General features: G+C 45.5%; 3 protein-coding genes across 3 annotated transcripts in view; 1 reads left to right on the top strand and 2 right to left on the bottom strand.

Annotated features, from left to right (window-relative positions):
* ndufa5 (NADH:ubiquinone oxidoreductase subunit A5) overlaps positions 1–904 on the bottom strand; it is an 8,865-nt gene extending 7,961 nt beyond the window's left edge. Inside the window, exon 1 of the mRNA XM_078416511.1 lies at positions 644–904. Coding sequence (XP_078272637.1) covers positions 644–664 — 21 coding nt within the window. The 5' untranslated portion in view covers positions 665–904. The remainder of the gene's footprint in view (positions 1–643) is intronic.
* A 6,471-nt stretch (positions 905–7,375) lies between these two features.
* LOC144603360 (ankyrin repeat and SOCS box protein 15-like) lies at positions 7,376–27,674 on the top strand. The gene is made up of 9 exons (XM_078416510.1): positions 7,376–7,500; positions 8,500–8,552; positions 8,636–8,767; positions 10,624–10,782; positions 17,763–18,008; positions 19,086–19,257; positions 22,363–22,850; positions 24,043–24,279; positions 27,051–27,674. The coding sequence occupies exons 1-9, from the start codon at positions 7,400–7,402 to the stop codon at positions 27,224–27,226; spliced, it is 1,764 nt and encodes a 587-aa protein (XP_078272636.1). The 5' UTR covers positions 7,376–7,399; the 3' UTR covers positions 27,227–27,674.
* A 19,018-nt stretch (positions 27,675–46,692) lies between these two features.
* On the bottom strand, positions 46,693–58,071 carry LOC144603362 (leiomodin-2-like). The gene is made up of 3 exons (XM_078416512.1): positions 57,796–58,071; positions 50,543–51,964; positions 46,693–46,719 (listed from the first exon to the last, which is right to left on the bottom strand). The coding sequence occupies exons 1-3, from the start codon at positions 58,069–58,071 to the stop codon at positions 46,693–46,695; spliced, it is 1,725 nt and encodes a 574-aa protein (XP_078272638.1).
* Between the last annotated feature and the right edge of the window lie 2,877 nt (positions 58,072–60,948).

Consider the following 60,948-nt stretch of genomic DNA (forward strand, 5'->3'; position numbering starts at 1 on the left):
CTTCCCTCCCCCCACACCTCCTCCTTCCCTCCCCCCACACCTCCTCCTTCCCTCCCCCCACACCACCTCCTTCCCTCCCCCCACACCACCTCCTTCCCTCCCCCCACACCTCCTCCTTCCCTCCTCCCACACCTCCTCCTTCCCTTCCCCCACACCTCCTCCTTCCCTCCCCCCACACCTCCTCCTTCCCTCCCCCCCCCCCTTCTTCTCCTTCCTCACCCACCACCTTCCCTTCCTCTCCAGATGCCCACCCTCCTCCCACCCCATCCCCGCCGCCCTACCGATCTCCCCCCCCCCTCTCAATCTGCCCCAAACCCACATCACCCCCTCCACCCCCTCTTCTACCTGTTTTTTTTTCTTGTCTGAGAAGGAACTGCAAATGCTGGTTTACACCGAAGACACAAAATGCTGGCGTAGCTCAGCGGGTCAGGCAGCATCTCTGCTGGAGAGATAGAATGGGATCACATCACCCTCCTCTACTCCAAGAGGCGCTGCCTGTCCCGCTGAGCGACGCCAGCATTTTGTGTCTGTCTTCGGTATTTCTTTTCTTTTCTTCCCTCTCCTCCCTCCTTCCCTCCCTCCCTCCCTCCCAGGTTTATCGCTCCCTCTCTTCGCCCGGCTCCTCGGCCTGACCTCCACTCACTTTCTTGAGGACGCCGGCCATGGTGGTGGCGGCGGCGGCAGCGCTGCGCTGGTGCTGGTGCTGGTGCGGGCCGGTCCGGTCCTCCAGTCCCGCTGCATCGAGCGCCGAGCCGGACCTCCCGCTCCCCGACTCCAGCCCGGGCAGCAGAGCGCCGAGCCGGACCTCCCGCTCCCCGACTCCAGCCCGGGCAGCCGAGCGCCGAGCCGGCGATGACCGCGGGATAATGGCGGCGGCGGCGGCTGCGGGTGTGTGGGAGAGGAGGGAGAGAGGGATGGGGGAGAGGGATGGGAGGGAGAGAGGGATGAGAGGGGGAGAGGGATGAGAGTGTGGGGGGAGGACGAGGTGTGGGGGAGGGAAGGAGGAGGTGTGGGGGAAGGAAGGAGGAGGTGGGGGAGGGAAGGAGGAGGTGGGGGAGGAAAAGAGGAGGTAGGGTGGGAGAGGGAAGGAGCAAGGTGTGGGGAGTGAGGGGATGGGGGAGAGAGGGATGGGAGGGAGAGATGGATGGGAGGGAGAGAGTGATGAGGGAGAAGGATGGGAGGGAGAGAGGGATGAGAGGAGGGAGGGATGGGAGGGAGGAAGAGGGATGGGAGAGAGAGAGGGTGTGGAGGGAGAGGGGTGGGAGGGAGAGAGGGATGAGAGGGGAAGGGAGAGAGGGATGGAATGGGAGGGGATGGGGAGAGAAGGAGAATAGGAGAGAGGAGGGGAGGGGAGGGTATAGCTACCACTGGTTCTTGAGGAACGCTATCCCGGTCCCCCTGACTTTGCCCTGTGGGATGATAGCAGAGTTGACGGCCCTTCGGCCCCACCGCTCGGTGCTAGTCCCCCTCCCTCCCGCAATCTCACTTGTCTTTCGCCACTTCATTGTCATGAAATGCTAACTTTTGTTTCTCTTTTCTTAGATGCTCTTTTCCTGGATACAGGCTTTTTTTTGTTTGTTTTTATTGTAATTTGAATTTTTCTCTTCGCTTTTCAACTTCTGTCCACTTTCTTTGCACCAATGAGAACCGTCTCAGCTTCTCCTGTCACTCCTTACAGCTGAAAGCTCTCGCCTTTGGAAAAGTCGCAGTAAATCTTTTCTACAGCCTGCCTTGAATCTTCACATCTTTCTCAAGGTGTGGTGACACGAATTAACCATAATACTTCAGCTGTGGCCTTTCCCGTGCTGTGTGTGACGCATTAAGCTTTACTAACAGCCGTCTCAACATTTCTGGAAGATTGTGGGTGCGCTTGTGTGTGTTAACTGGCTGGGCAAAGGAGAACTGGCTGGGGAAAGGAGAACAAACAATATGATCAGAAGAAGTCTAAACCATCCATTTACCCCTTCCACTATTCAATAAAACCACGATTGATCAGATACTGTAACTACCCGAACGTTAACTCATCTACTTAACCTTTTAATTTATGTTAACAGGAAATTCTAAGCACAATTGTAATTTGTGAGAATTGCTTTAAAATATCTGAAACCTTCTGAAACGAACCACTTCTGCCTGCACATTCTGAATGATATTAAATAAAAGCAGTATTTATGCAGCACCTTTCACAACCTCAAGGCACTCAAACTACTCCATAGTCTTTGGTTCACTTTGAACCAAACGCGCAGCGGTAAAGTTGCTGCCTTACAATAACCCGGCTTGGCATAAATCTAAATTGTCCCTTGTGTGTGTAGGGTAGTGTTAGTGTGCGGGGATCGGTGGTCAGTGCGAGCTCGGTGGGCCGAAGGGCCTGTTTCCGCGCTGTATTTCTAAAACTAAAAAAACTAGAACATTTGAATTTGAGAAGAAACATAATAACATAAATGACATATAATAAGTACTATGGCAGTACAGAAAACACCTCACAAAACATTGCCCTTACAGCATATAGTCAGTAGTGATGAAATCAGTCTAAACTGATCATACAATTGCTACAATAACATGCAATGTTTACAGTATTGGCATTAAATTGTGTACAAATGTCCTCAGCAATTAGCACTGTTTGATAGTTTAGTTTAGAGATACAGTATGGAAACAGGCCGTTCGGTCGACCCAATCCCTGCCGATCAGTGATCAGCCCACACACTAGCACTATCCTACACACTAGGGACAATCTACAATTTTACCAAAGCCAATGAACTTACAAACCTGTACATCTTTGGAGTATGGGAGGAAACCGAAGATCTCGGAATAACCCAGGCGGTCACGGGGAGAATGTACAAACTCCGTACAGACTACCCGTAGTCAGGATCGAACCTGAGTGTCTGGTGCTGTAAGGCAGCAACTCCACCACTGTGTTACCGTGCCGGTTCTAATTCGGCATAAAAACTGGATCCATAATCACATGTGAATTCCCTCAAGGTTTGTCATAGCATGTGTATATTTCTGACAAGGTACTAATGAGGTCAATTTTCCTAATTAATGTCAATCTTCTGCAAGCTTTTCAAGTTCCACAAGTTTATTAAAAACTAAATTAATAATACAATGTAGGGAAATCATTCACAATATATGATTTCTTTGGGTTTTCTTTATCTGGTGATTATCAGTTAGTCTTAAAATAATTAATTCCGCCTTTAATTAAACTCCCCGCCCAAGTAAACTAATTTTTGGCTCAACCAACTTCCTCCCAAATGATGGTTTTGCACTTTTTTCCCCCAGATTTCAGTAACCCTCTATCTGTTCCAAATGGATTCATTTAAAAAAAAACAATGATCCTTTTAAGATCTTACATTAAATATTTATGTTAGTGTCTCCTTTATATTTAAATTGCTGCCAAAAGATTCCATTATGGCGAGTCTGGAGGCTCGTTCTTTGTTGAAGAAGTTTATTGCGACAGCAATATTCGATCACAAAGTTTACATAACGAGATTACTGACAACCATTAAAACTAACGGTGGCGCAGCGGTAGAGTTGCTGCTTTACAGCGAATGCAGCGCCGGAGACTCAGGTTCGATCCTGACTACGGGTGCTGTACTGTAAGGAGTTTGTACGTTCTCCCCATGACCTGCGTGGGTTTTCTCCGAGATCTTCGGTTTCCTCCCACACTCCAAAGACGTACACGTATGTAGGTTAATTGACTGGGCAAATGTAAAAATTGTCCCTAGTGTGTGTAGGATAGTGTTAGTGTGCGGGGATCGCTGGGCGGCGCGGACTTGGTGGGCCGAAAAGGCCTGTTTCCTCGCTGTATCTGAAATATGAAAATAAATAAAATAATACTTCGAAGAAGTCTTACAACTGACTCTTTTCGGCGCCAAAACCGCACGTGACGACGCTGTCCAATCAGTGGGCTCACTCCCTGGACCAATCCTTATGGTCGCACCCACACCTTGCTGGCCAATCTGAGGGTTCGACACCTAGGGCGGCTCTATGGTCGCTACACCATGATATTATTTTTGGAAGGCCTCGTTATCTTCAATATTACTTTTAAGTTCCTCTGAATCACTTTCTTTTGTTTTATCTTGGCCAGTCTAAATTTCAACCATAGCCTCGCCAATACTCCCTTAACTCTTTTCACTTTGTGCTGTCAGCCTCATAATTAGTATGTATCAATGTTTCCTAATTTTCAATATTTTCACTTCTGAATTGTGACACTTTGAGTCACATCTTTTAAAAATCTCACAAACCTTTCAATTTAAATCGCATGCAATATTAAATTAAAAAATCTTCTCCAAGCCATTGCACCTAAGGGCCAAATGGCCTCCTCCTGCACTTATTTTCTATGTTTCTATTCAAAATAAAAAGCTGCATGATGGCCAACAGCCATTTGCACCTAACGTTTTGTACATAATTTATAAAACATTTGGACAGGTACATGGAGAGGAAAGGTTCAGAGGGATATGGGCCAAACACGGTTTATTAGGACTAGCATTTTGGATGGCATGGAGAAGGTGGGCTGAGAGACCTGTTTCCGTGCTGAATGGCTCTAAGATTTTCTGACTAATTTAGTTTTATTCTAAAACACAGTAAACCTTGCCAAATGTTTATGCTTAGTAAATCTATTCTCATTTATCGCATTCTTAAATAGCAAAGTATTTTTCAACTCCTGTTACTTTGGGGCATAAAGAGATAAATAAAATCGCTGGTCAAATATAGAGATATTAAAATAGAAAAAAAAAATGTACTCAGAAAGGTGAGCTGAAATGTAAGGTTTTGCAAGAGGAAAAGGAGGTTGATGATGAAACCCAAACACCCTGCAAATGGAACTGGCGCTCCACTATGGCAAGACCATATTCTTTGTTGCAAAAAATATGGCTTGCAGCTTGTTTCTGGAGAAGGATATGGTTCATTCAAGACTGAAAGTGGCCATCAGTACAAGAGACGCAGTGGAGAATCCGGAATAGTTGACATTGTCAGTACTCGTAGTGGTCAAAGTGCATGAGGAAAGTGGCCCGTGTCTGTAAATGAAGCAGGCCAGGACCAGTTTCTATTTCAAGGAGGATTAAGCCATGGATAGATCTTTGAGGAGCTCCCATATCCCACAGGGTATGGAAAATGTTCTGGAATCAGTTTAATTGTTAAGTATGAAATCAAGCAAGGGCTCATTCAGTGCAAAGTGGATAGTGTTGGAGGATGGTGGTGTGGTTACACACATCAAAAGTAAAATGAAGAAGAAGAATGCAATGTTATAATCACAGAGGATGTAATTTGATTAACACACTTATTTTAATTTAGAAACCATTAAAAAGATGGACAATGATTTCTGAGGTGATCAGATGTACAGCGACTATGGAGAATTATCACAGATCTGAAAATACAAGTTAGAGGTGGGCTACCTGAGAAGTGGGTAATGTTGGCAGTTTTAACATGGGGAGGAGTGCTAATGGAGGAACCAATTACAAAATCACCACCGTGGGTTTAAGAGGGGGATTTGTGTAGCCAATTGTTTAAATGGATTAAGGTGCAAGAGGGCGTGCAGCGTAGGTTTACTAGGTTAATTCCCGGAATGGCGGGACTATCATATGTTGAAAGACTGGAGCGACTAGGCTTGTATACACTAGAATTTAGAAGGATGAGAGGAGATCTTATCGAAACGTATAAGATTATTAAGGGGTTGGACACGTTAGAGGCAGGAAACATGTTCCCAATGTAGGGCGAGTCCAGAACAAGGGGCCACAGTTTAAGAATAAGGGGTAGGCCATTTAGAACTGAGATGAGGAAAAACTTTTTCAGTCAGAGTTGTGAATCTGTGGAATTCTCTGCCTCAGAAGGCAGTGGAGGCCAATTCTCTGAATTCATTCAAGAGAGAGCTAGATAGAGATCTTAAGGATAGCGGAGTCAGGGGGTATGGGGAGAAGGCAGGAACGGGGTACGGATTGAGAATGATCAGCCATGATCACATTGAATGGCGGTGCTGGCTCGAAGGGCCGAATGGCCTCCTCCTGCACCTATTGTCTATAAGAACAGGAAGTGGCTCAGACAAAAGATAAGTTTGAAGAGGAGCAAATAAGTGCAGATCAATGGGAACAGTTTTGGAAGGTGATGCAGATGTGTAGCTAATTTTCATTTGATGGAAAAGAAGAAGGCAGGAAGGGAGGTGAAACAAGGAACGGCAGATGCTGGTTTACTAAAAATGACACAAAGTGCTGGAGTAACTCATCGGCTCAGACAGCGGTCTCTGGAGAACATGGATAGGTGATGTTTCAGATCGGGACACTTCGTCAGATTCAGAAGTCCCGATCTGAAATGTCACCTATCCATGTTCTCCAGAGATGCTGCCTGACCCACTGAGTTACTTCAGCACTTTGTGTATTTTTTTAGCTGAACAGATGGTTTTAAGCCTAACACGGATTAAGTCTATTGCACATTGTGAATGGATTGGGAAATGAATTTAAACCCCAATGCTCAATTACCTAATAGCCCTCATTCAAGTCTTTTCAGAATGCTTGACCATCTTTCCAATTTATCCCTCTATTGCCACTTCATATCAGGTTGTTTTCATGTTTTTTTCAATGGCACGCTTTGTTATTGTAAAAGTAGATGTCAAATAGATTTTTTAAATAAAACAAACGTAGATTTAAATTGAAAGGAAATATGGTGAGATACTGGGCACATTTATGAAAAATAGGCAGACTTGTTTGAACTCAGTGTCAGAAAATAACTGCAGATGCTGGTACAAATCGAAGGTATTTATTCACAAAATGCTGGAGTAACTCAGCAGGTCAGGCAGCATCTCAGGGGAAAAGGAATGAGTGACATTTCGGGTCGAGACCCTTCTTCAGACTGATGTCAGGGGGTGGCGGGACAAAGGAAGGACATAGGTGGAGACAGGAAGATAGAGGGAGAACTGGGAAGGGGGAGGGGAAGAGAGGGACAGAGGAACTATCTGAAGTTGGAGAAGTCAATGTTCATACCGCTGGGCTGCAAGCTGCCCAAACGAAATATGAGGTGCTGTTCCTCCAATTTCCGGTGGGCCTCACTATGGCACTGGAGGAGGCCCATGACAGAAAGGTCAGACTGGGAGTGGGAGGGAGAGTTGAAGTGCTCAGCCACCGGGAGATCAGGTTGGCTAAGGCGGTTTTTAAGGTTGGTTAAGACCTTCGCTCAGTCCGCCTTAACCAACCTTCTGTCCTGAGATGATGCCTGACCTGGTTTGAACTCAGTGATCTTTTGTTAAAATCTGTTCTAAATTGCCATGTTCAATACCAAAGACCTTCTTGGTTTCATTGTAAGCTTGTCATTCATTAGTAGTCTGCTATCCTCTGGTTATCCTACCTGATAATGAACTATTCCTCTCATTTTATCCTGACTCTTGTTAGGTTTTAGTGCAGATTATTGTATCAAGATAATGGATGTGAACACTAATTTGGACTATGACCATCTGACTCAGTATGCAATCCAGCAGAGTTTAGAAGAAGCTAGTGATCAGCCAACTCGCTGTAATGAAAGGTAATTTTTATGTGATATTAAGTCTAAATTTTGAGCAAAAAAAAAAGATTCTCGATTTGTATAAATCTAAAAAAAACGCCCTAGGGTTGAGGAGTAAAGCAAACCCTTTCAAATTGGAGAAAGTCAGACACCATTGTTTCACAGAAATAGCACAAGAAAGCTCTACAGTGTGGCAAATTAACTTTAATACCGGATGAATATACAAGTATTATCTGCATCTGAGAAATAAGAAATCAACATTAAAGGGAAAATCAGAGAAATGTAGAGAAAGTAGTGAATCATTAATTTAATGCAGCACCTCAAATCAAACCACTGGAATTTGTTTCTGGGAGCATAGTATTAAAATTAATGGAGATATATTCAATATGCACGGGACCATGGACAGCCGGCACTTGGAGTGTTGTGCACATTTTCTGTCTCTAAGGTATAACAAGGACATGGATAGAAAATGGAATATGAAAAAAAAAACAATTCCACAAGTTGTGGGAATTCAGCTGCAGTGTAAGGTCGCGGTCCACCTGGGTTTTGAGGATAGGTTCCCAGTTGCACTTCGATAAGGTCCCTCTGCAAGTTCATTCCATATACCCACCACCCTATTGGCGTTTATACTCCAGATCTCTGCCTATTGCATTCACCTCATTTTATTCAGCCTTCCAATATTCCTTCTGTCACGTTTTCCACTTGAATGCTCGTCGGGTTTCCTCAGGAAACCATAAAAGACATCTGCCTCAACCACTACCTGAGGCAGTAAGTTCCACATTCTAACTATTCCCTGAAAAAAATACATTTGCCATGTTTCCTCATTGAATTTATTTGTAAATATCTTTAACCAGTAATCTCAATACCTTGGTTGGTATGAACAAGTGGAGCTATTGGGCCTGTTTCCATGCTGCATGATTCTGACAGAATATGTGAACCAAACAGCTCATTTCTGCACTGTGCAATAATTTTCTACGATGCAGAATAAGACTTTTGCCAATGTTATGTTTCTTTTTATAGCATTTTACCACTCAGTAAAGGAAACAGACAGATCGTGAAAGCAATCAGGCAAGGTACGCAGACCGACCTTTGTGTGATGTATTTGACGATGCTGTAGCTCTCAATTAATTTATAATTTTGTCTCTTTTTATCCTAGGAGAAATCTGCGAACTCCAGCAGTTGATTAAACATAAATTTGCCTTGGATGAGGCAGATGAGAAGGGGTGGTTTCCACTTCACGAGGCTGCAGCTCAACCCATTCAACAAGTGCTTGAGATTGTCCTGGACTGTGAGTAGAGAGTCAAGAGAGTTAAGAGTGTTTTATTGTCATATGTGCCGGAATGGGACAATAACATTCTTACTTGCAGCAGCATCACAACAGGCTTTTTGTAAACTCAGTGCTCAATAGTCAATATAATAAACAAAAAAAGTTCAATCAATAAAAAAGACAATATCGTGCAAAAATAAAACAGAGCCCAAAGTCCCTAGAGCTATCCAGGCAGTTGGTAGCTTGGAGTTTCATTGGTTTGTAGTGTTCAATAACCAGATGGTTGTTGGGAAGAAGCTGCTGCTGAACCTGTACATTACAGTTTTCAGACTTCTGGCAGGAGTAAAATGAGAGCGTGGCCAGGGAGGTGTGAATCCATGATGATGTTGGTTGCCCTTCCGAGGCAGCGCCTCTCATCGATTCCTTCGATGGTTGGGAGGTCAATACCCATGATGGATCGGGCTGTGTTCATCAAGTGCTGGAGCAACACAGCAGATCAGCTGTTTTGAGGACATGGTTAGTGTTGTACTTCGTGGTCCGGTATCTGTTGTACTTTTGTTGAGACTCTGGACGGACCACAAGTACACGTGTTTAAAAGGTTATAATGCTGGAGCTTAAATCCAGGCTGTTTATTCTGTGGCCACCTGGAACCAGAGTGGCCACCTAATCACCTCATTCTCTTATATAGACATTACTACACAGGCAAACAAAATAGTCCTTGTGATACACCAAAGTAGTCCCTGCAATATCACAACAGTTAGGTGAAGTTTTGAGACTGGACCATTCTTCAGCTTCATCGTTTAGGGCCGGGACCCTTCATCAGACTGCCATTTCAAGTCGGGACCCTTCGTTAGACTCAAAGCACAAAGAAGTTTGAACGTCCTCCTTAATGCACTGAGCATGAACCCATGGATGAAAATCACCCTTGAGTCCTTCATCTAATTGTCCGTTATTAGTCTGATTACCTCAAATGCAAATAATAGCAGGATATCATAGTTTAGAAGCCATTACAGTTGAATTTAATTCTGCCCTGCAATGAACGTCAACCCATTTGCACTTCAAGCAGAGAGTTCTGGACAGCGGTGTGGAATGAAATATCCCATCAAGTTTCCCAGCAGACGTTGAACTTCCTCAGCTGCCCAGATTGAGATAAAGACACAAACCACAGAGTGAATTTGTGACTTCCCTGCTCAATGAAGCTGAGGGATAATATTTAATCACTGGGGGAGAGTAATATTTTGACTGAAATGCAACATTCCCCAAAGCAGTCCAGATAAAAAATTTCAGCTGCGAAGTGGGTATTTTGAAGACGCACGGTGGCGCAGCGGTAGAGTTGATTCCTCACAGCGCCAGAGACCCAGGTTCGATCCTGACTATGGGTGCCATCTGTATGGAGTTTGTACGTTCACCCCATGACCTGCGTGGGTTTTCTCCAAGTTCTTCGGTTTCCTCCCACATTCCAAAGACGTACAGGTTTGTAGGTTAATTGGTTTGGTAAAATTGTAAATTCTCCCAAGTGTGTCACGTAGGATAGTGCTAATGTGCTGGTCGGGCTGGACTCGGTGGGTCAAAGGGCCTGTTTCCGTGCTGTATCTCTAAACTAAACCAAACCAAGCAAAATTAAATGATCTCACTCATTTACTGTGCATATAACAAATAACATCATGTCTTTTCAGCTGCTCTGGCTGTCTTGGCCAAATCGTGAAGGTGCTGCTTGTTCAGTGAATAATCTTTTCTGAAACATTAGTTCCCGATTTCAAGCTGTTCATTTTAATTGTGGGGGTGGGGGGGGGGTGAAATGAATTTACAGTTTAGTTGTTTTAATAAATGTTCGACATGTAAATGGTTCCTTCTATTTTCTATATTGTTAATCTTAGCTTCATACAAAACAACCTGGCATCAAAAGACTGAAGACGGGGAATCTCCGCTTACTCTGGCTGCTGGCGCCGGGATATTGGGAAATGTGCAGTCTCTTTTGGAGAAGCGAATTTGTCCCAATCTCACTAACAACAAGGGAGAAACACCACTGCTGATCGGTGAGTAGGTTTGGAGTTTAGTTTAGAGATACAGCGCGGGAGCAGGTCCTTCAGTCCACCAAGTCCGCGCCGATCAGTGATCATCCCGCACCCTAGCACTATCCTATACGCTTGGGACAGTTTACAATTTCTACTAAAGCCAATTAAACTACAAACCTGTACATTTATGAAGTGTGGGAGGAAATGGAGCGCCCGGGGAAAACCCACGCGGTCACGGGGAGAATGTAAAAACACCGTCCGTACAGGCAGCACCCGTAGCCAGGATCGAACCCGGGTCTCTGGCGCTGTGAGGCAATTTTATTTATTTGAATCTTTCTTTCTTGGCATCTTGATTGGAAATAGATCTTGTTTGGAAGTTGGAAGTGTTGTGATATTGCAAGGACTACTTTGTTGTATCACAAGGACTACTTTGTTTGCCTGTGTAGTAACATGTATATAAGAGAATGAGGTGATTTGGTGGTCACTCTGGTTCCAGGTGGCCGTGGAATAAACAGCCTGGATTTAAGCTCCAGCCTTCTAACCTTTTAAACACGTGTACTTGTGGTCCGTCCAGAGTCATAACAAAGGAATAAGGGCGGCACGGTAGCGCAGCGGTAGAGTTGCTGCTTTACAGCGAATGCAGCGCCGGAGACTCAGGTTCGATCCTGACTACGGGTGCTGCACTGTAAGGAGTTTGTACGTTCTCCCCGTGACCTGCGTGGGTTTTCTCCGAGATCTTCGGTTTCCTCCCACACTCCAAAGACGTACAGGTATGTAGGTTAATTGGCTGGGTAAATGTGAAAAATTGTCCCTAGTGGGTGTAGGATAGTGTTAATGTACGGGGATCACTGGGCGGCACGGACTTGGTGGGCCGAAAAGGCCTGTTTCCGGCTGTATATATATGATGATATGATGATATGATGATGATAACAGATACTGGACTACGAAGTACAACAGGAAGTAGTCTCTATTACGGTTTGCAATCTTAATAAATTCTTAACATGAGAAATAAATTCTGATGTCAATTTGTTGTATGAATAAAATGAAGTCAATAATCCCAATCATGCATCATTGTTGCATTAGGACAGCTTGCACCTTAAGACATGTAATAAAACTCACATTAGAGGATTTAAACTAAGAGTTATCATAGAATTATCTAAAGAAACAAAGCAATTTCAATGCCATTCTGCCCGCTTCCAAACCCTCTTCCCCCCCCCCCCCCCCCACGTTTAATTGATACTAGACCAAGTGGACCCATTGGGTCCAAACCTCTCCTGCATTGGTGCAGCACCCCCTCATCCCCTTCACCCCTCACCCATCCCCTTCACCCCTTCCACATCCACCGACCCCCCCTCCCCAATCCCCTTCACCCCTCGCCCCTCCCTCCCCTCTTCCTCCTTCCCTCCCTCCCCCCATCCACTTCACCCCTCCCTCCCTCCCTCCCCTCTCTCCCCCCTCCCTCCCCCATCCCCTTCCCCCTCCCTCCCCTCTCCCCCCATCCCCCCCCCTCCTTCCCCCCCAGCCCCCTCCTCCCGCTCCACACCTCCCTTCCCACCCCCTCAGCCCAACCGCGGAGCGTTGCCGGGCGGGGATTGCCCCCGTGGCTGTGTGCCAGCAATGTGGTAGAGGGTAAAAGCAGTGACGTCAGCCCCGTCTCCCCAGCGGGCCGAAGTGTCTCCTGCAGCTCGGCTGCAATCTGCGGCGGGGAACGGGGGGGACGGCATGGATCCGTTGTTGGGCGGGGAGCGTCTCCCGGCTGCTGTGGGTGGGCGAGAGTGGACAGGGAGAAGGCACTGACCCCGGCGGCATTTCTCCTGCTGCGAGCGGCGGACAGCGGCTATCTTGTTGGACCCTCTGCCAGAGCCTCTGGGGCGCGCTGCAGTGTGGGAGGAAGGTCAGGCGCGGGGGGCAGACCGGGACGGGCGCCGGTACCCCCGCTGGTCCTCCGGGGGGGGGGGGGGATGAATTTATCAAAGTTTATAAGGGTAATTGTTTTTAAAAAGTAACGAAAGTGGGTTTATTCACACCATAGGGGAATGGTGAGTAGGGTGGGCCAAAAATTGTGCCGCTATCGTGTACCATTTTGGCTGTGTAGAGCGCAAGGGCATGGTGCACACATACATACAAACAAACCGAGAGTTTTAGAGATGGATGGATGGATGGATGGATGGATGGATGGATGGATGGATGGATGGATGGATGGATGGATGGATGGATGGATGGATGGATGGATGGATGGATGGATGGATGGATGGATGGATGGATGGATGGATGGATGGATGGATGGATGGATGGATGGATGGATGGATGGATGGATGGATGGATGGATGGATGGATGGATGGATGGATGGATGGATGGATGGATGGATGGATGGATGGATGGATGGATGGATGGATGGATGGATGGATGGATGGATGGATGGATGGATGGATGGATGGATGGATGGATGGATGGATGGATGGATGGATGGATGGATGGATGGATGGATGGATGGATGGATGGATGGATGGATGGATGGATGGATGGATGGATGGATGGATGTATGTATGTATGTGCAGGCACCTGGAGGAACTGCCGTGAGGGAGGTTGGGGAGGAGAACAAAGGAACAAAGAACCTGGCATGGATACTTTGTCTACGCCCTTTATGTGGTGACTCTTTGTATACCTTGGGTTTGCAAAACAAAGAATTCCACTGTGACTTGTCACATGTGACAATAAAGTATTAATTCATTCACCTCGCGTTTTACACGGGCTTTACGTGCTTGAAAAACAGCGAGTAATTCAAAAAAGCGTAAATTAAACATATCACGACCATGCTGTCAAGGGTATTATTGAGGGTGTTATTCTGAAAATCCCAGTGTGTAAATCAACCTTTGGTATTGAAGAAACAAGCGCCTTCTTTTAAAAGTGCACAAATCAAACAAACTGTAAAATGCGAGGTGCCTGTATTCTAGAATGATACCTTTAGCAATTGCTCTGCTCGTGATTTGTTCCATCTGCTGTGCCAGTTGTGGTCCCATGGGATTCATTTACAGCTAGTTGTCTTGCATAAAGATCCTGTTCAAAAGATGAACAGTGTTGAGTTCCTGCACTTATCCATGTCACAGAGTGATGTTGAACAATGCAGAAAAGAAAATGGCAACAGCAAAATACAATCACAGAACATTAACAATCGAGTAAAGACCCCAAAGTTAATTTACTGGACTTTTTACTAAATCCCATCACATTTGTAATAAAATGCAGTTCAAAGTTTATGGAAGGCACAATGGCAGTGTGGTAGAGTTGCTGCCTTACAGCGCCAGAGACCCGGGTTTGATCCTGACTGCGTGTGCTGCCTGTACGGAGTTTGTACGTTCTCCCCGTGACCGCGTGGGTTTTCTCCGGGTTTCCTCACACATTCCAAAGACGTGTAAGTTTGTAGGTTAATTGGCTTCCGTAAATTGTTCCTATCGGGTGGGATAGAACTAGTGTACGGATAATCGATGGTCGTTGTAAACTTGGTGGGCCGAAGGGCCTATTTCCACGCTGTATCTCTAAACTAAACTAAACTAAACTAAAATATTGGCTGACTTTCAGCCCTGCTTGATCCACGGCAAATCCTGTTCTGCGGATTCAAATCCTGTACCTTTGGCTATAGGAAAAAATTGCAGTGCAAGTCTGCCAGTGACATTTTGAATTGGATTGCATTATTATTTTAATATTGCCTTTAAAAAACATTTACGTGGACAGGCAGCATTAATGATGCAACCCAATGATGCACACTTTTTCTTGCATGTTTGTGTGCAAGTCTTTGTGGGAAATTTCAGCTTGGAAGCTTGTTCGTTTACATTGTTCTTGAAGCACTGCTGTTTGTCAAATCACATCCTTTGTGGGTAACGCGTTTCTGATGCCATGGAGGGGAATGGAAATGTGTCAGTGGGATGAATTAATTGTAGGATTGATGTGGTATCAAATATTATAAATGCAGAGCTCAATTACCTACTAGTGCAAAGTTAGGCTGCACAATAATCTACATTTTTCAGCTATGTGCAAACCACTGTCCTTGAAAGTTTCCTTTCTTTTTACCGTATTGATCCCTGGCACCGGAGGATACAAGGCCTAAGTCACAGAGGGCAATTGGTAGTTATATTTGGCCTTGAACCCGGGCCTCACCTTACAGAATTAAACAAGCAACGTAATGGCATTATCATCTTTCATCCCTCCAATGTTTCAGTGATTCAATGATACTTTATTGTCACATGTACAGTGAAATTCTTTTTTTTTTTGCATACAATCTGGTAGAACATACAGTAGACTTCACCTTGGCAGTAGACAAGGAGTCGGCACGTTTCTGGCGCCGACAGAGTCTCAAAAGTTCTTAGTACAGTCTTCTCGCAGCGGCGAATCAGGCCTGCCACCACACGTGGCTGCAAGGGTCCATCGTTTTTCCCCGACGGCCCCCCTTTCGGGTCTCTCTTTGTTCTCGGCAGCCCCCCACTCGGGTCCCTCTTTGTTCTCAGCGGCCACCACCCCCCCTGGTCCCTCTTTGTTTTCAGAGGCCACCCCCCCCGCCGGATCCCACTTTGTTCTCGGCGGCCCACCTGCTGGGTTGATCTCGGCCCGCCAGGTCGTTCGGCTCCGTGGTTCATCCCCGGAGCAAATTCATTTATTATAACTAGTTGTCGAGGTCCTGTGCACATTCCACTGAAAATATGTATTACAGCTTAAAATTATAATGTAATTATTTATTGGAATTGAAGTTTTTCGAGTATACAGGGAATTAAAAAAAAACATTCTATCAGAATGTAGCTCCCAACTACAGGAATGAAAAAAAATAGCTAATTTTATTCATCTATTCCAATCTCTGTCTAACTTAATGTGTGAGAAGGAACTGCAGATGCTGCTTTTAAACTGAAGATAGACACAAAAAGCTGGAGAAACTCAGCGGGACAGTTAGCAACTCTGGAGAGAAGGAATGGGTGACGTTCTCAGAAGGGTCTCAACCCGAAACGTCACCCATTCCTTCTCTCCAGAGATGCTGCCTGTCCCGCTGAGTTACTCCAGCTTTTTGTGTCTATCTTCTGTCTGATTTAAATTCTTCAAACCATGTCCTCTCACTTGTTCATAACAGATTTCGAAGCTTTATATTCTCAATGGAATCACATAAACCAGTGGTAGATTACTAATGGTGAAGTTATAAATTAGACATTAGAGGGCGCCTGGTACTGAATATTTTTGTGCATCAGTCCAAGGTTTTTGTTTACATTCACCATGATCCCTTTAAACAGAAGCTCCCATTGCTAAGTCATGTAAGGAATCTGGCCTTTCGTTTACCTTATACATTACAGCTTTTGCATATATATACATTACGCCTTAAGCATTCAGATGATTTAGATAACCTAATTCCACAATCCCTACGAAGCTGTCTCTCCCCAAACGACAACAATCAAGAGCCTGATTCCAGAGATAGACACAAAATGCCGGAGTAACTCAACAGGCCAGGCAGCATCTCTGGAGAAAAAGATTCTAGAGACTGACAAGCTTTGCATACCGAGGATATGAGATACCGAAACATGTCACACTGGCCAGTGTTGAGAACGCCAGCTGGAATTTCAGGGGTGGATCTTTGGCTGTGTTCGAACTTAAGCTCAGGGAACATTTAAGATCATTTCATTTAACATTTTAAACTCCTTGTTAAAGATGAACGAGGCACAGTTAAATGCTTATGGCACAAAGCATCTGACGAGAACTATTTCTGATGGTCATTGACTGGCCTCTTTAAAATGAGTAAGCTCATGACTCATGTCATGTATGTAGATTTATTTGAGAGTTTGCACTTTGTAAAGAATAGCATCCTGAGCGTGTTTGAGCACGACACATTCTTGAGCTTCAGATCATTGTCATTGTCAGTCAGGTGGGATGCTGCTGTCTCTGATATCATCACTCCCCTTGACATGGCGGCACACTGCCGCAGTGAGTAGACCTGCTGCCTCACAGCGCCAGAGACCCAGCAACGATACTGACCTCGAATGCTGTCTGTGTGGAGTTTACGTAGAGTTTCGAAAAGAAGAGGGAGTGGCTCAGTGCCGCAGCGAGTAGACCTGCTGCCTCACAGCGCCAGACACCCAGGCACGATCCAGAACTCAAATGCTGTCTGCGTGGAGTTTGCACGTTCTCCCTGTGACCACCTTGGTTCCCGCCTGCTACCTCGGTCTCCTCACACGTCCCAAAGACGTGCGGGTTTGTAGGTTAATTGACCTCTGTAAACGATTGCCCCTTGCGTTGAAGGAATGGATGAGAAAGTGGCATAATTACTGTTGAAACACAAAGTACATGCTATAACACCAGGATAAGCACTCAACCAAGAAAACCAAGCCCAATGCCAAAGTAGTATCTAAACTATCTTTTCACACTTAGAAATAGGTATAGGAATAGGAATACTTTATTGTCACATGTGACGAGGCAAAGTGAGATTCTTTGCCTGCATGCACAATGTATACAAATAGCAGCCACCTACGGCACTATTGGGGGGGGGGGGACACAGCACTCCGGCTTCCCTTTTGTCCCCCCCCCTTCCCGCAGTTCCCCCACGCCGGGTCCCCATTGTCCTCTGTGTCCCCCCCCCCCCCAATTGTCCATTGTTCTTCCCCTCCCCACTCACGACGGTCCCCCCACGCCCAGAGAAGGTGAATCGAGGACTAGAGGACATAGGTTTAAGGTGAAGGTGAAAAGATTTAATAGGAATCTGAAGGGTAACTTTTTCACACAAAGGGTGGTGGGTGTATGGAACGATCTACCAGCGGAGGCAGTTGAGGCAGGGCCCAACGTTTAAGAAACAGTTAGATAGGTACAAGGATAGGACAGGTTTGGAGGGATATGTGCCAAACGCAGGCAGGTGTAGCTGGGGCATGTTGGCCGGTGTGGGCAAGTTGAGCCGAGGGGCTTGTTTCCATGCTTTATGGCTATATGACTCTAAAAAGGTGCCTTTCTATTTCTTGTTCGCGTGCCCCTTTCCTCCAAGCTGTGAGGAAGAATGCCTACGAGATGGTATCGGTGTTGCTACAACATGGAGCACTTATTAACCGGCCCTGTGTGCGGCGATGGACAGCAATGCACGAAGCTGCTAAGCAAGGACATGACGACATGGTGGCATTACTGCTGAGGAACAGCGGGGGCATCAATCAGAAGGATGGGTATGGAGTAACACCTGTGGCCACGGCAGCTGCGTTTGGTCACTGCAGTGTCCTGGAGTATCTCATTCACAAAGGTACCGTCAAAACTCTTCTTTCCCAGTCTAGGGACAAAGAATGAGCATGGGAAATGGGAGTAGGGATGGCTCCTAAAAATTTGTTCCGCCGTTTAACATCATGGCAGATCTCCCATCTCAATCCTTCCTTCCAGTCTGAAGAAGGGCCCCAACCCAAAATGTCACTTATCTGTGTCCACTAAGTTAGACACAAAATGCTGGAGTAACTCAGCGGGACCGGCAGCAACTCTGGAGAGAAGGAATGGGTGATGTTTCGGGTCAAGACCCTTCTTCGGACTGAAGAAGGGTCTCGATCTGAATTGTCACCCATTCCTTCTCTCCAGTTGCTGCCTGTCCTGTTGAGTTGCTCTAGCATTTTGTGTCAGCCCTCGATTTAAACGAGCATCTGCAATTCTTTCCTACACATGTTCACTAGGGATGTTACCTGACCCGTTAAGTTACTCCAGCATTTTGTGCCTTCCCATCTCAACTCTGCTTTCTTGTTTGATATCTGTATCCCTTAATTAACCCCCCCCCCCCCCTTTTCTGAATTTCTTTAGTCAGAGGGTGGTGAATCTGTGGAATTCATTGCCACAGAAGGGTGTGGAGGCCAAGTCAGTGGATATATTTAAGGCACAGATAGATAGATTCTTGATTAGTACTGGTGTCAGAGGTTATAGGCAGAGGGCAGGAGAATAGGGTTAGGAGGGAGAGATAGATCAGCCATGGTTGAATGACGTAGACTTGATGGGCCGAATGGCCTAATTCTGCTCCTATCAATTATGAAGTACGACACTTGAAGCGGGCGGCACGGTGGCGCAGCAGTAGAGTTGCTGCCTTATAGCGCTATTTTTAAGGTGCAAATTGATAGGTTCTTGATTAGTATGGGTGTCGGTGGTTATGGGGAGGAGAATGGGGATGAGAGGGAAAGATAGATCAGCCATGACTGAATGGCGGAGTAGACTGGATGGGCCGAATGGCCTAATTCTGCTCCTGCAACATATGAACGTATGAATCTCTCAGCAAGGGCATGCAGAGGAAGTGTGCCGTTTATCTGGCCCATCTTATCCCAGCATGCGACCAATGCCTTGCCCACAGGAGGCGACATTCACGCCCGAGCAGACGATGGTGCCACGGTTCTCCATGAAGCTGCTGAAGGTGGGAATCCGGATTGTGTAACGGTGCTGCTGGAATATGGAGCCAAACCCAATGAACCGGACAATGCAGGTCACCTTCCTATTCACCGGGCAGCGCAAGAGGGACATTACCTGTGAGTAATATCGCAATGTGTTTACCGGGGCCAGTTTACCTTGTTTTAGCTCTTGCATGCAAATATGCAAGCTGATGGGGATCATTAGGTGAGACGCTAACCAGTTTGTCCGTTCACCCACCTTTAAAAATACTTGGAGCTGGAGCAGTCCCAGATCTAACTTGCTCAACAGCTTGTATTTGTGAGCGTGAATCATCTAGCAGAAGGCGGCTCTGCAGGTTATAATCCTATGACAGTGGGTGCTGTCAACTGACGTCAACCAAGGATCCCAGAGAGTAGGACGTGCACAGAATAGCATCTCTAATCCTGGGCTAATCATTAGCATCAATACCACACACCCAACTATATCTATGTCTACATCACATGCTGTGTGTTAAAGATCGTGGCCTACCTACAGCAAAGATCGTGGCCTACCTACAGCAAAGATCGTGGCCTACCTACAGCAAAGCAGTGGGGAAATATCAACGCTCTTTCCAGAAAGTCCTTCAAAATCACTGGAAGGACAAGTAAACAAATGGTTACATGTCTACCAGGCCAACATGGTCAGGATTCAGGTCCTAGATCTGCTCAGTCAGCTGGAACTGTGAGCTGCAAGACAATGTAGTTACCAGAAATCCGAAATCAAATTCCAGGATGCTGGGAGTACTTCGCAGATCAGGCAGCAAATGTACGGAGAGAAAACCCAAGTTAATGTAGACCCGGAGAACTGGGAAGATCCTTATGAGAATGATCCCAGGGATAATTGGGTTAACATATGATGAGCATTTGACGGCACTGGGCCTGTACTCGCTGGAGTTTAGAAGGATGAGGGGGGGGACTTCATTGAAACTTGCCAAATTGTGCAAGGCCTGGATAGAGTGGATGTGGAAAGGATGTTTCCACTAGTGGAGAGTCCAGGATTAGAGGCCATAGTCTCAGAATAAAAGGACGTTCCTTTAGAAAGGAGATGAGGAGGAATTTCTTTTGTCAGAGGATGGTGCATCTCTAGATTCTTGACTAGTATGGGTTATGGGGAGAAGGGGCTGAGAGGGAAAGATAGATCGGCCATGATTGAATGGCGGAATAGACTTGATGAGCCGAATGACCTCATTCTGCTCCTCTATCATGAACTGCAGATGCTTGGTTACAAAAAAAGACACAAAATGCGGAGGAACTCAGCAGGTCTGGCAGCATCTTTGGAGGACATGGACAGGTGACATTTTGGGTCAGGGCCCTTCTTCAGATTAACTGTAGTAGGCGGGGGGAGAAAGCTGGAAGAGAAGGGGGTGGGTGGGGGGAGGGGGTAAGACAAAGCTTGGCAAGTGGCAGGTGGATACAGGTGAGGAGGGGGGGTTGGATGGCAGATGGGTGGATAAAGGCCAGAGATGGAAACCCCAAAAAATGTAAGTTCAGGATCGAAGAGGTGGGAAATGTGAAGCCAGAGGAGGGAATATAGGTGGTAGGGAACAGGGAAATGGGTGCTCATCCAAGTGGGCCATGGGGGTGAGATGGGGAAAAGGGGGAGGTGGTGAAAAGGGGAGGGCGTTTGTAGGTTAATTAACTAAAATTGGAGAATTCAATGTTCATACTGTTTGGTTGTAAGCTGCCCAAGTGGAATTCAAGTTAAAGTTACAGATTGATGACGCTTCATCAGAACTGACCCGTTCTAACATGAACAGGAGAGGGTGGGTATCTGAATTCTGTGTCTATCCCCGAGGGTGGTAAGAACAGAGCAGAAGCTGTTCCTACACGTTTTTATTTGAGCAGTGGCTGGGACTGCCGGTGTGGGCAAGTTGGGCCGAAGGGCCTGTTTCCACGCTGTATTACTCCATGACTCAGTGTAAACGCTCAAAGACTGAGGTTACAGTGGGAGTGGAATGGAGAATTAAAGTGACAACCAACAAGAACTCAAGATCGACACAAACTGCTGGAGTAACTCAGCGGGTCAGGCTACATCTCTGGAGAATAAAGGTGGGTGACGTTTCGAGTCGGGACCCTTCTTCCCGACTGACATTGTGGAGACAGTCAGCCCGAAGAAAGGTCCCCACCCAAACCATCATCTATCCCTATTCTCCAAAGATGCTGCCTGACCTGCTGAGTTACTCCAGCACTTTGTGTCTATCTTTGATATAAACCAGCATCTGCCGTTTCTACGTTTTGGAAAACTCAAAATCATCTTTGACTACCAAATGGAAGTGCTCGCAAAGTGTTTAAGCGATCAGCTTTTCAGTTTAGTCAATGCTGGTGAACATTGTTACACTCGGAAGGAATCTTTTTTTTAAACTCACATCTGCATATTGCAATGAGAAGAAAATAAGGTGAACAAATCCTCAACCCTTTCATCTGAATTAGGCAGAATTAGAAGTTAATAAGCACGTCAAGAGGATTCAGATGCTCCAACTTGAATATATGTACTCCTCTTCCCCGTCTGTTTTTTTTTTTCATAAACCATATCAAAGTATCCTATTCATGGATTTTGTACCTCTTGAAAGAGGTTTTATTTATTTATCGATGACCACCTTCACCAACAGTGGCATCGGAGGAGCATGGACTGTTTGTGACATTCATGTTACTGGTGAACAACATGCTCGTGCTCAAAGATTGATAATCCCACCATTTAGATGGAGCTTGGCAGCATGTTCGGCACTAACATTGTGGGCCGAAGGGCCTCTTCCTGTGCTGCGCTGTTCTATGTTCTGCAGCTATCACGGTGATCAGGAAATTCTATTGCTCAAGGAACAGATCATTTAATTTAATTTAGTTTAGAGATATAGCATTGAAACAGGCCCTTCGGCACACCAAGTCCGCACCGACCAACGATCACCCATACACTAGTTCCATCCTACACTTTAAGGACAATTTTACAGAAGCCAATTAACCTACAAACCTGCATGTATTGGGAATGTGGGAGGGAGCCAGAGCACCCAGAGAAAACCCACATGGTCACAGGGAGAATGTGCAAATTCCGTACAGACAGCACCCACAGCCAGAATTGAACCCGGGTCTCTGGCGCTGTAAGGCAGCAACTCTACCGCTGCGCCACTGTGCCACCTTACTTTATAAATCCTTTCTACTCAATCTCGATTACATCTACAACCACGTTTGATGCTATATTATTATTTGCAGGGCCTTGAAGCTTCTTATTCCAGTCACCCGTAAGTGTGCAATTAAGAAAAGTGGGATAAATCCAATCCATTTGGCTGCTGATAATGGCAGTACACAGTGCCTGGAATTGTTGATAGAAAGTGGATTTGATGTCAACGCAGTCATAAACGAAGAGATCGCCGCCACCTACGATGACAAGCGCAGAACGGCCCTGTTTATTGCCGTGTCCAATAACGATGTTGCCTGCACCGAGCTCCTGCTGAGAGGAAGCGCACGACAGAACCAAGATCCACTGTCCTGCCTCCTCGTCGCGGTGAGGGCAGGGAATCATGAACTCGTGCGCTTGCTTCTACGCCATGGTGCCAACGTTAACAGCTACTTCACGCTAATCAATGACACCCAGTTTCCCACTGCCATCCAGTACGCCGTACACGATGAGATGATGCTGAGACTCCTGCTCAACAATGGCTACAACGTACCAATGTGCTTTGACTGCATCCACACCGACAGCCTTGGAAGGTTTCATCTCCTTCCTTTTATTGAATCAAAGTCTTACATCACCTCGGTAAGTGACCTACTTCTGCCCACAGCCATGTATTGCAGGCCAATCCGCTTTTGCAGTGAATCGAGTCTGCAGTAGAACAATCATTGGATTTCACAGTAGTTGTTTTACAATTTATATATTTATTCACTCATGCTATGTGGGTTCCGCAGGTAAAGCCAACAATTTTTACCCATCCCTGAAAACTATCTCAGACCAACACAAATTAGTCAATCAGTGTAGGAACCAAAGACACTAGAGGAACAAGATAGACCACTCGACTCTGAAAACCGTAGTATCTCATGGTGCCATTTTAGTAGGCAGAAACTTGCAGAAACATTTTAAAAGAAAAATTACAAAAATCTGTGAATTGATAGATGAGATATATTCTGCATTTTAATGTTATCATCACGTATACTGTTCCCCCAAAACACTGATTACACTGCGAGAGGCATAGCGAACGGCGGGTTTTGCTTACCAAAATGGCTCCTTTGCGCACTACACTTCAGTATACGAGATTTCAACGGAGTGGTCCATCTTGTTCCTCTAGTATCTTTGGTAGGAAGGAACTGCAGATGCTGGTTTACACCGGATAGACACAAAAAGCAAAGGAATAGGTGACGTTTCGAATTGAGACCCTTCTTCAGACCCAAAACGTCACCTATTCCTTTTCTCCGGAGATGCTGCCTGACCCACTGAGTTACTCCAGTTTTTTCTGTCTTTCTTCAAAGTCAATCATATTGTCTTGAGTCATGTATTGGGCAAACATGGTGAGGTTAGAAATTCTCCATCCCAAAAGGACATTAGTGACCAGGGTGGGATTTTAGTTGATCAGCAATGATCATATTGAATGGCGGTGCTGACTCGAAGGGTTGAATGGCCTACTCCTGCACCAATTTTTTATGTTTCTATTCAAGCTGTTCACAGTGTACAGATACAGGATAAAGGGAATAACATTTAGCACAAGATAAAGTCCATCTTTGGATTTGATGGGCCAATTGGCCTAATTCTGCCCCAATGTCTAATGGAATAAAATCTGACTCTGGTCCCAGTCCTGTTGCTTACCATCGACTGAAATTTAATCTTCCTCTCCCATTCTTCATCTTTAAAACTTCTCCTTAGCCAAGAGAGAAAACGTTACACCCATCCTTATGCGTCAGCCTTTGGGATCAGGGATCAACATTTGTCTGACGAACTCAGAGAGGCGCTCTTGAAGTTGATGAATCTTTGCTATTGTTTGCAGTTCTGCGAGTTCATCACCGTGCCGTGGATGAGTCACTTGGTCGGAAGGGTTGTGCGAGCGCTGATAGATTACGTGGATTACGTTTCCTTCTGCGTGAAACTAAAAGCCGTGTTGGAGAAGCAAAGGGAATGGCCTGAAATCTGCCACATCATGGGTAAACCCCCTTTCATTACCATCCCCTACTCAGGAACTGAAATACAAAGATTAAGTAAAACCAGACTGACATGAATGGAACTAGGATATTGATAGGACTAGAATACAACTCTGGTCCGGCATGGTGGTGCAGCGGTAGAGTTGCTGCCTTACAGCGCTTACTGCGCCAGAGACCCGGGTTCGATCCTGGCTACAGGTGCTGTCCGTACAGAGTTTGTACGTTCTCCCCATGACCGCGTGGTCTTTGAGAATTTCGGTTTCCTCCCACACTCCAAGGAAGTACAGGTTTGTCGGTTAATTGGCTTAGTATAATTGCAAGTTGTCCCTAGTGTGTGCGGGATAGTGTTAGTGGACGGGGGTCGATGCGGACTCGGTGGGCATCTCTGAACTAAACTAAATAAAAACAGGGATGTAATGCTGAGGCTTTATAAGCCATGGTCAGACTGCATTTGGAGTTCTGTGAGTAGTTTTAGGCCCCGTATCTGAGGATGGAGGTGCTGGCATTGGAGAGGGTCTAGAGGAAGTTCACGAGAACGATCCCAGGAATGATTGGGTTAACGTATGATGAGTGATTGACGGCGCTGGAGTTTAGAAAGATGAGGGAGCCCTCATTGTTGAAATTTGATGAAAGCACCGTAATGTAAGATTCACTGAGGAACAATGGCACAACTGGTAGAGCTGCTGCCTCACAACGCCAGACACCCGGGTTCGAATCTGACCTTGGGAGCTGTCTGTGTGGAGTTTGCACATTCTCTCTAGGACTGTGTGGGTTTCCTACAGATACTCGAGTTTCCTCCCACACCGTACTGACGTGTGGGTTTGTAGGTTAAGTTGCCGCAGTAAAATTGCCCCTGGTCAGGAGGGAGTGGATGTGAAAGTGGGATAACATGGAACTGTGTGAATGGGTGATCGATGGTCGGCGTGGACTCGGTGGGCAAAAAGGTCTGTTTACATGCTGTATCGGTCAAATCAATCAATCAATTCTGGCAATTTTGTTCCTCCCCATTCATGTCTATGAATTTAAAAATAGAACATTTTTCTCCCCCACTCCCAGATACATTATCTCCAAAATCCACACCATCATTATGAGGGCTCCCTCATCTTTCTTTCTCTTATTTCCGATTTCAACAAGACTGTTTAACGCAGAAAAATCAGGGCAAATTTCCATTCCAGTACAAGGATGTTTAACCAGATGGAGAAAGGGTGACCTGTCTGTAAATCTAGGACTCGTTGAAAGATTGGAGTTACTGCCATCTCGCTGTTTTCTGACAGTACGTTTATTAAAGTGCGGAATTCCAGATCAAAGCTGCTTTACCAGTTGCCATTACCATTGATATTGTTTTTGTAGTTCATTCTGAATATTTATTTTGAAATAGAAAGTCCCTCATAATGTCATTTGAGAATTGCGCTCAGCTAATCGGTGTGACGGTGTTGAATGTACATAGGCAACTGGAGCAAAGCTCAGGCTTATAACAGTTGTGTCTGCTGTTATTTCAGGTTGCTGTCACGTGATTGGGATTATTAACTCTTCTGCGGCACATTTGCAGTAAGAGGTCCAGAACCAGGAGACATATTCAGGGTCCTGACTGGAGTCATAAAATTAAATGCAAGAGATTAGGGCAGAGAGAGCGAGAGAAGCAATCTCATAGAGTGTGAGACTGGGGAATGCATTTACCAGAGTCACCGACCGGAGTAGAGACCATAGCAACATTTGAGTATGTTCAATAATGACAGTGGCGCAGCTGGTAGAGCTGCTGCCTCACAGCACCAGAGACCCAGGTTTGATCCTGACCTCGGGTGCTGTCTGCGTGGAGTTTGCACGGTCTCCCTGTGACCCCGTCTCTGCTCAGCAAGTCTGGCCGACTCACCCCATTCAACCTCCTTCCCCTAGCATCATCTGGACCAGAGTTCTACAGTGGTGCAGTAATAGAGTTGCTGCCAGGGATTTACGTGCAGTGGCAAGATTGTGATTCCTTGAGTCTGGTTTCAAAATACAACTTGAAAACAGGTTCTTTATCCCACAGAGTCCATGCTGACCATCGACCACCCGTTCACACTGGTTCGAAGCTGTTCCACTTTTGCGTCCACTCCCAACCCACTAGGGGCAATTTACAGAGGACCAATTAATCTACAAACCCACACAATGGCTCAGTGGTAGAACTGCTGCCTTACAGCGCCAGATACCCGGGATCGATCCTGACTACCGGTGCTGTCTATATGGAGTTTGCACGTTCTCCCTGCAACTGCGTGGGTTTTCTCCAGTTGCTCCGGTTTCCTCCCACACTCCAAAGACATGCAAGTTTGTAGGTTAATTGGCTTGTGTTAATTGTAAATTGTCCCTAGTGCACAGGATATGCTAGTGTACAGGGTTATCGCTGGTCGGTGCGGACTCGGTGGGCCGAAGGGCCTGTTTCAATGCTGTATCTCTAAAGTCTAAAGGATTTAATTAACAGCCTAAGCTTTAACTAACAAGTTCAACATGTTGCGGGAACTGATGGCAAAACCAAAGCTGTAGCCATTACTCAGTGTTTAAAGGATTTCTAAATTATGTTTGTGTCATCTGTTGCCTTTGTGTCGGCTCCAAGAGACAAGAACCACATACCTGCTCAACGATTTGCATTCAGAAATATGTAAAGAACGAAAATGCTAATGTAATGCTACCCTAATGCAAACCTGCCCTGTCAGATTCTGGTCTGCGGAATCGGTATCTCAGTGGTATATTTTTCCTGCATTTAAAAGTCACACCTGAAGCAAGCTTTCCTGTCATTGCAGATAACCCTCGTCTTTTGAAGCATTTGTGCCGACTGAAAATACGGAAAAGTATGGGACAAAGACAAGTGCAAGACCCAACGTGTTTGGCATTGCTTCCTCTCCCTCCAGCACTTGTCGATTATCTCTTGTATAAGGAATATGACTTATATGGAAGAGGTCTTGATCCACTGTGTTAGGAATGTGAGCTAGAATCATCACCGTGCCATAGTTGTAGAGCAAATTGGCCATGAAACCACTGGAATACCAACTGCAATGAAGCCTCATCTTGCTGAATCAGGCAGTACACAGTTAGTACCACAAATGACAAATTTGCATCATTAAGCAGGGAGCATTTCACATTGAACTACTTTGCATTTACAATATTTGCAGATCACGGATGCTAAAAATACAAAGCTTTTCAAATACGAAACCGAACTAACCAGAAGCCCTTTTTAAAAAAACGTATGTCCAGCAGAATAAATCTCTAACATTATTTGTGCATCATTAAGGGTCGCTTGCATTTCATAACTTATGTTCAGACTTAGTTATGAACAGTATTTTGCTGTAGACAACTGCTTCAATTTAGAGTCCGAGTCATACAATGTGGAAACAGGCCCTTCGGTCCAACTTGCCCACACTGGCCAACCTGTCCCATCTGCACTTGTCCCACCTGCCTGCATTTGGCCATATCCTTCTCAAACTGTCCTATCCATGTATCTATCTAAATGTTTCTTAAGCATCGCGTTTGTACCTGCCTCAACTACCTCCTCTGGCAGCTCATTCTATACACCTACATTTACCAGGAGGATTGGTGCATGTTTTTATCATTTAATACATTTTTCAAAGTTAGCTATTTGTGCAACTTCTCAGGTACAGAAACTCTACCTTTTGGCAAACTGAATTTCTCTGTTTCTATTGTAGGCACACGGGGAACTGCAGATGTCGGTTTACAAAAAAAGACTCCAAAGTGCTGGAGTAACGCAGCGGGTCAGGCAGCATCTCGGGAGAACATGGATCGGCAATGTTTAGAATCGAAAGAAGGAGGGTCCCAACCGATAAAACGTCATCTATCTATGTTCTCCAGAGATGCTGCCCGACTCACTGAGTTACAGCAGCACTTTGCATCTGTTTCAACTAGTTTTCTCCTCTCCTCTGGAGAAGTCAGTCTTATCCCTGTTTCACTGCAGTTCTGTCACATTTTGCAGTGCTCTATTATCTGCTCCATTTAAACATTGAGATTGAAAGTTGATACTTTTTAAACAGGACAATGATCAAACTTCGAAGTGATGAGGGTAACTGGTAATTTTTTTTTCCCAAAACTAAACTGTATTCAGAATAAAAAATAGATATACGAAACAAATCTGTGCTTCACAGAGCGAATGGTGTTTCATGTAAAAATTTAAAACCTTTTTCAAAGTCCTGGAGGAACTCGGCGGGTAGGGCAGCATCTGCCAGGAGACGTCTCGGGTCAGGACTCATCTTCAGACCGAAATGTTGCCTGCCCAATCCCTCCATAGATGTTGCCTGACTCGTTGAGTTCCTCCAGCATTTTTAATTTGGTGATACAGCATGGAAACAAGCTCTTCAGCCCCAGCGAGTCCACGCCGACCATCAATCACCCGTTCACACCACTTCCATCTAATGCAACTTTCTCATCCACTCCCTGCACTCCAGGGGCAATTTCACGGGGGCATATTAATGTACAACCCACACGAGTTAGGGATGTGGGAGGAAACCAGAGCACCCGGAGGAAACCCACATGGTCACAGGGAGAATGTAGGCAAACTCCCTCAGACAGAGTACTGGATAGAGCTCTTAAGGATAGCGGAGTCAGGGGGTATGGGGAGAAGGCAGGAACGGGGTACTGATTGAGAATGATCAGCCATGATCACATTGAATGGCGGTGCTGGCTCGAAGGGCCGAATGGCCTCCTCCTGCACCTATTGTCTATTGACAGCGCCCAAGGTTGGGATCAGATGCAGGACTCTGGCACTGTGAGGCAGTAACTGGCCACTGTGCCGCCAACTGTGGTGTTTAATGTAAATGTTAAAAACTTTTTCAACTTCCCTCACAGCTGTAACTGAATCTGGATGGATAATTTAAAGCATGCAAGCAAGGGAGCCAGACACTCAACCAGTGCATGCATTTGGAATGCCAGTCTGAAAGGATATCTTTTGGTGTAATTAATGTCTTAATGCCACTGGTCCTATTATAGCAGGTCAGTCACAGTCCAAAGCAAATTAATCCTCACTTTGCTATTGCAACGGAGTGCGAGACTAATGGTTTCAGGGATCGTCGGGCACTTCTATATTCCGGACTTCCACATTGATTTAGTTTAGTTTAGAGATACAGCATGGAAACAGGCCCTTTGGCCCACCGAGTCCGCACTAACCAGCGATCCCCGCACACTAATACTAGCCTACACAAACACTAGGGACAATTTACACGTTTACCAGCCAATTAATCTGCAAACCTGTACGTCTTTGGAATGTGGGAGGAAACCGAAGATCTCGGAGAAAACCCAAGTGGTCACGGGGAGAACGTACAAACTCTGTACAGACAGCACCGGTAGTCGGGATTGAACCCGGGTCTCTGGTGCTGCAAGCGCTGTAAGGCAGCAACTCGACCGCTGTGCCACCTGATGAAATACTTAGTTGGAGACTATTCATTAAACCGGCGTGCATCCTTCAAGATTTGAGTATTATTTCTTTAAAAAACAGCTTCATCTTATTCATAGAACTAGCATTTAATAAATTACAACCTTACTCTGAATTTCAGGGTGCTTTTTTCATTATTCTTCTGCATTCAAGAAGACTAAGTAGAAAATATGATGGATGGATGGGAAATTTGAGATACATAGATAGGATAGGTTTTAGTATGAAGGTAGACATTAAATGCTGGAGTAACTCAGCGGGACAGGCAGCATCGCTGGAGAGAAGGAATGGATGACGTTTTGGGTTGAGACTCTTCTTCAGCAGAGATGCTGCCAGAGGAGATGTACAACGATGTTGCCAGGACTTGAGGGCCTGAGCTGTAGGGTTTGGGCAGGATAGGACTATATTCCTTGGATTGCAGAAAGCTGATGGGTGTATAAGATAAATAAATACAGTCTTTTCCATGGGCTAGGAGAATCAAGATTAGAGAACAGGTTTATGGTGAGAGGGGAAAGGTTTACTAGGAACCAGAGGGGCAACCTTTTCACACAGAGGAGGATGGGTATATGGAATGAGAAGCCAGAGGCAGTAGTTGAGGCGGGTACTATAACATCATTTAAAAGACATTTGGACAAGTACAGAGATAGTGAACATTTTGAAGACATGGGCCAAACACAGGCAGGTGGGACGAGCATAGATGGGGCATCTTGATCACATGGGCAAATTGGGCTGAAAGACATGTTTTCGTGCTGTATGACTATGACTTTAATTAGGCTTGTTAGCCTAATTAATGAGGCTAATTAATTAGGCCTGAGTGCACTTTTATTATTTATATTGGTTATACCCTGCCAAGTAACATTATCCAACTAATGACAACTTTCTGGTCAATCCAACCTCTGCAGATCAAGCCACCCACCCCGAATTCTGGTAGTAGAATTTAAGTTTCAGCATCCTTTATTTTGCTGACCACTTTGAATCCAGTAAAATTGTGTCTCTGGTCTCTAAATATTACCCTAAATATAAAGTTGGGCACTATGCTGTGTCACTGTGAAAATTTGAATGCAGGAACAGATATTTGTTTGTGGTTTACATCATTAAACTACAATACAATACAATATATCTTTATTGTCATTGTACCCAGGGGTACAACGAGATTGGGAATGCGCCTCCCATACGATGCAATAATTTAAGTAATTTAGACAACAGCAACCCGACAAAACAATTGTAACAGTTTTAGACAGGGTAAAGTGCAAGTTGATCTATGCGTTGTGACCATCCGGCTCAGCAGGACCGGTTCATAGCAGCTATGGCCCTGGGGATGAAGCTGTTCCTGAGTCTGGAGGTGCGGGCGTAGAAGGCCTTGTATCGTCTGCCCGATGGAAGGAGTTCGAACAGACTGTTGCAGGGGTGTGAAGAGTCTTTGTGGATGCTGGTGGCTTTTCTGAGGCATCGTGTGTTGTAGATGCCCTCCAAGTCCGGTAGCTGTGTTCCGATGGCCCTCTGAGCTCTATGGACTACCCGCTGTAGAGCTTTCCTTTCTGTCTCCGTGCAGCTGAGGTACCACACAGGGATGCCATGCGTTAGGATGCTCTCTATGGTAGCGGTAGAAGGTCGTCAGCAGCTGTTGGGGTAGACCAGACTTTTTCAGTGTTCTTAGGTAGAACAGTCTTTGTTGTGCCTTCTTGACCAGCGCAGCAGTGTTAGTGGACCATGTTAGGTCCTCCGAAATGTGAGTGCCCAGAAACTTGAAGCTGGACACTCTCTCCACACTGTCTCCGTTGATAGAGATCGGGGCATATTCCCCGTTATGTAACCTACGGAAGTTGATCATCAGCTCCTTGGTCTTGGTGGTATTTAGGGACAGGTTGTTATCCGAGCACCAGTCCGCCAGGTTCTGCACCTCCGCTCTATAGTTTGTTTCATCCCCGTTGGTGATCAGCCCGATCACCGTTGTGTCATCTGCAAGCTTGACAATGGTGTTGGTGTCGAATGCAGGAACACAGTCGTGTGTGAAGAGGGAGTAGAGCATGGGGCTCAGAACACAGCCCTGTGGTGTGCCGGTACTCAGGGTGATAGTGGAGGACAGGTGCGGGCCCATTCTCACTGCCTGTGGTCGTTCCAGCAGGAAGTCCAGGATCCAGTCTGGGAGAATGTCAGCTACATTGGTACTGAACTGAACTGAACTAAACTGAATTCAGTTCCTTAGAAGTCAATGTAATGCGCACATTCGGTGTTTGCAACTAAAACTCAATCTTCTCTCATTGCCATCCAATTACCCCTTGTTTATTCACTAGCACCCTCTGCTCATTAAATTGCCTAGAAATTGGGGTTTATCTATTTTTGATGCAGTAAGCCGTTGAAAAATTGAAGAGAAAAGAAGTTTGAAGCAGCATTATGGTTGCTTACACCATAGGCGTGCCAAATCATGGCCTTCGCATTTCACACTGCACTCCGGCACGGTGGTAGAGCTGCTGACTCACAGCGCCAGACACCTGGGTTCGATCCTGACCTCGGGTGCTGTCTGTGTGGAGTTCGCACGTTCTCCCTGTGACCTGCGTGGGTTTTTCTCCGGGTGCTCAGGTTTCCTCCCACACTCCGACGACGCGCAAGTTTGTGGATGAATTGGCTTCTGTAAATTGTCCCTTGTATGTAACATAGGGCTGGTGTATGGGTGGTCGCTGGTCGGCGCGGACTAGGTGGGCCGAAGGGCCTGTTTCCATGCTGTATCTCAAAAATAAATTAAACTAAACTAAATTGCAGCATCTGCAGTTTCTGGTGTCTCCTGGTGTGAACTCATCCGCTGCACCACTGTGAACTGATGACCTCAGGAAGGGTGCGGTCCATAACGGCCCAGAGTTGGCCAGGGAAGACGTGCTAACGACAGGGTAACAGGGATGCGAACAGTGGAACTAGTAGGATGCCGAGGGTGGAGGAGGTGCCTGATGTCATGAGCTCCTCCATCACATTGTGTTTTGCTTCCAATTATTTCAATTCCAACATCTGTGATTTCTTGTGCCGTCTCTCGGTGATACTATGAAATATTAGGCTTGCTAATCTAATTCCCTGTTTTAATCTGGAAATTATTTCCCTTTACAATGTAATCTGGTTAAATCACGCTTAAGTATGACTTGTACATAAAATATGGGACGTTGAAGGAGGGTCTCGACCTGAAATTTCACCCATTCCTTCCCTCCAGAGATGCTGCCTGACCCACTGAGTTACTCCACCATTTTGTGTCTACCTTCCATTTAAACCAGCATCTGCAGTTTTCTTTCCTACAGCACAGGAACAGGCCCTTCGGCCCGCATTGTCTGTGCTGGACAAGGTGCCTTCTAATATGGGGACTAATTGATCCAATCTCTGAGCAAATCCAGCTGTTCTCTGTCCTCATAAAACCTAATTATATCTTCAGTGTGTTTCCTTGTGTGGGCTGATTTATTTCAAACAGATTTGTTCTTGACGATGCAAGCAGCTGAGATGGTCTCAAAGCAGCTGTAATAATTTCCCACCCTCCCTGTGAAATGATGAAATCGTTAACTGGGATTCAACAGAAAGCAATGAAAATGGTCCTGTCTATTGTACCACAGATTGGCTTTACATATTCCTGTCGACGTTCTGTTGCTGAAGCATTTCGCTTTATACCAGCGGTTTTACAAGACCAAGTTCATGCCAAAACTGACAGCACATGCTTGCTGTGGCTTTATAGCTCTCGTCCCGTCAGCAGGTGTAGAACACAAGGGCTCATTGTAACTGCTCAAGGCTCACAAAACATGTTGTGCTGTCCTTCTCCGAGTTGCACGTTATTGAGACGGAAGGAACTCTAAAGTAGATGGATACTGTAGATAGGTAGATACTTTAATGATATATGTATTGTCAAGGTACAGTGAAATTGTTTTTTACATACACAAATGAGTCGCCATGAGCTGCCGACAAAGTCACAAAAGTGCCCTTAAGTTTATTTGTCACATACACATACACATGTGAGTTATTTGTCATATACACATACACGATGTGCAGTGAAATGAAAGTGGCAATGCCTGCGGATTGTGCACAAAAAAGAATTAGTTACAGCATATAAATAAAGTTAATACAGAGAAGACAAAATTTAGTCCCTGGAGTTATAAAAGTTAACAGTCCTGATGGCCTGTGGGAAGAAAATCCATCTCATCCTCTCCGTTTTCACAGCGTGACAGCGGAGGCGTTTGCCTGACCGTAGCAGCTGGAACAGTCCGTTGCTGGGGTGGTAGGGGTCCCTCATAATCTTGCTTGCTCTGGATCTGCACCTCCTGATGTATAGGTCCTGCAGGGGGGCGAGTGTAGTTCCCATGGTGCGTTCTGCCGCACGCACTACTCTCTGCAGGGCCATCCTGTCCTGGGCAGAGCTGTTCCCAAACCAGACTGTGATGTTGCCGGACAGGATGCTCTCTACAGCCCCAGAGTAGAAGCAATGAAGGATCCTCAGAGACACTCTGAATTTCCTCAGCTGTCTGAGGTGGTAAAGGCGCTGCTTTGCCTTACCCACCAGTGTGGCAATGTGCGTTGCCCATGTCAGATCCTCTGTGATGTGGACTCCCAAGTATTTAAAACTGCCCTTTTTCTTCGTCCCTCCACCGGTCCCTCTTGTTCTCGGCTGCCCCCCCTGCCCCCCCCCCCACTCTCCCACGTCAGATCCCCCTTGTTCTCCGTCTGCCCCGGTCTAACTGCAGATGCTGTTTTACAAAAAAAAGAACACAAAGTGCTGGAGTAACTCGTGGGGCAGGCAGCATCTCTGGAGAACATGGATTGATCAAAGGTGTTTTGTGAAGTGGTACTTTACGTTTTTCACCAGTGTGAATCCATCAGATATTTATTTATGGCCAACAAATTATCCATTTCAAATATTTCTCTCAAAATACCAAACTACAAACTACCTAGCCATCTCATTTTGGTTGCCCTGTGACAAATGAAATTCTCGTCACAACTTGTTAACGTGTTGTCTGGGAGACAACAGACAACAAAATAATCTCAACATTTCGCAGAGCTGCACATCGATCTGCCCGATGAAGTCAAAGTATCTGCCCCTCATTACTGGCATTCCTAACATGCAGTCGGTGGCTATTCCCATGCTGCTGTGTGTCCTGTTACAGGCCAGGCTTTGCCAAATAACTAACAAACTATTTTCGTTCCCAGAATCTTTTTTTCATTTTTTTAACTCTTCCTAACGAGTGAGCTCTTTTCAAACCTGAGAATTATCCAGCCAACATATTCTTCCCAAACTTTTAAAATGTGGAATAGCTCACAGCTGATGCGCACACGCACACACACACACACACACACACACACACACACACACACACGCACGCACACACACACATAGACACACACACGCACGCACGCACACACACACACACACACACATAGACACACACACACACACACATGGACACACATGGACACACACACACATACACGCAAGCACACATAGACACACACACACATACACATAGACACACATGGACACACACACACACATACACATACACGCAAGCACACATAGACACACACACACACACACACACACACACACATAGACAAACACACACATAGATACACAAACACACACACATCTTTCCCAATTAACCCAGACGTATACATTTACACCCCACAGAGGTATTACATATAATTGGGACATGGGACGACCAGTTTGCCTATATTTATCTCTGCATCCATTACCAGTTCACAAAGTTTGTTTCCATTTCTGTATGTAGGAATTCCCATGGTAAGTTCTCTTGCAGTGCATAGATATTAAGTACCCGAATGAGGACTCAAAGGTTAAAAGTGAGCATGTTTACGCAGAGGGACACAAAGTGCTGGAGTATCTCCGCGGGTCAGGCAGCATCTCTGGAGAACATGGATAGGTGACGGTTTGGGTCAGGACCCTCCAAGCCTTTATTATCTTTAGAGACTTTAGAGATATAGTGTGGAAACAGGCCGACCAGCGATCACCCCGTACACTAGCACTATCCAACACACTAGGGACAATTTACAATTTTGCCGAAGCCAATTAGCATACAAACTTATAAGTCTTTGGAGTGTGGGTGGAAACCGGAGCACCCGGAGAAAACCCACGCAGGTCACAGGGAGAACGTCCAAACTCCGTACAGACAGCGCCCGTGGTCAGCATCGAACCCGAGTGTCTGGCGCTGTGAGGCAGCAACACTACCGCTGCGCCACTGTGCCGCCCCAATTAATGCATGGTGCTTTCTCCAAAACAGTTCAATAAATGGAGGACGGTTCGATAAAATTAATCACAACCACTTATATCAGAGTAAATGACAAGGTTCATTGTCAGGAGGATCACCCATTATCTCCACTCTGCCTGGCCAGAACTGTTTTCCATTTTGCAAGCGCAAATAATTCCAGAACAATATTGATTGACACACGCTAAGAGAACAGAGTAACCCATCACCCAAGTTGTAACATCCACTCTCAATAGACAATAGACAATAGACAATAGGTGCAGGAGGAGGCCATTCGGCCCTTCGAGCCAGCACCGCCATTCAATGTGATCATGGCTGATCATTCCCAATCAGTACCCCGTTCCTGCCTTCTCCCCATACCCCCTGACTCCGCTATCCTTAAGAGCTCTATCCAGCTCTCTCTTGAATGCATTCAGAGAATTAGCCTCCACTGCCGTCTGAGGCAGAGAATTCCATTGATTCACAACTCTCTGACTGAAAAAGTTTTTCCTCATCTCAGTTCTAAATGGCCTACCCCTTATTCTTAAACTGTGGCCCCTTGTTCTGGACTCCCCCAACATTGGGAACATGTTTCCTGCCTCTAACGTGTCCAACCCCTTAATAATCTTATAATAATAATAATATTCATTTATTGTCATTGCAACGAGTACAACGAAATTAAAAAATAACCAATCCTGACGGTGCGTAAAAACATATATGCAATAAATGCAAAAACAAATAAATACAATTATATTAAGTACAAAAGATTTTTTAACAGTGTTGCCTAGTGCAGAAGGTAGTGTTCAGTTCTCGTATGGCCCTGGGGTAAAAACTGTTCTTAAGTCTGTTTGTTCGGGATTTGATCGACCTGAGACGTCGACCAGAGGGCAGATGAACAAACAGATGGTGGCTGGGGTGGGATGGATCTTTTATTATTTTGCCTGCTCTACTGAGGCAGCGTAGGCTGAACAGGTGCTCCAGGGAGGGCAGTGAGCAGCCGATGATCTTCTGGGCCGTCGTGATGACCCTCTGAAGGGCCTTCCTGTCCTTTTCTGAGCAGCTGGCATACCATGTGGTTATACAGTATGCCAGCACACTCTCGATGGAGCAGCGATAGAAGGACATCATGAGCTTCTCCTGCAGGTTGGTTTTCCTGAGGATCCTCAGGAAGTGGAGTCTCTGCTGTGCCTTCTTCACTGTGGTGATGGTGTTGGTAGACCGGGTAAGATCCTCTGCGATGTGCGTACCCAGGAACCTGAAAGCGGGTACCCTTTCCACACAGACCCCATTGATGTAGAGTGGGTCGTGTTCTACACTGGTTTTCCTGAAGTCAATTATAAGTTCCTTTGTTTTGGAGGAGTTCAGGACAAGATTGTTCACTGAACACCATGCTGCCAGCCTTTGGATTTCCTCCTGAGATGAGTCCAACCACAGTCGTGTCATCCGCGAACTTGATGATGGTGTTGGTGGGATGGGTGGGGGCGCAGTCGTGAGTGTAGAGGGAGTAAAGGATGGGGCTCAACACACAGCCCTGTGGTGAGCCGGTGCTCAGTGTAATGGTGGAGGAGAGGTGAGGGCCTATTTTGACGGTCTGGGGGCGGTTGGTCAGGAAGTCCTTGATCCATTGGCAGATGGTTTGGGAAAATCCAAGGTCTTATACGTTTCGATAAGATTATTAAGCGTGCAAAGGGGTGGGTTCAGTGATGAATATGTTCTGAAGATGGACACAAAAAGCTGGAGTAACTCAGCGGGACAGGCAGCAATCTGTGGAGAGAAGGAATGGGCGACGTTTCGGTTCGGGACCCTTCTTCAGTCAGAATATGTTCTGTCTCAACGGCCAGAGGCTGGCCTCGATGTGACTGGAAAATTGGCCAGCTCTGCTGAGTGAAATGTTAAGCAAAGGAATGTCACACCACATCCTATCAACTGAAAGTGGCAGCTGCTGACAGGATTAAGCAGCCTAATGCCCAGTGCAAAACAAAGGCAACGTCAAGGTCGCAAATGGATCAACTGTCAGGGATTTGCGCGCAGTAGCAAGATTGTGATTATCTGAGTCCAGTTTCAAAATACAGCTCGGAACAGGCCCTTCTGCCCACCATCGATCACCCGTTCACACTCATTCTATTTGATCCCACTTTTTCATCCACTTGTCCCTAGTGTATGGGTGATCGCTGGTCGGCACCGACTCGGTGGGCCGAAGGGCCTGTTTCTGCGCTATATCTCTAAAGTCTAAAGATAACAAAGGCTCGGAGGGTCCCGACCCAAACCGCCATGTTCTCCAGAGATGCTGCCTGACCCGCTGACATACTCCAGCACTTTGTGTCCCTAGGGCCAGGTAATTACTCTCATGAATTATCTTCAAGAATTAGCAATGTGTTCATCAACAAAATGTGCAGGACAGAACTGCAGATGCTGGGTTAAATGGAAGGTAGACACAAAATGCTGGAGTAACCCAGCGGGACAGGCAGCTTCTCTGGAGAGAAGGAATGGGTGACATTTCGGGTCGAGACCCTTTTTCAGACTGATGTCAGGGGAGTGGGCGGTACAGAGATAGAATGTAGTCGGAGACAGTAAGACTGGTGGGAGAACTGGGAAGGGGGAGGGGATGGAGAAAGAGGGAAAGCAAGGGCACATTTTTGGGTCAGGGAACATTAATTCTATCAACTTATTTGGGACCAGTATAAAGGATGTGTTACACTCTTTTAGACAGTGGTTTCTCGAGATGCCTATGGAAAGGAAGGTCATTACAAAATCAGACAGCGATGGAATGTTTGTCCTCGTCTAATCCATGCAAGTGGAAGGCAGAACATACCAGTTCACTTACTAACAGCAGCTAAAATTGAGTACAGCACAGATAAAGAATTTATTTTTGTCGTTTTGATTACGTCACACTTCACTTAGTGATAAAGCCAATCAACAACAGCATAGCCAGAGGATGTATTTGATTTTTAGTTTAGTTTAGAGATGCATCGCGGAAACAGACCCTTTGACCACCAAGGCTGCACCAACAAACGATTCCCATACACTAGCTCTAACATTGTCCTGCATGCTAGGGGCAATTTACAGTTTTTTTAACCGAATCCAAATTAACCTACAAACCTGCACGTCTTTGAAGTGTGGGAGGAAACTGGAGCACCTAGGGGAAACCCATGCATGGGGAGAATGTACAAAGTACAAACTCCATATAGACAGCATACAGTAGTCAGGGTCGAACACAAGTCTCTGGCGTTGTAAGGCAGTAACTCTACCATAACGTCACCATGCCGTCCATTTTAGAACTTACCAAAACCAATCAACCTGCAAACCTGTCTGTCTTTGGAGTGTGGAGGAAGCCGGTGCACCCGGAGAAAACCCACGCGGTCACACGGAGAACATACAAACTCCATAATAGACAACACCTGGAGTGAAGATCAAACCTGGATCTCTGGCGCTGTAAGGCAGCAACTCTACTGCTGTGCCACTGTGCTGATTGTCGAAACTGGAAAGCTAAAGTTGAATCAAGCATTATTGTATTAATTGCCATGTAATCTATTATATCCCAGCCCATTTTTAATCATATTGGAATAGATTTTTTGGAGAAAGTTGAGTTTCTTGCGACACATATTGTTGACGAGGTTAAGAGTGGATGTTATACAAAGAAATTCTCATTTGATTAGAATTATCCCAACTTTTAGATTTTTTAAGATTTTTTTAGATTTAGAGACACAGCGCAGAAACAGGCCCTTCGGCCCACCGGGTCCGTGCCGCCCAGCGATCCCCGCACACATTAACACTATCCTACACCCACTAGGGACAATTTTTTACATTTTGCCCAGCCAATTAACCTACATACCTGTACGTCTTTGGAGTGTGGGAGGAAACCGAAGATCTCGGAGAAAACCCACGCAGGTCACGGGGAGAACGTACAAACTCCGTACAGACGGCGCCCGTAGTCAGGATCGAACCTGAGTCTCCGGCGTTGCATTCGCTGTAAGGCACTTTATTTCAAGATTAATTGGAATGGAGACAAGAATAAATGCTTGCATTTTATTATAAACAAAGATAGGTTGCTTAGAAATTGTATTTTACGCTTATTTGATGCACTAAATGAGTGAAGAGATATGTTTTGCTGAATAAGAGATTCAAAACAATGGCAACATGAGGAAAATTGGCTTTTAATTGGGAGCTTTTATTTTCTCTCATAACTCTCTGAAAGAGACAACAAAAGCAGAGAGAGATAGGTGAAGAAGGCAAATGATAAGCTTGCTTTCACTGGTCAGGGCATTGAGTATTAAGGTTAGGAAATCATGATACAGCTCGATAGGACTTTAATTCGGCTGCATTTGGAGTGTTGCAGGCAGTTCTGGCCGCCCCTGTATATGAAGGATGTGAAGGCTTTGGAAAGGATGGAGAGGAAGTTTACCAGAATGATGTGTGGGAAAGAACTACAGATGCTGGTTTAAATCGAAGATAGACACAAAATGCTGGAGTAACTCAGCGGGACAGGCAGCATCTCTGGAGAGAAGAAATGGGTGACGTTTCGGCTCGAGACATCTTCTTCAGACTGATTCTTTACCAGAATGATGCCTGGTTTAGGGAGTATAAAGTACTGGACGAGGTTGGACAGACTCTGATTGTTTTCTCTGCCACTCCGGGGGTTAAGGGGAGATCCCATAGAAAGTCTATAAAATTATGGGAGGCATAGATGGGGTAGATAGTCAGAACCTTTTACCCCAGGGTGGAAGTGTGAAAACTTTGTGTCCTTCTTTGTAAACCAGCATCTGCAGTTCCTGAACTGTACCTCGGTATACGTGACAATAAACTAAAGTGAACTGAACTTGATTCCACATTATGGTTTCAAGGTTAAGTTGGTAATGTTTGAAGGAGAAATGCAGAGCTTTTTTTTAAACATAGAGAGGTTTTTTTTACATAGTAAGTGCCTGGAACATGCTGCCGGGGATGGTGGTGAAGGCAGATAGGAGAATGGTGTTTAAGAGGCTTTCAGATAGGCACATGCATATGCAGGGGATGGAGGGATATGGATGAAGTGCAGGCAGATAAGAGTTGGGCTTATCTCCTGCACAGATAAGAACAGCTCCTGTCAAGAAGGCCTGTACCTGTTTTGTGCAGTTTTATGTGCTAATGTTCTAATCAGTGCATTAAAATGCAACCTGTGTAGTTCCCAAATGCAGTTGCCTGCAGAAATTGCAGCTGTTGGTCAGAATCACGGGAATCCTTAAAAAGCCCTGGGCGGCACGGTGGCGCAGCTGGTAGAGCTGCTGCCTCACAGCGCCAGAGACCCAGGTTCGATCCTAACATTGGGTGCTGTCCGTGTGGAGTTCTCCCTGTGACCGCGTGGGCTTTCTCCTGGTGCTCCGGTTTCCTCCCACACTCGAAAGACTTGCAGGTTTGTAGGTTATGTTTCAATCTGTAAATTGCCCCCCGTGTGTAGGTTGTGTAACTGGGATAACTAGTGTACGGGTGGCCATTGGTCAGCATGGTGTCGGCGGGCCGAAGTGCCTGTTACTATGCTGTGTCCCTAGACTAAACTAAAGACGGTGATTTGTTTTAAAGCCAGATGCGAACACTACTGAGTATGACAATAGACAATAGACAATAGGTGCAGGAGTAGGCCATTCGGCCCTTCGAGCCAGCACCGACCCTTCAGTCTAAAGAAGGTTCTCGACCCGAAACGACACCCATTCCTTCTCTCCTGAGATACTGCCTGACCTGCTGAGTTACTCCAGCATTTTGTGAAATAAATACCTATCATATCATATCATATCATATCATATATATACAGCCGGAAACAGGCCTTTTCGGCCCACCAAGTCCGTGCCGCCCAGTGATCCCCGTTCATTAACACTATCCTACACCCACTAGGGACAATTTTTACATTTACCCAGCCAATTAACCTACATACCTGTGAATGAAGGTATCATCACAGACATACAGGGAATGAATACAGCATTTAAAGCCAGCTACCACAGAGGGATGGTTTCATACCACTAAGCGAGGAGATCATATATCTTGGTGTACTATTATTATTATGATTGGCACATATGCCGAGGTGCAGTGAAAAGCTTATTTGTTGCGTGCTGTCCAGCCAGTGAAAAGACCACCCATGATTGCAATCAAGCGGTCCACAGTGTACAGATACAGAATAAAGGGAATAGAGTTCAGTAAAGTCTGAAGAAAGATCGTTCGAAGGTCTCCCATGAGGTAGATGGGAGGTCAGGGTCACTCTCTAGTTGGTGAGAGGACCGTTCAATTGCCTGATATCAGCTGGGAAGAAACTGCCCCTGAATCCGGAGGTGTGCATTTTCAAATTCCTGTACCTATTGCCTGATGGGAGAGGGTGGAAGAGGAAGTGATAGGGGTGAGACTAGTCCTTGATTATGGTTGTGGCCTTGTCAAGGCAGCGTGAAGAGTAGATGGAGGCGATGGAAGAGAGGTTGGTTCTTGTGTGATGGTCTGAGCTATGTCAACAACGGTCTGCAATTTCTTGTGGTGTTGGGTGGAGCTGTTCCCAAACCAGGCTGTGATGCATCCCGATAAAATGCGCCCTTAGAACTTAAAGACCGTGGGCACCCATCCATCACTATAGTTGTCCTTTTCAACTTCCTGGCCACAATAGTGTATGTTTTGGTGGTATGTATGTGATAGGGATGTGATAGTTCTTCAACCTTCCAGATTTGTGGATGTATTATTGTCATGTATTCCGAGATGCATTGAAAAGCTTTTGTTTCTTGCTATTGAGGGCGTGCAGCGTAGGTTTACTAGGTTAATTCCCGGAATGGCGGGACTATCATATGTTGAAAGACTGGAGCGACTAGGCTTGTATACACTGGAATTTAGAAGGATGAGAGGAGATCTTATCGAAACGTATAAGATTATTAAGGGGCTGGACACGTTAGAGGCAGGAAACATGTTCCCAATGTTGGGGGAGTCCAGAACAAGGGGCCACAGTTTAAGAATAAGGGGTAGGTCATTTAGAACTGAGATGAGGAAAAACCTTTTCAGTCAGAGAGATGTGAATCTGTGGAATTCTCTGCCTCAGAAGGCAGTGGAGGCCAATTCTCTGAATGTATTCAAGAGAGAGCTGGATAGAGCTCTTAAGGATAGCGGAGTCATGGGGTATGGGGAGAAGGCAGGAACAGGGTACTGATTGAGAATGATCAACCATGATCACATTGAATGGCGGTGCTGGCTCGAAGAGCCGAATGGCCTCCTCCTGCACCTATTGTCTATTGTCTATTGTTTGTGTGCTACCCGCCAAACAGGGCGCAGCGGCAGAGTTGCTGCTTTACACCCCTTGCAGCGCTGAAGACACGGGTTCGATCCCGACCAAGGAATACTGAGTTTGTACGGAGTTTGTACATTCTTCCCGTAACTGCATGGATTTTCTCCAGGATCTTCGGTTTCCTCCAAAGACATACAGCTTTGTAGGTTAATTGGCTTGGTAAATTGTCTCTAGTGTGCGTAGGATAGTGCTAGTGTGTGGGGATTGCTGGCCGGTACGGACTCGGTGGGCCGAAGGGCCTGTTTCCGCGCTGTATTTCTAAAACTAAAAACTAAAACTAAAATACTAAAAATCAGATAATACTATGCATGAATGCAATCAAGTCGTGCACATGGGTAGAGTGAAGAGAAAAATACTAGAGAGCAGAATATAGCTTTTCAGTAGTGTAGCATAACAGCTCCAGAGAGGAATTTAGGGAATAGACAATAAATGCTACCTTTGGCAGTGAGACTCAAATCTCACAAATGAATAAAAGGAAACCTACTTTGTTTGCCTGAGATAGGCACAAGATGCTGGCATAACTCAGCGGGTCGGGCAGCATCTCTGGAGAAAAGGAATAGGTGACGTTTCGGGTCGAGGCCCCTCTTCTGTATATCGGCGAGACCAAGCGCACGCAGACTGGCCGATCGTTCCACGGAACACCTTCGCTCAGTCCGCCTTCGCCTGAGATTCTACTTGCTCTGCAGTGCTTTAGTTTAAATGCTTGAGACAGCTAACCGAGTGCACAGCGAAACCCTGGGACACTGATCTACAAACTCTGAAGAGATTTTCCCACCAATCTGCGTGGTCACCACAGGAAGAGCACTTGGATTTATTTTTTTCCTCGCTGCTTTTTGTGTTTATTTTTGTGTTTTGTGACATATTGCACTCACTGTTTCTCTGCCTTCATTTGTCCTGCTTTTTCCTGTTTCCTCTTGTGTCGTTTCCCACCCCCCCTGGTTCACACCCACTCTCACCGCCTCCCTTCCCCCTCTTCCATTCCTTTGTCCTCTGGCACCCTGCTCCCACCCCACCATTTTGTTCAGAGATTTATAAAGCAACCTGTCAGATGTCAGGGTCAGAACATTCACCAGATGGCCCGGTGGGGATTAGAAGTGCAAGGAATCCCTGATAAATCTAACTCATGTTTAACCATCAAATTGCCACAGATTATCAGGTGAAATCAGGTCACTTGTGTCATGGACAAATTAATAGGACCTGCTTACAGTTCTTCCTTGCCACACATGAAATGCGTTTTGGTCAAATTAAGACCAAAAGATCAAGCGATAGAGGTAGAATTAGGTCATTCGGCCCATCAAATCTACTCCGCCATTCAATCATGGCTATTCTATTTCTTCCTCCTAAACCCATTCTCCGTCCTTCTCCCCATAATCCCTGACACCCATACTAATCAAGAATCTATGTATCTCTGCCTTAAAAATATCCATTGACTTGGCCTCCACAGCCATCTGTGGCAAAGAATTCCACAGATTCATCACCCTCTGACTAAAAAAATTCTTCCTCGTCTCCTTCCTAAAAGAACGTCCTTTAATTCTGAGGCTTTGTCCTCCGGTCCTAGACATTAAGGCAGCACCCATTCATTAAGTGTGTCCATTCCTACTGTGTCCAGTGTTCCACGTGTGGGCTCCTACATAACGGCAAGACCAAGCGCAGACTGGGCGATCGTTTCGCTGCACACCTTCACTCAGCCCGCTTAGGCCTAGGTGATCTCCCGGTTGCTAAACACTTTAACTCCCCATCCAATTCCCACACTGACCTTTCCATCCTGGGTCTCTTCCACTGTCTGAGTGAGGCCACATGCAAATTGGAGCAACAGCTCCACATATTTCGCTTGGGCAGCTTACAACCCAGTGGTATGAACATTGATTTCTCTAACTTAAAGTAACCCCGGCATTCCCTCTCCCTCCATCCCTTCCCCACTCTAGTTCTCCAACTAGTTTCACTGTCCTCCTGATTAATTTTACCATTTGTAGGCCTCGTTGGCACCTTCCCCAATGCCAACAATGAACCATTATACCTTTCATTGATCGTCGTCTGATTTGATCTGTCCTTATCACACCTTACGTGATCTTTGCACCCTTCCATACCTCTAGTTTCCCTCTCCCCTGACTCACAGTCTGAAGAAGGGTCTCGGCCCGAAACGTCACCCATTCCTTCTCTCCAGAGATGCTGCCTGTCCCGCTGAGTTACTCCAGCATTTTGTGGCTATCTTCGGTGTAAACTAGCATCTGCAGTTCCTACCTCCACATTCACTCCACAGATTCTGCTTGACCTGCTGAGTTTCTCCAGCACTTTGTGCTTTACTCAATGGAGTTCCTTACTTGGCTCTGAACTCTCCACTTTGTCCAACAAACAGCTCTTCCTCAATGGACTGGTGCATCGCAACCAGCTATTTATTGGAGGCACTTGATGCCTGAGAAGGCTTGTAAAACTACAATACTGAAGGACGCAGCACTTACAAGATATTATTCCAAGACACATTTATTTCTGACTACATATTTACGAAAGGCATGAAAACAAATTTTAAATCATATATACAAAGGATGTTTTACACACTAGAAGAAAAACTACAGTATTGAATATTTTAACAGCTAAACGTCATAGAGACATACACTACGGAAACAGGCCCTTCGGCCCAACTCGCCCATGACAAACAAGGTGCCCCATCTACACTAGTCTCACCTGTCCATGTTTGGCCCAAATCCGCCAAAACAGTTCCTATCCATGTACCTGTCCAAATGTCTTTTAAATGTTGTGATAGTACCTGCCTCAACTATCTCCTCTGGCAGCTCATTCCATACACCCACCACCCTCTGTGTGAAAAAGTTGCCCCTCGGGTTCCTATTAAATCTTTTTAAATTGTTTATTTTTAATCCTATTAAAACTCTCACCTTAAACCTATGTCCTCTGGTTATACATTCTCCTAGTCTGGGTGAAAGACTCTGTGTGTCTACCTTATCTATTCCGCTCATGATCTTATACATCTCTGTAAGATCTCCCCTCATTCTCCTGCACTCCAAGGAATAATGTCCTAGCCTACTTATCCTCTCTCTACAGCTCAGGTCCTCAAGTCCTGGCAACATCCTTGTGAATCTTCTCTGCACTGACTACAATGATAACCGTTACTCTGCTTGCCTCCCAATCGTTTCCGAGCATAATTGTCTCCATTCAACGTACTACAAAATTTGCAAGTCATCCTACTTAAATACAAAATCCATCTGTCGACATATTTACATATAAATACATTCACTTTCCGATAATCATTTTCTCATTAAGACGCAATGCATCCTTTAACTACAACTAAGCAAAACAAAAAATGTCAGGGCCACTTCACACGTTAGAATACTCAGCTCTGTGGAGTTGTGAGCTTGAAAGTGAGCACAATGCTCCACTGAACCTCCAAGGAGATCAGTGCTGTTTTTTGTTCCATAATTGCAGTTGTTTTCACACTTTCAGGAGCTGTTCTTGAAGAGCATCATTCCTTCTTGCTGAAAATACATCTTGTTTATTCATCGAAGATATTCTGGAATTTCAACCTAAAAGTGCAACGTGTACAGTTAATAAATTGGAATGAATGAATGAGACAATAGACCTTCTTTACCATCATGTGGCTGTCACCAATTAGTTTCAGACATTACTTTAGACTTTAGAGATACGGGGTGGAAACAGGCCCTTCGGCCCACCGAGTCCGCGCCGTACCAGCGATCACCTATACACTAACACTATCCGACACACTAGTCAAGTCAAGTCAATTTTATTTGTATAGCACATTTAAAAACAACCCACGTTGACCAAAGTGCTATACATCAGTTCAGGTACTAAGAACGAACATACAATGGCACACAAACATAACAGCACATACATAAACAGTTCATAGCGCCCCCTCAGAGGGCCTCAAATGCTAGGGAGTAGAAATAGGTTTTGAGCCTGGACTTAAAGGAGTCGATGGAGGGGGCAGTTCTGATGGGGAGAGGGATGCTGTTCCACAGTCTAGGAGCTGCAACCGCAAAAGCGCGGTCACCCCTGAGCTTAAGCCTAGACCGCGGGATAGTCAGTAGCCCCAAGTCGACCGACCTGAGGGACCTGGAGATAGAGTGGTGGGTTAGAAGATTTTTGATATTGTGGGGGGGGAGGGGGGGGGGGGGGCAAGCCCGTTTAGGGCTTTGTATGTGAATAGGAGGAGCTTGAAGTTGATTCTGTACTGTACTGGGAGTCAGTGGAGAGAGGCCAGAATCGGGGTGATGTGGTCCCTTTTACGGGTACCCGTCAGGAGTCTCGCTGCAGCGTTTTGGACCACTAGGGACAATTTACAATTTTACAGAAGCCAATTAACCTACAAACCTGCACGTCTTTAGCGTGTGGGAGGAAAACCGGAGCACCTGGAGAAAACCCACACGGTCACGGGAAGAACGTACAAACTCTGTACAGACAGCACCCGTGGCCAAGATCAAACCTGGGTCTCTGGTTCTGCAAGGCAGCAACTCTACCGCTGTGCCACCTTGCTGCCCTGCTTTGAAATCACTGAATAATCTCAGAACTTTGAACTAAGTAGCCAGAGGAAATGCTGAGGTGAAAAAAATAAAAGTTCACATTGTTGTAGCATCTAACACTTTTCTGAAGCTGGGACTGAAACATGTTATAAAAGCCATCCAGGGAATGACGAGTTTATTCCTAATATAGCAAAATGTGATTTGAACCCCCGTTAAAGTTTTAAATTAATGATATGCCTCTTACTTAAGGATTAGAATTCTTCCTGAGCTATTGTTTTTAGGATAGATCTTAATATATTTATAGATCTTAATATGTTTCTCCTTGCAGTGGAAACCTGGTAACTATGGTTACACACAGACTATCTTTGTAAGAAAATAACTGCAGATGCTGGTACAAATCGAAGGTATTTATTCACAAAATGCTGGAGTAACTCAGCAGGTCAGGCAGCATCTCAGGAGAGAAGGAATGGGTGACGTTTTGGGTCGAGTCTGAAGAAGGGTCTCGACCAGAAACGTCACCCATTCCTTCTGTCCTGAGATGCTGCCTGACCTGCTGAGTTACTCCAGCATTTTGTGAATAAATACCACAGACTATCATTATTCTGGTTAGCAGAGATAAATGGTTAATTTTCCATGTAACAAGAGTAATTTGACTGCCTGTGAAATTAGTCACAGAGTCATGGAGTGATACTGTGGGGAAACAGGCCCTTCAGCCCAACTTGCCCACACCGGCCAACATGTCCCAGTTACGCTAGTCCCACCTGCCCACATTTGGTCCATATCCCTCCAAACCTGACCTATCTATGTAACAAATTTGTCAACAATTTGGACAATGAGGGGTAGGCCATTTAGAACTGAGATGAGGAAAAACTTTTTCAGTCAGAGAGTTGTGAATCTGTGGAATTCTCTGCCTCAGAAGGCAGTGGAGGCCAATTCTCTGAATGCATTCAAGAGAGAGCTAGATAGAGCTCTTAAGGATAGCGGAGTCAGGGGGTACGGGGAGAAGGCAGGAACGGAGTACTGATTGAGAATGATCAGCCATGATCACATTGAATGGCGGTGCTGGATCGAAGAGCCGAATGGCCTCCATCTGCACCTATTGTCTATTGTCTAAAATAACACTAGGCAATTGAACAGAAGATGATGAATAAAACACAAAATGGTGGAGTAACTCAGCGGGTCAGGCCGCATCACTGGAGGACATGGATAGGTGACATTTCGGGTTGGGGCCCTTCTTCAAACAGAAATTAGGATGGAAGAGGTTTAGAGGGATTATGGACAAAATGCAGGCAAATGCAGACTAGCTTAGTTCGGACATCCTGGTTAGCATGCACAAGTTGAGCCGAAGGACCAGTTTCCATGCTGTACGTCTATGACCAAGATGATGTTCAGATAAGTCAGGTGTTCCAACTCAGCCATGTATAGCATGGTACGGTAAATTAGAAATAATTACATATATTGGAGTTAAAGTTTTACAGCACAGAAACTGTCCCTTCAGCCTGACTGTAATGCTTATCCATACTATCCCATTTTCCTACTCTTAGCCCACATCCATCCACTCCTCTACAATCCAAGTATCAGTCCAAATGCTTTTTTAAACATTGCGATTGTATTTGCCTGGACCACTTCCACTGGCTTTGAGCAACAACTCGTTACTTTAATTTGGTTTTGTGATACGGCATGGAAACAGGCCTTTCAGCCCTTTAAATCCACGCTGTACCATTGCACGGGATTAACAGATTTAAATACTGCAGACATAAAAGCTTATAAGTTCTCGATTCTAATGTTACAAGAATCAGACTGTGTTCCAAAATCTTTGACAGTGTAACAATTACACTTGGAAAGTTAATAATTTGGAATGAATAAATTGGACCATAGATCTTCATTATAGACAATAGACAATAGGTGCAGGAGGAGGCCATTCGGCCCTTCGACCCAGCACCGCCATTCAATGTGATCATGGCTGATCATTCTCAATCAGTACCCCGTTCCTGCCTTCTCCCCATACCCCCTGACTCCGCTATCCTTAAGAGCTCTATCTAGCTCTCTCTTGAATGCATTCAGAGAATTGGCCTCCACTGCCTTCTGAGGCAGAGAATTCCACAGATTCACAACTCTCTGACTGAAAATGTTTTTTCTCAACTCAGTTCCAAATGGCCTACCCCTTATTCTTATTATCCTGTGGCGATATCCTGTATCTGTGAGCTTTGAACCAAGCAGCCAGAGGAATTGCTGAAATGAGGGAAAGAAAAGTTCGCAATGTTTTGGCATCTAACACCTTTCTGAAGCTAGGACTAAAACACGTTGCTCTTATGAAGCCACCCAAGGATTCTATCACTTGTGCAAGACATGTTTATTCCTGAAATAAGACACAAAATGCTGGAGTAACTCAGCGGGACAGGCTGCATCCCTGGAGAGAAGGAATGGGTGACGTTTCGGGTCTCCGAGCCTTGGTCACTGAGTTATCAATGCTTGAAACTTCTTTCTGAAGATGGGTCCCGACCCGAAACGTCACCCATTCCTTCTCTCCATGTCCCGTATTTTGTGTCCATCTTCGGTGTAAACCTGCATCTGCAGTTCCTTCTTGCACAGGTTTATTCCTGGTATAGCAAAATGGGATCTGAACCCCCACTTAAGTTTTAAATTAATCAAATGCCTCTTACTGAAGGATTTGAATTCTTTCGGAACCAGTGTTATTAGGGTAGATCTTAATAGATTTGCATTTCAATTTAGCAACGTATGTCAACAGTACTGTGCCTCCAGTTATACACACCCAAGAACTTAGTTATATAAATTGGTAAAAGGTATTGTCTGGTATTATTTTTTTGTGCTTGCACCACATTGCATTTTCCCCTTCATTCTAACTTACTGATCTGAGCTGTTTCATGCTGCTTGACTGGATCGCTGACATTAGATCATCGTGTAATGTTCTCTGGGGGGTCGCTGGTCTTGAACCGCTCTCCGATCTTTGGTCCGAAATTGGTCTGAGAGAGTTTTTGAGCTGCCTCAGCAGGTTGTTTTCTCGGTGTTGCTTCTTCTTGGCGTTCTTGCTTTTCCTGACTTTGCCGTTTTGATAGACGTCGCAGAGCTTCCCCTCCTGCAGCTTGATGGCTTCGGCGATGTTCCTGCTTGGGACGAGCGGCGCCGGCAGCGGGGGAGGTGGCGGCGGGGCGGGAAGGGCCAGCTTCTCCGGGAGAGGTGGCGCGGGCGGCGGAGGGGGAACGCCGGCCTTTGGGCAATGGAGCTTCTTGACCACTTTGGGAGATGACCAGGGCGAGCTCTTGGGAGAAGGGCGGGGGGAGGATCTGGGCGAGTCCTTCTGCAGAGCACTTGTCCTTGGGTTCGCTGGCCCCTCACCACCAAGAAGTCTGTCCATTTCCTGCTGCTGCTTTTGCTCCTGGAAGCGTTTTTGCCTTTGTTTGTCCAGGTTCCGGGTTAGGACACTCGTCATTGTCATCCGGGGTCCAGGTAGGTCAAAGTGGTAGCCCAGTTTCATAAGAGTTGTGTTCTCTTTCAAAAGGTTGGCTATTTGCATTTCAACCTGCCCTCCACATATGTGCCTTTGATTGTGGAATCGGAGTTCTGCTAATATACCATTGTGCTGTATGGCTTTTATGACAGCCAAGATTCCCTTGCCCGTGATAAAGTTGGAGTCCATGTTCAGGTTTGTGATAGTCCTATTAACTTGCAGCATTTCCGCTAATGCACAAGCCACACGATCATCTACATGGGTGTTGGCCAAGCTCACGTTTTTAACAACTGTATTGTGCTTCAGTGCTTCTGCGATCTGTTTGAAGGTTTCGGTCTTTATATTCTCAACGTTATTCAGGTTGATTTCTGTTTTGTCAGCATCATTATTTTGGATACTCTCGAGAGCATCTTCAACAACAGTTGTGTTTCCATTTTGGCGGCTGTTAGATTTGAGACTGGGATCAGCTTCTGTTAGGTTTGAAACCACTTTGTGATTTGGATCATCTTCCATGACCTTTTCTTTGGCGAAGCCATTCATCACTGGCTGGTTGTCGATATGCCCATTGTATCTTTGTGATCCAACCTGTCCATTGCTGCTAATTGTTCTGGTATCAACAATTTCTTGTGCGCTCTCCTTCCCTTCCTCTGCCTCCTCCTCTTCCTCCTCCTCCTCTCCCTCCTCAATTACAATTTCATCTTCATCGCTCGTTGTTTCCGATGTATCTTCTTCTGTGTCCAGATCATTCTCCAACTCATCATTGTCACTTTCACTTTCAGGGTCATCTTCATCATCTCCTTTGCTGGCTTCACTGGTTTCTGCCTGAAATTAACATTGAAAAAATAGGTAGCGTGAGTTCACGAGTTCAGAGGAGGAGAATTAAGCCATTCGGCCCATCAAGTCTACTCCGCCATTCAATCACGGCTGATCTATCTTTCCCTCTCAACCCCATTCTCATGGCTTCTCCCCAAAACCCCTGACACCCTTACTAATCAAGAATCTGTCAAACTGTGCCTTAAAAACACCCATTGACGTGGCCCCCAAAGCCTTCTGTGGCAATGAATGCCACAGATTCACCACCCTCTGACTAAAGAATTTCCTCCTTGTCTCCTTTCTAAAAGTACGTCCTTTTATTCTGAGGCGATGAACTTGATCCAGTTCATCAGCAGACTTTTAAATATGACATTTCGCCATGTTATATACATTTGTAAGTTTACCAATTCTATTCCAAATATCTTCTTTTCGTTTACATCTGTCTTTGGCAGGTTGTGAATTAATGGCACTGGACTTTGTAAAGCTATCCTGCATCTTCAAAACAATATTTTGATATGAATAGTTGTTGGAAAGAACTGCAGATGCTGGGTTAAATTGAAGGTAGACCCAAAATGCTGGAGTAACTCAGCGGGACAGGCAGCACCTCTGGAGAGAAGGAATGGGTGATGTTTCGGGTCAAGACCCTTGCTGCCTGACCGGCTGAATTATCCCAGCATTTTGTGTCTATCTTTGGTATAAACCAGCATCGGCGATACTTTGCTTCTTTATTTTAATTCAATTTACCACTCTGTCATTCGCTTAATGGGTGCCATACTGTTATGGTAGTATGGTTAGGAGATATACATTTTGGAGGAAGTTTAAGCATAAATTTCAGAAACAGGCCCTTCAGCCCACCAGGTCCCCACTGACCAGCGATCAGTGGTCAGTGCTAGTACACCAGCACTATCCTGCACACTGGGGACAATTTACAATGTTACCGAAGTCAATTGACCTCAACACCTGTACGCCTTTGGAATGTGGGAGGAAACCGAAGCACCCGGATCAAACACACGTGGTCACAGGGAGAACGTACAAACTCCGCACAGACAACACCCATAGTCAGGATCGAACACGGGTCTCTGAAGCTGTAAGTTAGCAACTCTACCACTGCACCGCTGTGCCACCCTAAGTTACAGTTGATTTAGTCCTGATGAGCTGAAAAATTAGTTTAATGCAAAACCCGAGGAACGAAACAACCAACGTCGTTTTAGCTGAAGAAAGGTACATGGTAAAATATGCCAAAGTGACCAATTTATTCTTTTTCAAGGACAAGTTAGCGATTTAAATAGAATAGCTCTTAAGAAATGGGATAGAAATCAGACGTGTCAAAAGGCAATGAAGGCCATTATCAGAGCAGCCAAAAGTCTCTGGAGAAGTTGATTGCAAGTAGCTGTGATACACGTACCAAAGTTTTTTTCCAGCTTTATTTATAGTCAGAAGAATAACTTGTACTGTATAGGGCCCTTGAGGCATTCAGTGAAGCTGCCCAAAATAGATTTAACAGTTGATTTGCTTCAATCTTCATTACTGAGCTACCAATTAATTTATTACAGCTTTGCTATTGCAATTGACATTCATCCAAATGGATACAGATATAGTCCTGGCTACAATTCTGGGTCTTAACACATTTGGCCGCATATCCTTTATAAGTTACCCAGGAACGCTCAAAAGAAGATGACACTGTACTCTTTAAGCCTCTTGCCTGTTTATCGAGAAACTCAATGGAGACTTAAGATTTAGAAAGGATATGGGAAAGAGTTATTGGAGAATCTCAATGTGGCCCTCTGATCTCTGACGATGGAACGCATTTCCATCTTGTGCATAAATGAACATTAACTGCTGGCATTTAAACGGGGTCTGTCAAGATGTCTCCAGTGGCTAAGATAACCTATGTACGGTAGCTGGGCTGCTTCCCAATCTTTCCTGCAATTTAGTTGAGGAAGTTTGGGTTCATTAAAGAATTTCTCATCGGGCTGTTTTCTTTGCTTGTGGATAGCGGGCTGGCAGATAAGAATCTTAGCATACAGAAAGCACAGGTTGACCAGCTGATCTTTTCCTGAAAAAGGACCCAAAGCGCTGGAGTAACTCAGCAGGTCAGGCAGCATCGCTGGGGAACATGGATAAGTGACGTTTCGGGTCGGGACCTTTCTTCAGACTGATCACTGGGCAATGCAGCATCCCTGGAGAACATGCATAGGTGATGGTTCAGATCAAGACCAATTCTTCAGACTGACCATTGAGAATGGCGAAGAAGGCTTCATGGGCCGAATAGCCTAATGCTTCTCCTACAACTTATGAACTTATGAACTATGACCAGTCTGAAACAAGGTCCCGACAGATCGTCACCTATCTATGTTGACCTCCTTTAACATCACCGGCACAGCCCTGTCCTGGATCGAATCTTACCTCTCCGACAGGCACCAGTTCATCTCCATTAACAACTGTAAATCCCCCACCGCTCCCCTCCCCCAAGGTGTCCCCCAAGGCTCAGTCCTTGGCCCCCTCCTCTTCATCCTCTACCTGTTCCCCCTTGGTCAATTAATCCGCCGTCATGGTCTCAACTTCCACTGCTTCGCCGATGATATCCAGCTCCTCATCTCCACCAAGTCAATCTCCACCACCACACACTCTACACTGACAAACTGCATCACTGAAATAAAATCTTGGCTTCAATCAAATTTCCTCAAACTCAACTGCAACAAATCTGAAATCATCATCATTGGTCCAAAAACGCTCACCAAATCCACCCAAAACTTCATCCTCAACATTGATGGTCTCCCAGTATCCACCTCCCCTCACATCCGGAATCTTGGTATCATCTTTGATCAAACCCTCTCCTTCGACAAACACATCAAACACATCACCAAGACAGCCTTCTTCCACCTCAAAAACATTGCCCGTCTCCATCCATCCCTCTCCTCCACAGCTGCAGAAACCCTCATCCACGCCTTCATCACCTCCCGTCTGGACTACTGCAACAGCTATGGCTCACCCTCAAAAATCATCAGTAAACTTCAATACATTCAAAACTCCGCTGCCCGTCTACTCACCCACTCCCCGATCCGTGACCATATCACCCCCGTCCTTCTTCAAGCTCCACTGGCTCCCCATCCCCCAGAGAATCCAGTACAAAATCCTCCTCATGACCTACAAAGCCCTCCATAACCTGGCCCCATCCTACCTGACTGACCTCCTCCACAGACACACTCCCACCCGCACCCTCCGCTCTGCTGCTGCCAACCTCCTGTCCCCCCCCATCCGGACCAAACTCAGATCCTGGGGGGACAGGGCTTTCTCCATCGCTGCTCCCACCCTCTGGAACTCACTACCCCAAACCGTCAGAGACTCCTCCTCACTCACCACATTCAAAACATCACTGAAGTCTCACCTGTTCAGCACTGCCTTCAACCACTGACCGTCACCTCACCTTCTGTCTCCTTTTCTGTTCGTTTACTTATTTATCTATTTATTTTCTTCTCTATGTTCTAGAAATCCCTGTAAAGCGTCTTTGAGTGTTTGAAAAGCACTATATAAAATGTAATGCATTATTAATGTTCTCCAGAGATGCTGCCTGAACCGCTGAGTGAATCCAGCACTTTGTGTCCTTTTGTGTAAACCAGCATCAGCAGTTCCTTGTCTCTACATTCTGATCTGTTATTGCCTGTGTGTACATGTGTGTGTGTGTGTGTTACACATCCGGCTAGATTCTCTGCATATAGACAAAGTCCTGGTCATCAATAACACAGCCTTTTCATGGGGTTATGGAAATAGTTTTGCATTTAGATTCATCTCTATCACAGATGCACTGAAAAACAACAACAACTGATAACCACTAAGTTAAAGACATCAAATCAAATGCAACAGCTAATTATTATTCAAAGATTCATTTTGATGCTTTGATGAAAACAACATTATTGTTACACAATGAAGTTTTATAATCTGATTGCCCAGACATTGATATTGTTCAACAATTGCACGAAGTAGGAGCAGCTAATGCGTGCGTAGTAACAGGTTTAAACAGCGAGCAAAATCCTCACCCTTCCGACCCAGGCTTCCACTAGAGGTTCTCATAAGTTCATAAGTTCTCGGAGCAGAATTAGGCCATTTGGCCCATCAAGTCTACTCCGCCTTTCAATCATGGCAGATCTATCTTTCCCTCTCAACCCTATTCTCCTGCCTTCTCCCCATAACCCCTGAAATCCTTACCAATCAAGAGTCTGTCAATCTGTGCCTTAAAAATACCAAATGACTTGACCTCCACAGCCCGAGTCAGAGATTCTGACTGAAGAAATTCCTCCTCATCTCCTTTGTAAAGGTACGTCGTTTTATTCTGAGGCTGTGGCCGCTGGCCCTAGATTCTCCCACTAATGGAAACATCTTCTCCACATTCACTCTGTCCAAGCCTTTCTCTATTCTCGACTGTTGCTTTAGTCTGCCCTGTTCTTTTCTGCTTTTGTTGCAAGCAGTTGATCTGACATTGTCCAGAATACAACGTGCTGCCTGCGATGTTTAATGTAGTTTAGTTTAGAGATAACTAAACTAATCCATTAAGATGAATGAAAATGACCATTTAGATCATCCATAAAGATGACATCATGGATTCCTAAGGAAGGCCAGCATTAATATTTAGAAATAAAAAAATAGAAAGTGTTGGAAACACTAGAGGTCAGGCAGCATCTATGGAGAGTGAAACATGTTAACGTTTCGGGTCTGAAGCCCTTTGTTCGTTTCTCTTTCCACAGGTGCTGAATGGTGTGTCGAGTGTTTCTGGCATCTCCATTTTATTTCAGATTTTCAACATCTGCAGGTTTCTTTTTATTTTTTTGACAAATTTTGATGATCAGCGCAAGATTTCAAGATCCTGTCAATTTTAGTTTGGTTTAGTTTGGAGATACAGCATGTAAACAGGCTCGTCGGCCCCCCGAGTCCACACCGACCAGCGATTACCAGTCCACTGGTTCTATCCTACACACTACGGACAATTTACAGAAGCCAGACGACATGGGTTCAAGGTGAAGGGGAAAAGATTTAAGAGGAATCTGAGGGGTAACTTTTTCGCACAAAAGGGTGGATGGAACCAGCTGCCCGAGGAGGTAGTTGAAGCTGGGACTATCCCAACATTTAAGAAACAGTTAAGACAGTTAAATGGGTCGGACAGGTTTGGAGGGATATGGAGCAAATGCAGGCAGGTGGGACTAGTGTAGCTGGGACATGTTGGCCGGTGTGGGCAAGTTGGGCTGAAGGGCCTATTTCCCCGCTGTATCACTCAGTCTAGGCTAATTGAACAAACACTAGAGCACTGCAGTGGTTCAAGCTGATGGCTCAAGAACAATTAGGTATGAGCATTAAATGAACAGCTCCCCAAAAAATGTGCTCCATCTCCTTGAAGCAACACTGATATATATATATATATATATATATATATATATATCACCTGACCCGCTGTGTTATTCCAGTTTTTTGAGTCTTTCTTTTGTTTATTGTTTACAGAGTACTATGTTTACTTATTATTTTTGTGCTGCTGCAAGTAAGTTTTTCATTGTTCTGTCTGAGACATTTGACTACAAAGCACTCTTGACTCTTGAGAAGAGAGCACAGCACAGGAGATTATGGTGCATATTGTGCTCGAGAACATTCACGGGCAGAAACTTATGGTTACTATCAGACCTACTGTTTGATGGTAAACGTCACATGGGGAACATTCCTGTAAAGAATACTTTAAATTAGAAAGGATGTTTACATGTAAACACAAAGCTGTGCATTGGAGACACAAGTATCTGCAGATGTTGGGATCTTAACCAAAACACAAAGTGCTGGAGGAGTTTGGGTTGACAACTCACCTGGTCTGGCTCGACACAAAGTCGCTCGTTCTCCAGCAGTTTCTGAGTCTCGTGTTCCCAGTATGCCATCAGTGCCTCTCTGCTGAAGGTCCCTTGTGGGGTTTTGTCCGTTTGGTCTTTCTGCCTCAGCCCAATGGGAACATACTGGTTGGGGTCGATGTTGTCCAGCTCCCTCTCTAACTCATTCAACTCGTCTGAAGTCAGGGAGGCAAGGATTTCATCCTCGTCAATGTCCTCGTACTTCTCCAGTTCTTTCCTGTAACCGAACTGAGACATTGTGGCGAGGTCTCTCTGTAGTTCTAACAGACCCAACTTGCACTAGCCCGACCAAGGCGAAGTCTCTCTGTAGTTCTAACAGACCCAACTTGCACTAGCCCGACCAAGGCGAAGTCTCTCTGTAGTTCTAACAGACCCAACTTGCACTAGTGCCACCAAAGGCGAAGTCTCTCTGTAATTCTAACGGACCCAACTTGCACTAGTGCCACCAAAGGCGAAGTCTCTCTGTAATTCTAACGGACCCAACTTGCACTAGTCCCACCAAAGGCGAAGTCCCTCTGTAGTTCTAACGGATCCAACTTGCACAAGTCCCTCCAAGCGGCCGAATGGATGTCCCGTTTCCTGCAGGTAACTTTTAAAGCAGGCTGAGATTTATCATGTGCTCGCCCCTCTTGCAACAATGTATGAAGGCATGGTCTGTTTAGAGCAACACACGTCAGGCGAGACACTGAAGCCAAGAAGGACAGAGTATTCGGGCTGGTTACGCCACTGCGTGTTGGAAAACTGGCTGGACACGTCCTGGAGTAGACGGACTGTCCACAGACCATGCCCCACATGCAGATTCCGGGACTCCACCTCACCGGCCGCCGCCCACCCTCATTCCACACCTTATAAAGCAAAACAAAAAGTGGCAGGGACAATCTTTTTTTATTTCCTCTCTGGAATAAAACTCAATACAGGGGATTGGGGAAAGTTATAGTGAAATGTTTCAACTCAGAATTGCAAGAAGGTGCAAGGAGACAAAAAATAAAACAACAGTTATTTTAAATTTTATTTTGATTTTTGGTTGTTATGGAAAATCCGGTGAAGTGGGAAAGGCGTACAAAAGGAATCCAGAGGCCCGTACAATAGAAACCGGTCAAGGCCAGGAAAGTCAAACGTCTCAGTCTTTGGAGACGTTGTACTTTGCAATCCACTCTATAGTCCTGGTGCATTAAAGCGCACGCAATTATATATTTTCTATCGGATGCTCGTAGTATTTATAAATTTTTGTACTTTACTATCCAGCAAACCTTTTTTTTTAAATTGAACTATCTAGCATTTACACAGTGATCCTATCACCAACCAGAGAGCGGTCCTTAACTACCATCTGCCTCATTTGAGACCCTCGGACTATCTTTAATTGGACTTTACCGGGCTTTATGTTACACTCAACGTTATTCCCTTTATCCTGCACCTGGGCAGCCTGATTGTGACCGTGTATAATCTTACCGCCGACTGGATAGCATGCAACAACAACAAAGCTTTTCACTGTAGTATAAGAAAATAACTGCAGATGCTGGTACAAATCGAAGGTATTTATTCACAAAATGCTGGCGTAACTCAGCAGGTCAGGAGAGAATGAATGGGTGACGTTTCGGGTCGAGACCCTTGTATCTCGGTACCCGTGACAATAAATTAAACTAAATATGATGCAGTGAGATATTGACATAGGAAAAGGAGGGGCGGTTAGATAACTCGGCCCATCAACTCTGGAGGATTGAAGCAGATTCTCCAAGGGTGAGAATCTTCAAGAGAGAGTTAGGTGTAGCTCTTTGGGGCTAACGGAATCAAGTGATATGGGAGAAAAAGCAGGAACGGGGTACTGATTTTGGATGGTCAACCATGATCATATTGAATGTCGGTGCTGGCTGAAGGGGCCGAATGGCCGACTCCTGCACCTATTTTCTATGTTTCTATCTCTCCGGTTTCCCGTTACGTTTCTTTAACCACGACCGTCTCATTGCCCAGAAATCTGCCGCACTCTGGAAAACTCAGCACTGATCTTCTAAAGACCACAGGCTTCTTTCTGGAGGCTACATTCTACGCATTAACAGCGGAAATCTGCAGTTGCGCTCATTACTAACTCCCGGCACACGAGTTGTGAAGCTTGTGAAAATAAGCAGAGAGTAGCAAACAAAAAACAACCTGAAATCTCTCGGGCCAGGTTGCACCTGCAACGTTGGGGGAACTATTAATGTGTAAGAAGGAGCTGCAGATGCTGGTTTAAACCGAAGATAGACACAAGAAGCTGGAGAAACTAACTCAGCGGGACAGGCAGCATCTCTGGAGAGAAGGAATGGGTGACGTTTCGGGTCTAGTCTGAAGAAGGGTCTCGACCTGAAATGTCACCCATTCCTTCTCTCCAGAGATGCTGCCTGTCCCGCTGAGTTAGTTTCTCCAGCTTCTTGTGTCTATCGTCGGTTTAAACCAGCATCTGCAGCTCCTTCTTACACATTAATAGTTTCCCCGACGTTGCAGGTTGTAGAAACATAGAAAATAGGTGCAGGAGTAGGCCATTCGGCCCTTCGAGCCTGCACCGCCATTCAATATGATCATGGCTGATCATCCAGCTCAGTAACCTGTACCTGCCTTCTCTCCACACCCCCTGGTCCCTTTAGCCACAAGGGCCACATCTAACTCCCTCTTAAATATAGCCAATGAACTGGCCTCAACTACCTTCTGTGGCAGAGAATTCCACAGACTCACCACTCTCTGTGTGAAGAAATGTTTTCTCATCTCGGTCCTAAAAGATTTCCCCCTTATCCTTAAGCTGTGACCCCTGGTTCTGAACTTCCCCAACATCGGGAACAATCTTCCCGCATCTAGCCTCTCCAATCCCTTAAGAATTTTATATGTTTCAATAAGATCCCCCCTCAGTCTTCTAAATTCCAGCGAGTATAAGCCTAGTCTATCCAGTCTTTCTTCATATAAAAGTCCTGCCATCCCAGGGATCAATCTGGTGAACCTTCTCTGTACTCCCTCTAAGGCTAGAATGTCTTTCCTCAGATTAGGAGACCAAAACTGTACACAAGATTAGGAGACCAAAACTGTACACAAGATTAGGAGACCAAAACTGCACACAAGATTAGGAGACCAAAACCAGTTGTCCCGCTG

The sequence above is a fragment of the Rhinoraja longicauda genome, chromosome 20, assembly GCF_053455715.1.
Source record: "Rhinoraja longicauda isolate Sanriku21f chromosome 20, sRhiLon1.1, whole genome shotgun sequence".
Classification (NCBI taxonomy): Eukaryota; Metazoa; Chordata; class Chondrichthyes; order Rajiformes; family Arhynchobatidae; genus Rhinoraja; species Rhinoraja longicauda.

What these genes read in the sequence shown, in the direction of transcription:
- LOC144603360 (XM_078416510.1), top strand. Translation starts at nt 7,400, where the DNA reads ATGGATGTGAACACTAATTTGGACTATGACCATCTGACTCAGTATGCA. An exon ending in CGTGAAAGCAATCAGGCAAG is followed by an intron (nt 8,553 to 8,635) that starts GTACGCAGACCG and finishes TTTTTATCCTAG; the next exon opens with GAGAAATCTGCGAACTCCAG. An exon ending in GCTTGAGATTGTCCTGGACT is followed by an intron (nt 8,768 to 10,623) that starts GTGAGTAGAGAG and finishes TGTTAATCTTAG; the next exon opens with CTTCATACAAAACAACCTGG.
- LOC144603362 (XM_078416512.1), bottom strand. Translation starts at nt 58,071, where the DNA reads ATGTCTCAGTTCGGTTACAGGAAAGAACTGGAGAAGTACGAGGACATT. An exon ending in TTTGTGTCGAGCCAGACCAG is followed by an intron (nt 51,965 to 57,795) that starts GTGAGTTGTCAA and finishes TGTTAATTTCAG; the next exon opens with GCAGAAACCAGTGAAGCCAG. An exon ending in GCATGAAACAGCTCAGATCA is followed by an intron (nt 46,720 to 50,542) that starts GTAAGTTAGAAT and finishes TTGCACTTTTAG; the next exon opens with GTTGAAATTCCAGAATATCT.